The sequence below is a fragment of the Amyelois transitella genome, chromosome 8 (assembly GCF_032362555.1).
Source record: "Amyelois transitella isolate CPQ chromosome 8, ilAmyTran1.1, whole genome shotgun sequence".
In the NCBI taxonomy this organism is placed as follows: Eukaryota; Metazoa; Arthropoda; class Insecta; order Lepidoptera; family Pyralidae; genus Amyelois; species Amyelois transitella.
In genome coordinates this window covers 2,198,673-2,270,761 of record NC_083511.1, presented here as the reverse complement: position 1 = coordinate 2,270,761, position 72,089 = coordinate 2,198,673, and positions in this window count along the sequence as shown.

Here is a 72,089-nt window from a genome sequence, read left to right as displayed (position 1 = left end):
AGGTGTCAGGATTCGATGCTTTGCGGGGTAGATAGAACCAACAGTTTTGAAAAGACTAATAGGCCTCTTTAAGCTGTTGGGCTTAATAATTGAATTTTCAAATAGTGATAGGTTGCATGCCCATCGCCTTAAAGAAGAATTCCAAGTTTATAAGCCTATCCCTCAATCGCCTTTTAAGATATTCATGGGAAAGAGATGGAGTGGTCCTATTATTTTCATTTGATGTTAATTTTTTTTAATGGAAATAAATAATTATTTATTTGGTCTGACCTTTTAAATTAAAACTCAGAAGTCCCAGCCCTGAATCCCCGTTATTTTCAAAAGGAGAATTAATTTAAACTTAAAATAACTTTGATGTACGCACTCAATACTAAAACAAAAGAAATTTAATAGCTACAAAGCAAAATCATAATAAAATTGCTGCATAAAAATTTCAATAATTCCGCTCGGAACACTTAGATAAAATCCTAATGCAATTTCAGCATAAATTCAAAAGAGGAAATATACAACCGCTCCCCTTCCTGAATACACTGACATGTCTTTGATCTGAAGAATACAAATACAGCTCTGACAAACAATTAGTATTAGAGGTATATAATATTTGGTTAAGGGCCGGTGCACACTGCATATTTTTCGTACAAAAACAAAATATTCGGTTTTGATAAATTAATTAGATGTATTATAACTTAAGTAAAGTAATACTGAAAAATGGTGATTAAATATACATACATAAAGTCATGTCCGCCCTTGCGGGATAGACAGAGCCAACAGCCTTGAAAACACTGAAGGGCCACGTTCAGCTGACTGGCTAAGTCATCACTTAGCCTTAATTCCATCGAATTAAGTTTAAAAATATGACATGTTGTTAGCCCATCGCCTAAAAAATGAATCCCAAGTGCATAAGCCTGTTCCTTAGCCGCCTTTTACGACATCCATGGGAACGAGATGCAGTGGTCCTATTCTATTTTTTATTGGTGCCGGGAACCACATGGCATATTGGATTGTATCAGAAATTTTTGAATAGTCGTCCAGCGGTAAAACGTGCCGCGTAAACGGGCACTAAGGATAAACTGAGCAGGGGAGCGAAACACCCCGCCTTTTTGTTTTCCTATTTGTGGAGAGGCATGCACTCTTTTGACCGATTACGGGGAAAATAGGGGGTTAGGTGAGTCAGGAGCGGAGTATAAAGCTTATTTCAACATCCGGCATTATTAATTTAAATGATACATAGTTATATTCTGTGGACCGTATAGAAAAGAATACAATATCAATGCGGAATGTACCTACTAATAAAATTATCCTTCTTTGTGACCTGTAGGATTTTTCAGGACGTTGATAAAACAAATTCTTTATTGGAACCTTAGAAAAAACCTTATCAAATGTTCATAGAATTTGGGAAATTATCTGATCATGTCTATATCAATTGCCTTGGGTAGACAGAGACAGTAATTTTAAAAGACTGATAGGCCAAGTTGAGCTAATATAGGCTTATGATAGAATTGAGATTCAAACAGGGACAGGTTGCTAGCCCACTCCTAAAAGAAGAATACCAAGTTTATTAGCCTAACCCTTAGTCGCCATTCACTACATCCGTGACACAGAGATGGAGTGGTCCTTTTCTTTTTATATTGGTGTCGGGAAACACACGGTACAACATTACAGAAAATTCAAAAAATGTAAAAAGCAGACATTAAAATGAATTCATAGAAATTTACATTCGCAAAAAGCAATGAATAGAATCACCCTAATAAAATAAATGAAACTGGTTTTTAATCAATTTTCAGTAAACAAATCCACTCCCAACGTAAATATTTTACCCTTGAGCGGCAACAAACTGAATATTGAATCTAAATCAATTCAGAATTGATTCTCTGGAGTCCAATAGGTTTAGGATTTCGCTAGAATTAATTTTAGACGAAAGTTGAACGAATTGCGATGAAAATTACCCGATATAAAGTACAAAATTGATGGCCATTTCATGAACCTCTTTGGGAAAATCCTTAACAGTACCTACTTTTTTAAATTAACTAATTAGTTAATCAAGGTTTACTTATTAGGCTCATAGTTTGATATTCTTCTTTAGGCAATGTACTATAGTATAGCTATGTCAGTAGTTATATATCTTTGAATCGTAGTTCCATCATTAAGCCACGTAACTAAATTTAGCTCATGTATCTTGTTTATGAATTCAAAAACATTTGAAAGAACCTAAAAAGTATTTACTAGTTATACATATATATAATCACATCTACATCACTTGCGGGGTAGACAGCGCCAACTCATAATCGAATTGAGATTTAAATAATGACAGCTTGCTAGCCGTCGTTTAAAAGAAGAATCTCAAACTTATAAGCCTATCTCTTAGTCGCCTTTTACGACATCCATGAGAAAAAGATGGATATTCTTTTTTACTATAAGAGCCGGGAACCACTCGGCAAATTAATATACGAGTAAAACCAATACATAATTCACACAACAAAAGACTTAAGGTACCAACGATTGAAACGCTCTAAACATAGATACGGTTAATACAGTAATATAAAAGGGATAAGGGTCTAGTTATATTGGATCCACGTATCTCCCTAAGCTTAAGCCAAAGCCAAGGGTGGCAGTGATACCTGTGATAAGGGAAGCTTGGTTATCTATTTTATAGTTTATTTATTTTAAACTACTACAACAACCTAATCGATAATTTTATAGGTAACTAACTGTCCCGGCAAACGTTGTTTTGCCATATACTCGTAAATAATTTTTAAGTAATTTCTAGTTAAAAAAAAATGTTAACGGTGGACAACCCTTACCACTAAGGGGTATGAAAAATAGATGTTGGCCAATTCTTAGACTTACTCAATATGCTCACAAAATTTCATGAGAATCGGTCAAGGCGTTTCGTAGGAGTAAGTACGGGAACAAACATTGTGACACGAGAATTTTATATATAAGATGTAATTAGGTAGATTTTACTCATAAAATTCTCCCTATGAAGAGGTTTCCCCTTATATGTATCTAAGTAAGTGAATACTTTATTTTAGTTGACAATTAACTGTCTGATTTATTCATGTATTTGTTTTATTTGTTTTTGTGAAGGGAAACCAATCTACATTATTATTGGCAAAACCATAGTAGCTACTTTTGTGCTGTATACACTTCGTGGGGAGAGGCTGGTGTACTGAGATACAAGCTCTGCTTAGTTCAGACACCAGTCTCTCACAATCTTAAATAAGTTAAGCCGTGTAAATTTTACTATAAGTCTGTGAAATTTGAATTTTAATTTGAAGATAAGGTTACCTGCACGAATTAGCGCCACCTTTAAAAGAATACAGAATTTTCAGACATTTTTACTTTGTATTAAATCACTTTGTGATCTTGATATTTGTACCTTTCCAGAAATTTGCAACGGAACTTGAATAAGGCTTTAAATGCTTATTTTTGTACTTCTTAGGTCTTTAAATACATACATATATTTACGTCTATATCCCTTGCCGGGTAGACAGAGCCAACAGTCTTAAAAAGACTGATAGGCCACGTTCAGCTGTTTGGCTTAATGATAGAATTGAGATTCAAATAGTGACAGGTTGCTAGCCTGTCACTATTTGAATCCTATAATCCTATCCCTTAGTCGCCTTTAACGACATCCATGAGAAAGAGATGGAATGGAGTTTTTTTATTTCATTCAATTCAAATTACATGACATTACATTCAAATGTTAAGGAGACGCGGTGAAACAGTTCAAATGACATTTCGTATAAAAATGAAAGGGAAGGGCTGACTCGACTCCAGTCATAGATCAAAAGAGTCATGCGTCATTACAGTTTGTTTGTCTGTATGTATGTACACACGTTTTAAGCCGCGCAATTAGACCTTTTCTGGTTTTGACATGGTCCCTACTATTGGTGTAACGGAATTTCAATAGTTTCGCTACTAACTCGATTTTAAGGCGTACGATAGAAAATGTATCTTTGTTGTATAGCAGGATTTCGGCGTGTTTTGTCACGTAAGTAATACTAAACTCGAATGCGCACGCGGCTTCGTTCGTAAAAGGAAACTCAAATAGCCGCGAGAATTTTTAAGAATTCCTCTTAATGTGCACCTCCAGACCATATGGAAATAACATACTGAATACTAAATCTTCAGTTCCAGCGGTTTGGATTGTGCGTTGATAATTAATTGACTGGTCAGTGTTATCTTTTATAAAGATTTTATAGTCACTATAAGCTTATAAATTTGGATATTTCTACAAGGTCATGAGCTAGCAACCTGTCACTATTTGAATGTTAATTTCATCACTAACATTTACAGCTGAACATGACCTTGCAGTCTTGTCAAGACTGTTGGCTCTGTTTACCTCCAGAGGGATAGAAACGTTAAAACGATGTTTATAGTTAGTTAATCCATAACACAAGTATCGAACTAACTTAAATATAATGATGTCAATTATATTTATTTAATTGAGAAAACTGCGAATTCGCATTTTTTTTTAAATTTTTTGCGTGGTCGCACAAAATGAGTTCCAATAGTAGGGGTTAGTAGTTTTACCGTTTCCTGAGGGTGCCATCTTGCGCGGCTTAAGGATCCCTCACTGCAGCTTTGGGGATTTCCTCCTACAACGGCCGAGATGGTTTTTTCAAGAGGCATTTGTTGCTACTTTGTTGCGCGTCCATTTAGCGAAATAAATGACCCGGCTACATACATTTTTAAACAATGGATGTAATTGCGCAGCAGTGCTTTGATGAAGTTAATTTTGTTTCGGTTTATTGTATTTACTCAAGATATTTTGCTTGTATTTTTAGACGACCGCTTAGTTGCTTTTATAAATACACACATACTTACATATGGTCACGTCTATATCCCTTGCGGGGTAGACAGAGCCAACAGTCTTGAAAAGACTGAATGGCCACGTTCAGCTATTTGGCTTAATGATACAATTGAGATTCAAATAGTGACAGGTTGCTAGCTAATCCATCGCTTAAAAAAGAATCCCAAGTTTGTAAGCCTACCCCTTAGTCGCCTTTTACGACATCCATGGGAAAGAGATGGAGTGGTCCTATTCTTTTTTGTATTGGTGCCGGGAACGGCACACGGCACGGCACTTTATATATTTGCAGATATAAGTTGTTTTCACCGTAATACCCAAAAGTATTTGGATGTGTGAAATAGGTATGTATTTGTATTCGTTAGTTTTATGAAAATGTTTGTTCTGAACTTTATAAAGAAGTCATCATGGAGATAAGCGTAACTTTTAATGGAGTGAATTAACATTTAATATTTTTTTAAGTACAAATGCTTAAGAGTATCAATCATATAATTTCACCTAGCTATCTATTTTTGCCAATATAAAGCCTCATCCACCTAAACTTCCTCCATTATCTTCACTGATTTTAACTGGCAACAAATATTGAAAAAAAAAACGAAGTACTTTCTTTGCTATTTCGTTCTATTTTTGTTTGCTAAAGTAAATATTTTAATGGATTTAGGGATCGCGTAGCTTAATCTACAAACACTCTCACTGAAACGTTTTTGGAATAATAAAATCTCCAAAACACGTTTTTTAACGCGACATTTTTTGATGACCAAATTTCGTAATCGCGTTACCGCCCCGAAGAATTTCTTTACGAGCTAAATCACAAAATAATCAAACTTTATAACTCTGTTTTAATTTTCTAGTGGGCGCGTTTATTCGTTTTCGTCTTTGTGATGGCTTGAAAGATATTCCGGGATAAATAAAAACTCAATAAAAGGGATGTGAAAAGATTCGGAACGGAAGAGTTCAAATTTGACCTATTTTTTTGACCGGACTCTGATAAAGATTTACGCGATACTTATTTAATACATCCTAAAAAAAATGTGTGCCGTGTGGTTCTTGGCACCAATCCAAAAAAGAATAGGACCACTCCATCTCTTTCCCATGGATGACGTAAAAGTCGACTAAGGGATATGCTTACAAACTTGGGATTCTTTTTTAGGCGATGGGCTAGCAACCTGTCACTATATACTAATGATATCATTAAGCCAAACAGCTGAACATGGCCAACCATTTTTTTAAGACTGTTAGCTCTGTCCCCGAAAGGGATATAGACGTGATTATATATATTAATGTATGTACATAGTAGGATAAAAATACATACATCTAAATTACAAAACACATTTTTGATAAGACTTTTTACTAAGGCGACTAAGTGATAGGCCTATGATTTTGGGCGGTAGCAAAGATAGCATTCTTCCTTTTATATTACTCCTGATTATCAATCCTACAAAGTCACAATTGAGAGGAGACACTTATAAATTGTTTAATATTGTTCAATGTAAATGCAATATCAATCCGATTCGCGGTTTGCTGTTATTTATTGGGGCCCGCTCTGTAATTTAATTGGCTCAATGTTCTTGCTTATAAAGCGGAATGGAAATTTTGCTCGCCTCTCAATATACCATTCCCTAATACATACGTACATATTGTCACGTCTATATCCCATGCGGGGAAGACAGAGCCAACGGTTTTGAAAAGACTGAAAGGTGGAAGGTGATTGGTTGCTAGCCCATCGCCTACAAGATGCCAATCCCAAGTTTATAACCCTATCCCTTAGTCACCTTTTAGACATCCATGAGAACGATAATGGAGTGGTTCTATTCTAAAGTGTCGGAAACCACACGGCATTATTTATAATACTTGGTTTTTCCTAACACTTCCTATCACGTCTTTTGCCTTAAGGGATAGGCAGAGTTAATAGGCACGAAATTCAAAAGCCACGTTCAGTGTTCGGATTAATGATGGAATTGAGATTCAGATAGTGACAGGTAGCTAATCTAGCCAATCGCCTTTCCTTTAGTTGACTTTTTAACTGACAACGGCGAAGGAAAAAGGAGGGTTATACAATCCGCGCTCGAATATACACATTCGCTTTCGCGATAAACAAGGCTAAACTTTAATAGACTTAATAATAAAAATCAAGTCTTGAAATAAACAGACATACCGTATTATAAGTCGCAATAGACGGAGGTAAAAATCTAATACAAATTTACCCAAAACACTTACCTACAAAACCCGCCATTCGTTTCAAAAAGAAGCCCCCATAAGCCTCTTATTTGTTGTAATGAAATGTATGACAGACAAACAAAAAATTAATGAAAATTCTCCTGAGTGCCTCCCTAATCCCTTTTGTTGGTCTCTCCAGAAAAGCTGAGGTAAATGTGTACACAAATATGTATTTGCGACATTGTTTCTTTTTTAATGTCGTGTGGTTCTTGACACGTTAGAATAACCTTTTGAAAAAAATGGTGATACAAAAAGCGATCAAAGGAGCATTTTTGTAAGTTATTAGAACAATTTTTGGAGAGTCAATAAAAATTTTGTATGAAAATTAAGTCTGTGACTATTCGCTCTGTCTAAACCATAACGAATAAAGAATAAAGACGATATAAATAAAAACACAGATGTGAAGAGAGCCAAATTGGTAGATGTGGATGTGTAAAAGATTATCCTTATGTAAATCAGTGAAAAGACCAGATAAATAAGAAAAAAGTCTTACTAATTTTACAAATGCTAATTTATAAGGATGTGTGTTTGTTACCTTTTAACGCAATATCTACTGAACAGATTTTGATGAAATAATGAGATGAAATTTTTGATGAAGTTGAGATTATTGAAGAAATTGCTGCAGTGCAGTTTCTTACCGCTTCTTCTGCATCGACGCTTAGAAAGCGGCAGTAAACTTTATTTTTTTTTAAAGTAAATTATTTAACGTCAACCAATGTTGTAAAACCAAAACATATGACAATCATTAAGTGATGTTTGAAATGTCCCATAATAATGAATAAAAATGTTGAAATTGAGTACCTAATTAAAAAAATAAATTGGATTTGATGGTATTTTCCCTAACCCTAACGTACCCTAACTTTTTATCCTAAAATACCCACGGGAGTGAAGCCGCTAGTTGGACAAAAAAAGACAAAACATGATTTACAAAAACACAGGTCTTTAGAAAAATGCGAAAATCCTATTATAAGAAGAAAAAACTAACATTAATTGCATGAGGAAATAGTTCAACATCCATTATAATCTTTATTCCCGCGAAACAGATCACATATTGCCACACAATTTTTTGCCTGCATGAGAAATTGAAAGGTTAGAAAAGGATTCTATTAATGATTGTCAAACCCTCAACAAAAAAAAAAGAAAATCGGCCAAGTGCAAGTTGGAATGGTATGTAAAAGGTTCCGTAAAAAAATATGTAAAAGAAATTATGTTAGTTTTTTCTTTATTTATTTACCAATTCATGTACACAGAAAACATACAGGAATGACAACAACATGAAATGAATGTACATAGGTTTTCTAAAGAAATCTCTTTCAACAGAACCGAGACAGGAGACATAATATTTGATATATACATACATATAATCACGTCTATATATCTTGCGGGATAAACAGAGCCGTATAGTCTAGAAAACACTGAAAGGCCACGTTCAGCTGTATGTATGCTGTTAGTAGGTATCCTTTAAATTAGGACATAGCTTCTTATTGATATATCTACGCGTTTGTAAACATAATACGAATAACGAAATTATAGAAGCTTCTTTATGGGTCCCGCTTTGAGGTACCTACGGAGCTCTAAAAGCACTCACAGAATTGAATACGCTGCATTCAAAAGATAAGTCCACATGTGAACATTTATGCATCAATAAAACTGAAAATTGTACAAGTCACTCAGGTCATAAATTTCAGTTTATTTTGAGCCCTACAGCGATAGGAATAAAGGACGGTATTATGGGACGTGTGTGGTAGAAGCACATTGCGTTATATGGATCGTGTTTGGTGTTGGAATATAACCTATGTGGTTAACATTTATACCGTCCGAATTTTTCTGCATTCGAGTCATCCTAATTATTCATATAATTCCAATTAATATTGAAGATGCAAAAGTATATTTTCTCTCCAAAAATATAATTTACATTACTTTCATGTACGAATAGTCATTGATTCTGAAAACTGCTGAATCACGCTAGCAAAGTTTGTACGAATTGGAGTGTAAACATTGACAATTGGAGGCAAATCGCAAATGTTCGAATATAGTCTATTTAGAGATCAATCAATTCAAAAGTTATTGAAATATGTATAGTCAATGTACAAAATGAAATTTCTGTAGGTACATTGTATATATTTTCACATAAAAAAAAACAAAATTATATGATGAAGAAAAAAAATGGTCTTTTATTTTATTCAAGAAATCTTATTTATATTTTCAGTTTTTTTTTTTCAATAAAGTTTTATTCCCAATTTAAAGGTTACCTCTCAGACACGTATTACAGTACCGTGTAAATGAGACCAGTAGTAGGGTCAGTTAGAATCGTTATTTATATCTTCCCAGCGCCAGTACATCGAGAGGTAACGCGGCCCAACCCCACTTTTTGTATGAGAAATATTTGTTCAATAGTTTTAAGGGAGTTGGTGTTTTGCTAGCTCGGTGCTACAATGGAATTCAAACTGTTTGTTCTTGAATATATTGAAATAAGTATATTCTCGGCCTGGTTGTATAAAATAGGTTCTTTTTTTTAATTTTTAAATAATTTTCTCATGAATATCAATCAATACAAAAAAATAAAGAAGAAAGTTAATTAAATAAAAAAAAAACGGTAATGGAGAATTAATAAAAAATAGTTTGTTTATTTTTTTTTTTGTAATTGTAATTGAAAAGTCACCTCACAGTACACACATATTACAGTAACGGTACTGTAATATGTCCTAAGATGATTTTCTTCACTTAGGGTTATTCTAATTATTTTAAATAATAAATGCGAAAGTTTAGTCTTCTCTCCAAAAATTTCATTTAAAATACTTGCAAATACAAACGGTAACTGATTCGTAAAAATTCTAAATCGCGCTAGCAAAGTTTGTACGAATTGAAGTAAAAGAAGTTAAACATTGGCATTAAATCTCCAACGTAATTCAGCCTGCTTAAAATACTGATTGTATTTTTATTTTTATTTATTAATATCAATCAATACAAATATATATATATATATAAGTAACGAAGTATCGTGAAATTATTTAATCAGATAAAATTTAACAAATTTTTCGGGTCACGTCTGTCACTGGCCGGCGCGGATAGCCGTCATTTTCATTTCAACGTCGCAACTTTTTGTCGCTGACAACAGTTTCCAACTTGGAGATTACTTTCTTGAAAGCAAAAACTTTTCCTTGGCCTCAACGAGATAGAAAAAAGAATTACTTGAGTTACGGTTTTTATGTATTTTTAAGAGGGACTTATTAACAGATGAATGGAATGCCAACATGTTTCTTTCTGTGTGTCCTTTTTTGGGAAAAATCCTAAAAATTAGCTCCGTATTTTGAATGGGACTCAAAATTATTGACCGAAAGTTACTTAGTAATCAACAAATGTGATAAAGGTTTAAAATTCGAAGTTAAACATTCGTGAAAACGTTTTTAAATAAATTAAGGTAAAAAAAATCTACAAACCATTTTGCGTACTTTCTGAATGAATTAATTATCATCGCCATCTTTTTCACTTTCTAAATCACGACACGAATTTTTAACCGGGCATCTTACCGATTCGACCATTGACGCTCTTCTATGCCCAAATGCCCATCTTCTATCTTCTTCTAAATATCATGAACGAGGACACTGACTAACATATCAAAGCACAGCCTAAAACGCTGGGTCAAAGGATTTAAAATTTGGCATGTAAATTCCTTATGTGGTCTAGGGGAGAACCAAGTGAGGATTTTCCGAAGTTCCCGCGGGAATAGAAATTATATAAACACATGTGATGACGTCTTTATCAGGTATACAGGTATCTTTTGAGTCGCGAAGGTATTTAAATAAATAAAATAAATAAAATAAATATATACGGAACAAATTATACATTGAGTGAGCCTAGAGGTAAGGTCGGAACCTTTCACCTCGGTTAAAACTATAATTTCCGTGGGATTTGATAAATAACTATATTCTTTTATAGGTAGCACTAAATTCGTCGTGTTTGTATAGATGGCGCTCATTTCACCCGTCGAAGCCAGTCTTATATAAAATAGGTATATCATGGTATTATGACATGAATCAGGTCGATAATAATACAAAACCGATGTGCCTTCAGGGGCTGGGGGTGGAATTTTTAATAACATCCGAAGGGACGTAGGACAAAATGACAATGGTACGCCCGTCAGCCATCCCTATTGTTGTATGCCTGCCATCAGAAATATGTACGCAGATACGTGTTCTATAATACGAGTAGGTAGGTATATATTATAGAACACAATCTTTTTGACATAGTTAACGTTTAATAAAAAAAAAAACCTACATTCATACATGAATATGTGCCGTTTTAGGCGATGGGCTAGCAATCTGTCACTATTTGAATCTAAATTCTATAATTTAGCCAAACAACTAAGCGTGGCCTATCAGTCTTTTTCAGACTGTTGGCTCTGTCTACCCCGCAATAGGACCACTTCATCTCTTTCCCATGGATGTTTTAAAATGCGACAAAGCTATATATAAGCTTATAAACTTGGTATTATAAACACTATTTGAATTTCAATAGCTGAACGCGGCCTATCACTCTTTCATGACTGTTGGCTCTGTTCACCCCGCAAAGGATATTGACGTGATTGTATGTATATATATAAATAGATACAATCAGCCTAAGGCACCAGGGTTAACCATGACCCGTAATGGTAAATGGTTGATGATAAAAATCGGAACAAATAATAAAATCAAAAAGCAAAAGCAGCCTTTAAAAATATATTTTCCTACAGTATAAATATTTCAGATATCCACAAACTAACCGGTACTTCGCAAAAGTAATTTATTAAGCGAAAAGCATTGTCTAGTCCAGCAAATGGGTCACTTTTTCCTCTCTGTCCACCGACTTCAATTAAATATAACGTTAGACTTGATATTTGGTGATACCGTAAATTTATTTCTTCTTGGTTCAACACTCAAATCAATACAATACAAATTACCTTTATTGCCCACTAGCTGTGCCCGCGACTTCGTCCATGGAATAGTTATTTTGGGCATCATTGAAGCCCTCAAGGGTGAATATTTTCCCCCGTTTTTTTCACATTTTCCATTATTTATTCGCTCGTAATATTTGCAGCGTGATGCCTAAAACCTTCCTAGATAAATGGTGTATTCAACACAAAAAGAATTTTTCAATTCGAACCAGTAGTTCCTGAGATTATCGCGTTCAAACAAACAAACAAACTCTTCAGCTTTATAATATTAGTATCGATAAAAAAATTACATGTGCAGTAGAAACATAAAATAAGAATATGTTGAGCAAAGGCGGACTTATCGCTTCAATTAATCTGTGTGCCAACTTCTTCTTCTTAACCATAAACATTGTAAAACAGCATTAAAGAAAGAGGTTAAAAATCTTGGGATTCATATAGACACTTCCTTAAAGGTTTATATTTTGGCAATCAGCTAGCAACGTGCTAAAAATAATCAAGATAATTTTTATGAATGAAATAAAAAATAATAATAATTAATCTATAATTTTGATACAAATTCAAATCTATTAATAAATTAGTTACATTTTTATATTGGTCCATTTCTTTCCCTTGGATGTCGTAATAGGCGACTAACGGATTTGCTTGTGTACGCTAGTAACCAATCACTGTTTGAATCTCAATTCCATCATTAAATTAACAGCTGAACGTGGCCTGTCAGTCTTTCAAGATTGCTACCTCTGTCTCCCCCGCAAGGGTAACAGACGTGATTACATGAATGAATGTTAAGTCCAGTGCATTTCTAGTCTATTCAAGTCAGACTTTCTATCTCATTTTCAACGGCGCAGTTTTAATTCGTTGGAATTATTTTATGCAACTTCTAACTACAGCTCTGACCTCGGAAAAATGCTGTTGAATTCGTACTTATCTTTTAAATGGTTTTCATTTAAAATAATACTAAATTAAAATTACTTGTTTGGTACAGTTTTTTGATATAAACCATAGAATTTTACTTTATTACGTTGTAAGAAACTTATGATATTTATTCCAATTTCAAACATAATTCATTTATTCATTAATATAATAACGTCTATATTATACCTTGCAGGATAGGCAGTACCGGCAGTCAAAGAGTAAAGACTGACAGGCCACGTTCAGCTGTTAGGCTTAATGATACAATTGAGATTCATATAGTGGCAGGTTGCTACCCCATCGCCTATAAGAAGAATCCCGAGTTTATAACCCTATCCCTTAGTCACCTTTCACGACATCCATAGGAAAGAGATGGAGTAGTCCTTTTCTTTTTTATATTGGTGCCGGGAACCGCCCGTTTTTATTTTATTCTAGGTATACATAACATAAAAACATAAATAAATATTATACAGGACAAATTACACAGATTGAGTTAGCCTCGAAGTAAGTTCGAGATTTGTGTTACGAAATACTTACTCAACGAATATATTTTATAATAATAATAAATACTTATATAGATAAACCATCCAAGACCGAGACCAATCAGAGAAAGTTCGTTTCTCATCATGCCCTGGCCGGGATTCGAACCCGGGACCTCCGGTGTCACAGACGATGCGTATTACCGCTGCGCCACAGAGGCTGTTAACATGACCATTGGAAACAGCATTCCAATGAAACCATTTCAGTCATTGATCTAAAATCCATCTCATTTCGTAAGAAACATTTGAATGCCCCAATCTTTAATTATCCCCGGCCCATTAATTACGAGATTGCGAACGGTGTTAGAAATGTAAAGCAGACGAAATGAGCTCTGGTGGCGAAGGCTCTCAGACAGGATATAAATTAGCGTCAAGGGAAATCTTTCTTCACTATTAAACAGATTTGAATTTACTCTATCACAGTTTGAGGTGCAACTTTTTTAATGCGAGTACTTAGTACTTATATATAGATGTATATATATGAGGCCCAAGGATAATTAATTGGATATACATACGGTGCACCTGATTTACTGCTGGTTAGAAAGAAATCGCCTGTTTCTCAAATCCACAGGCTTCAATAGGTTTTTTATATCATTAGACAAGCTTATAATGCTCGTAATAATACAATTTTATTAACAAATTTAACATGGGGAACCTACTTTTTAGAAAACTATATTAAACCAGTGGCAAGGGAAATCTCTTTTCTGATATCTCAATATCACAATTTGAGTTAATAATAATAATAACCAAAATAACACTAATAACTTTAAGCCAAATAATAATTACAATAACGCTTTACTTGTTTTCTCTTAAATACTACAGCCACAACCATGTTGCAATTATTTCACAACTATTATGTTTTATTATATCTGAATTTAAAGGCATAGGAAATAACGATATGACATACTACATAGCCATAGTCTGAAGAGGGAACACATATTTTCTACACATCCACATTCACATAATGCTAGAGAAAATATAATATTTGTACAGTTAAAATGATTTCTAAATGCGATTCCGCAGATGAACACCCGCCATTAGAATGCGCGTGGTAGCCCCGGCTTATCCGGATTACGTTCCTCTTCGCGACTATTCCCTAATCTCCAACGTGGTCCACTTGAGGCCCGTTTTCATGGAATTTTCGGCGATTCCAGCTGTTTATACATACATACATATAGTCACGTCTATATCCCTTACGGGGTAGATAGAGCCAATAGTCCCGAAAAGACTGAATGGCCACGTTCAGCTGCTCGGCTTACTGATGGAATTGAGATCCAAATAGTGACAGGTTGCTAACCCATCGTCGTCGTCATGACAAGTATGTAAGCCTATCCCTTAGTCGCCTTTTACGACATCCATGGGAAAGAAATGGAGTGGTCCTATTCTTTTTTGTATTAGTGCCGGGAACCACACGGCACCTGTTAATACCAGCTGTTTATACCAGTTTGGATTCATGTTGGTCTGGTTGTAAAAAAATGTAGGTAGGTATGTGTATGCCAGATGCTTCTCATCCAGCACATATTGCATAATAAATAAGGGCGCGAGCAACCTGTCTATTTGAATCTTAAATTCTAGCTGCCTATTCTGATTTCATTGTCACGCGTTTAATCAGCGCCGGTTATACGCGCGAGGTTACAAGACTTTTTTCGCTGCTCAATGGCGCGTCTCGCCGGCGTCATTCTGAAAACAGCTTTAGATGAAGCCTTAGTGTTTTTCCGAATCTATTGGTTTCGTTGTCCTCGTAAGGTATTAAGAAGTGATATAAGTAGGAAAAAAAGAGACGCCCTGCTAATTGCAAAGATCAGCAATTTCAGCTGTTTCTATGGAATTTCCAATTCAGTTTATTTAGATTCTTTTAATTCTCAAACTAGATAATAATGTATTATTGGTTGTCATCCAAAATTACTTGTGTAGCTGCCTGTCAATATGCCTAAATCTAAATAACATCATGAAGCCGTTAATCTGAACGTCTTTTCGAGACTATCTGACTATTATCTACCCCATTTAAAGAACAAAGACGAAGTATATGTAAACACAATGAAATAGAACGTCATCGCCAAATACATATATTACCTCTTCAAGAAATCTTAGTAAATATGGGTTGGCGGTAAATAATAACTCGGCATTATTCCCTAAATAAAATCAATTCCGTCGTTTCCACGACACAGACTGATAAATAAGCGGAGGACACAGACAGTAACCGATTAGATCAAGCCACTACAGGCACGTACTATATTGGATAAACGTCAAACTTGACGTATGGCTGCGTACAATACTCCGTCTTCCTATATACGTGGGCGGTGGTACAAGTTATAAGATTTCATCCAATATCTCCCTCCTGCCGTAAGTATCCCGAAACCGCCGAGTTTGCATGAAGAGAGTTATGAATGTGGATGAAACGAAGAAAGTATGCAGAGATCGTGGCAAGTGGAAAGAGGTAGTCTCTGCCTACCCCTCCGGGAAAGAGGCGTGATTTTATGTATGTATGTATGCCGTTAGTACTAGTTATATTCTCACTATTCTAGTAAAGAGAGGGTGCATCTTTGACAATGATCGGATCAATTAAGTCAGGTTATACGAAACGACTACTATCTGACCTCTGCAACTTTTTGGAGAAAAAGGTCAAAGGTCCAGTAGCCTAAATGCGAAGGTTTCTTCACGATGTTTTCTCACACCATAAGAGCATAAGTTAGCACTTAAACTAATGTCGATAACTCCGTGAACAGTCAACTAATTTAGTTCATCTCCCGACATTTGACTTGTGCATAAAGTTTAAAAGAGAAGCTAGCTCAGTTTGTCGGATGTCAAATTAATTTATTTCTCCTACCATTTATTTGAAACCAAATTAAGCAAAAGAATCATCAAAAAAAAAAAGGCAGCATATATAAAAATAATATGTTTATAAAAATATTATGCAAAATACTGGTACCTAAATTAGACACTGCCCTAAGCCTTCATTAAGGTCATATCGCTTGTAACTTACGAACCAGAGATTTTCCTATCTCCGCAGCACAATTACTTGATACAGGATTGCTATCGTGATCATATTACCTGACGTTAATGCTAACAACTTATTTGATTGTGGCATGAAGTCAACTATTTCGACATTGTTTGACTAAGTCAGGAGTGTAGCTCTTAAATTTGATGACTCACTAAATTTGGTCTTCTTATACGAGCATTTAAGGGCTAGCTCTTGTGGGTGGCGTTAAGTGGAGCCTCTTTCATTTACATTCGGTATGTTCATTTACATAAGGGTAGTTAATTTGTTGTAAAAGTAGTCTCTACGTCATAGGGAATACTCGTAGGGAATTTCTCAAAACTAACGAAACGACTACCATTACAACTACTCGTAGGCCCTACGGAAGATAGTAAAGACTGTAAGTAGACTGTTGCACTTGCGACAATGATCCTTCCGAATATCTTCTATAAATCTTCATTATAAATAAGTCAGAATCTGACTTCTTTATGCTACTTTAATAATAAGACTTTTTACAAATATCTGAATGGGATAAGTTTTCATTTGCAATGATTATGATTATTAATATTTTCTTTTTTTTTTCTAATCTATGTATTTTTTCTTTAGCATAAACAGCTGAACGTGGTAACGTTTTAGTCTTTTGATGACCGTTAGCTCTGTCTACCCCGCAGGGTATACAGACGTGATTATATGATTTGTTATGTTTAGCATAAACTTGTTAAACTTTTTTAATGTTCTGAATCTAAGTCTAGAATATCAGTTAGGTAGGTATTTCGAAAATAAACATTCCGAACTGCAGTAATGCCACCGCTGTAATGTAACCCGCGGCGACCCAGAACCGAAAGTTTAGGTGTAATTAAATTCAGCACAGCATACCGCAGCCCGGAAATTTTGTCACTACTGCGTTTGAATGCAGTCGTGAAACTAGCGCTTGCGATCATGGTTTGGCTTGATAATTAAGCTCATTATTTATTTATTAGCTTCAAAAGTAACCTACGTCTATACGGTACACAATTTCGTGGATATCGATTCAGTGGTTTTGATGTGAAATACGGGCAAACAAACATAGGTACTTTCTAGTTCCTGTCCCTTCTTGAGATCAGTCCGCCATTGCAAGTGATTTAAATATATCTTTTAAATATGTACTATTTCTTAAAAACTGTGTAATTTTCTGTGCAATAAAGACAAATGTAAACAAACGAACTTTTAACAGTTCATAATTTTGGAATGAATTGTTGATTATTTGACTTAATATCCCGATTACGATGGCTAACGGCTATGAGGGCGTTATTTCAGATTGTATGTTCGACTAACTGGTTGATACTAAAATTTGTTTAAAATAAATAATTCCTAAAATAACTTATTTTTTTGGTACCATATCAACCATAAATAACTATGCTCACTTACCAAAAAAAAATATAACAGAGTATGAAAACAGTGACGTGGACTTAAATTCATGTTTTCTCTTGTTGTTAGTTTTTAAGTTTATCTAATTTTAAATAAAGAGAAAAATGGTTTCGTCGAAAATATTCGTATATATTTAAATTTTCTTAATAATACAGATAAGATGAAAAGAGTGTGCTCCAAAGAAAATGTCTGGAATTCCGTTTTATAAGCAACCGCGAGGAAGCCTTTCAAAGAAAAAGTATAGAATAGGGCGTTATATACTTTTATTAAAAATAGATTTTGCATTAATACAAAAACTAGTATTTTTGGAATTTCAGGCGATATAGGTTTCATAAATCTTACTTAGGCGGCCATCCGCAAATATTTGTTAAGCATTGCCAGTCGATTTCCTCAATCTGGCTTCGACAAAGGGATATTATGTGGCGTTTTCAAAAGAGTATCATTGCAAATCATAAGCAAATTATTTAAATTTTCGAATAACTATTAATTCAACAGACCTTCCAAAAACTGGCTAGTTAAGCGCCCTTTCAGAATCGGAGACGTATTATTAAGCGCACTTAACGTCACATATAGGTTTCATAAATCTCACATCGACTTTAGGCGGCCATCCGCAAATATTTGTTAAGCATTGCCAGTCGATTTCCTCAAGCTGGCTTTGACAAGGGGATATTTTATGGCGTTTTCAAAAGAGAGTAGTACCATTGTAAATCATGAACAGATTTTTTGGGGGACGCAGTCGCTCGCACTTTCTTTCAAGTTTTGCTTTACGACTCGACTCGATTGCAGTTTTATGGGTTATGCTGAGTATTTTCTCAAGTTGTTGGGCGGAATGTCTGTATGGAATTAGGTACCGAGAATATAATGTCAGCAAAAGACGTAGTATAAATCAATTTGTGAGGGTTAAAGTTTGTACAAATATTTTTTATTCATTTAAATTTGTTGCAAACACAAAAAAAACGTAATGCATACATATATATATTACGTATGCAATACATTTAATCTTTATCACGTCTTTTAACCTTCCGGGGTAGATAGAGCCAGTCTTGAAAATACTGAAAGGCCGCGTTCGGCTCCATGACTTAATGATAGAATTGAGATTCAAATAGTGACAGATTGCTAACATGTAGAATCCCAAGTTTATTAGCCTTTCCCCTAGTTGCCTTTTACGACATCCGTGGGAGAGATATGGAGTGGTCCAATTCATAAGTACTGGGAACCATACCGTTCAAATTTGTACAAATATTTTTTATATAAGTTTGTTTATAAAAAGGTTAACGAGAACTCCTACTTACTATTTTCATTATGTTTATGAATTAATTATTTGAATATATTGCCATATAAATAATACTTGTTATTTTTACACACTATCTAATAAAACATTAGATATATATTTTTCTATGAGTAGAACACAGATTCCATTTCCATGATGAAAATACGCGAACTGTTGCTGTAATACGCAGAATTATTAAATGTGCTCAACGTAAAAGTTTATTTTTAATTTTCCTGTTAATATCTAGTACAGTATACAAAAAAAAAATACTGGCAGCATTTCTCAGAAAAACGCAACGCAAAATTGATGGTGAACGGGCACGACGGCGTTTAATCCAACCGGTCTTAATAAAAACTTATTAGTACAAGAAAACTTTAATTTTGCAGAATGCTGCAACTTGCTTATCTTGTTACAACAGAATTAACATTCTTGCGCTAAATGAGCTGCAGAGGTTGGAACTATTTTGTAGCAAAACCTTATTTCAAAGTTATTGTTTCTATCTATACCTACCTACAGATACCCAAATTATAGTCATTGACTTTATATTTTGCGATGCGAAGGGCTGGCAACCTGACACTATTTGAATCTCAATTCTATCACTACTATGCCAAACAGCTGAACGAGACCTTTCAGTCTTTTCAAGACTGTTGGCTCTGTCTACCCCGCAAGGGATATAGACATGATGATATGTATGTATGCATGTGTGACTATATATTTTTAAATAATATTTAGTAAAAAGATATGTTTGTCATAGGTAATCTATTGGACTGATTTTGATGAAATTTTATATTGACATGATTGCCTGTTTACGGAAATTCCGGTATGAAATGTAAACGCATTTAACAATTAATAAATTTGTTTCCGTGAATTTTCAGAAAAAGCTTATGTTACTAATGTCCTGAAGGTCACTTTCTGGGAAACATCAACAATTATTTAAACAGTCTTTAGAAACAGAAATATTAATCACTGCTCTTTATAACATACTTATGGAAGTATTACTTTATACATATATGAACGTAAAGTGATCCTATAATGTGTTTGGAAATACAATGTGAAAGTCTTCCATAAATGTTGCTTATTTCTGAAAGAATCGTCTTTGAAGAAACATAAGATTTTTTACAACATTTGTGTCCATATACTATCTTGATCAACCCTCAGTAAGTGCTTAGGTACACAAAATTGAGCGGTTTTAACCATAATATTATTCGGAACCTCTGAACACGTCTCAAATCCCGAAATTTCCTTAAATCCGCACATCTAGCGTGAATATTTGATCAATAAGGCTTTATATAAAATGTTGCTAGTAAAACGCCTTATATTTTCGTAAGAGCCGATAGGGGCTCAGCCCAAGATTAGGTTTTGGGGAAGCTTTTAATATTTACATTTTTTATGCTGGCAACACCGTATGCTTAGGGAATGGAGCTTTTTGGGAATAAGATTTTGCGAATGCATTTTTATGGAAAAAGGCAGGGGCTTACCCGAGAAAACACTGTTTCATTCATGAACCGATTTTTGCATTCTATTTTGCTACCCGACTGTTCTAGAAAGGGTGTTCTGTTGTTGGCAATTTCAGGCAGGATTCTTCTTTATCCTAAGATTTACTCCTTCTGCGCCACTCCCAGGATCTACCTGTTTTTGATCTAGTAGTTAATCTAGGTCATCTATTGCATTCTAGGGACAGTAGAAACCTAATTAAATCATGGTATCAAATTTAGTTGTCTGAAATATTCGTATTCTCTTTATAATGTAATTACTTAAGAAATGAAAAATATAAGTTATAATAGAACATAAATGTAATAAGTAAAGACTTAATTCACCTTTTCACCCTTTGTTATGAATGCAAATGTTCAGAAATGTTAACATCAAGTCCAGAAATCAAATTAAACAAAAAACAGAAGCGTAATTGTAACTCCGAAACAAAGGCTATTTTAAAACAACCTGTCAATTATGAATGTCACTCAAAAAAAGAACAAAAAAAAATGTAATAAAGGTCATCAATTACAGTCTGTTGAAATTTCGTAAGTAATTAAGAGTGCACTCCCATTGTTCATTTGCCAGCATTATATTGTACAAGGACCATGTACAGAGTACTTTGGGAAACAGATTCGATGTCAATATTATACATTAGCTTGTCTTCTTTACACGCTTTATATTCTTCTTTGTCCGACTGCTGTAAGTCCAGCTTACATTGCCACCTCGTCGGGAAGGAGTCCAGGGGAAACCTGTGATCGTAATCCTGGATTGGATAAGTCAGGTTTTAAAAGACTGCCGACTGATCTCCATAACTTTTGCGTCTAACTCATATTGCATATTGGATTATACTTACACAACGAGTTGCCTTTAAGTGCAGCAAGTTTCCTCACGATTTTCTCTCCCTCAGTCATTTATTGAAACTTTGCACAAACATAGTTGGGAGTATTGCTGTGGATGAAGAGATCTTATCGAATCGATGTGAATCGATTCACTACATAGTATAAAACAAAGTCGCTTTCTCTGTCCCTATATCCCTTTGTATGCTTAAATCTTTAAAACTATGCACCGGATTTTCATGCGGATTTTTTTCAATAGATAGGGTGATTTAAGATGAAGGTTTATATGTATATTAACATTCATTAAATAGTAGAAAAACACTGTTATTTTTGAAGTTTCTAATGTGATATATACTTATAATATCTAATATACTAATAATTTGTACACATTGAAAAGGTCTACAGAAAACTCCGCGATGGTATATGTCTATCTCTCATGGATGTCCCACAATAAAAAAAAAATTGTTAGTTACTATTTACGACAAATAATGGCAAATTTTGAACCGATTTTGACCAATACAGCATTAATCCTTATCCAATTAAATAGCTTAAATACATTGTTGATTTAATATATATATATCTATATGGATCTTTACAGCACAAGATTTAAATGAACATTTTCGAAGATATTACGGATTAAAAATAGTTTACAATAATTTGGAAAGGCTTACTCTATATTCTCTCGTTACTCTGCACAGATTATGTCTGGATCGATGGCTCGTTCACGTAGCCTCGCTGTCGATGCTTCATGGACAATTTACGTTGGTCCGCTGCCCCCACAATATACCGCACAACACGTATGCTTTTCTATTCTGCAAATAATACACAACGTAGCCATGGAAACAGGTAGACAGGGCGTCTGCGGCTACCGTGCGATAAAATAGGGACGTTTTGATGGTATTTTGTTAGTATAGCTATGTTTTCAGGACTAAAATGTAAGTTCCAACCAATAAGTATTTTGTTTTGATTTACATCAATTTGTTTGTTTGTAATATCTTTATTGCATAGAAATTTACACAGTAACAAGAAAAAAGTACAAAGTTATAAAATAAACAAATCACTAGCAATGGCGGACTTATCCCATAAAGGGATTTCTTCCAGTCAACCGGCAAAACAATAAAGGAACTAGATAATTCAGTAAAAAGCGGCAAGTCACTGTATTTTAAGCAACAATATAATAATATACTAACAGAAATACATATAGTAGACATACTATCCACTAAATATATATGTATAAACTTATTTATACCTAAATAAACATACATAAAGTAAGATAAATTGCCTGACGTTCGATCTAGGTGCTCAACTGGACAGGAATTTAAATACATCAAAGTACATATACATATATAGTCACGTATATAATATATCCCAATTATGACCACATATGCTAAATGTAACCAAGCCTTAAGAGTCATAAACACGATAAAATTAACACTAAACTCCGATAACAATAAGGCTTTAGCGGTCAGCGGTTGCAAACTTGAATTTTAAGCATGCGAAGTTAGCAACGCGTGGTGGAGCTAAGATAACATTGACGTAGAGGAGATAAAACAATGGCATAGTTACTTACGTTTGTTTTTCATCATGAGTGCCGTGTGGTTCCCGGTATTCCAATACAGAAAAGAACAGGACCACTCCATCTCTTTCCCATGGATGTCGTAAAAGGCGACTAAGGGATAGGCTTACAAACTTGGGATTCTTTTTTAGGCGATGGCCTAGCAACCTGTCACTATTTGAATCTCAATTCTATCATTGAGCCAAATTGCTGAACGTGGCCATTCAGTCTTCTCAAGACTGTTGGCTCTGTCTATCCCCGCTACGTCTATATCCCTTATATATATATATAAGGGATATAGACGTGACTATATGTATGTATACATTATACTTACTCAGAAATATCAGGTCGGTCATCGAACGGTTAGGAAGTCGATTGCACAGGTTCAAATTCTATCGCGGTTAATTAGTAATCAATGATCTAACGGTAAAACAAAATATTTACAAATACATAACTTATTACTACTTATTATTATTATTACTAGTACATTTCGGCAACATGTAGTATAACCATGATCAAATATATAAGTTAGATTACATACATATATAATCTATATCGCCTGCGGGGTAGACAAACAGCTTCGGCTTGAAAGGCGTATGGCTTCATGATGGAATTGAGATTCAAATAGGCACATTACCTACAAGAAGAATCCCAAGTAAGCCTATCTTTTAGTCGCCTTGTATGACATAACTTAGGGTAGAGTCTAGCAGAGCATTCTGATTTGTTTTTGTGATGTACATTTTGATTATTTTTTTTATTTCACATTTGAACATTTAAATTTTTTGACATGGAACACATTTATATATATTTTTAATAAAATAAAATATGTTCCTTTATTATATTTAGAACATGTTTAGAATTTATGAAAATATTAGTGTAATTTATGTAACATTTCAATACAATGTACATTGTTCAGAAATAAATGAAATGAAATGAAATTTGACTTTGCACTAAACATCTACTCTGCCTCTCGTGGTCTATTAAGAACACTCCTGAACAGTTATGTGGCTTAAAGTTAACGGTTAGAGAATGCCTAAGCTGTGTTTATGAGACATCTAGAAAGCAAGGCTTAGCTGGCATAGATAAGGTTCTGATTAAAAATAGAAATTAATTAGACTAACTTCTATTGTATTACATAATAAAAAAACTAGTTACTCGTACATAATAACATTTACAGCGCGTATGCTAAATCGAAATGTTAAAGTAAGCCTATCCTTAGTGAATAAATCTATCCCTTAGTCGCCTTTTACGATATCCACGGGAAAGAGTAGGAGTGGTTTTATTCTTTTTTGATCCTTAGTTAATAAGTCTATCCCCTAGTCGCCTTTTACGATTTTAGAAAGAGTAGGAGTGCTTTTGTTCTTTCGTATTAGTGCCGGGAACCAATTGTAGCCACTTTTCCTACAGGTGCGCTCGACCAATAAAATTCAGCAGTCTTCGCAACCAAAACAGGGTTATTTCGATCACAATCATCATGCCAGTAAATAACCCTCGGATGCAATTAGGGGAGAAGCCGGCAGTGGTCTGGCCGCGCTCCAAGCCGGCTGCCAAACGTCCCGGCATACCCCCCCCCTTTCCTGCCAATAGCGCAGCCAAAACAACTTGAATAATTTGTGTTTTTCCACGGCGGTTTCTACAACACATTATTGAAATTGTTGTTGTAAAACTTAGTTGTGTATGTACTGGCAAGGAATCGAATTTTTTTTTGTTTTTTTTATTTAGTTTCATTTGTTTCAGTGCAGCGAGTTTAGTGGTTTTTTCATTAGAGTTCATCTGTATCGAAAATCAAAACACATTAAAAGAAAATTTACATTGGCACCAGAATTTAAAAAAGAAACAAAAGCGCGGTTTCGCTTTTCACAAACAAAAGACGGTGTTAGTTACCCGCGTTCTTATTGTGCACGTCATCATGGTAATCCGACAGTTCGTAGATTTTCTTGAAGATTGTGAAGCTATTTGCTTAACCAACTTTTACCCGCGCGAATTTAGCGCCATTATCACCGTACTGATATTTTCGTAGACAGATCTCGAACAAAGTTTATATCTGCATATTTTCGGTACCTTTATTATCTTAACTTAAACAAGAAATATTAGAATTCTTCATTCTATTATTTCTTATATACTTACTAGCTTTTGCCCGCGTGTATTTAGCGCCACCTACAAATAATACAGGTATTTAAAAATCTCTATCTGTTTCAGTCAAAATATTAAATTTACAGACAAAATATTTTTACTGTTTTATTATAAGTATGTATAGATATGCGAAATTTCAAAAATATTAGTTTATAAGAATTAACACGTGAAGATTTTAACAAACTCACTTTCGCATTTATAATACAAAAATTTAATGAACAAATAGTAAACTATCTAGATTTCTGCACAAAACTGGATGCAATTAGGGTTGAGCGGACAGCGGCGGTCTGGCGGACGTCCAGCCATACAACGTGTGGAATCTTGTCACGGAAACGGGTGAGGAATTGCGCTAAGTCGACAACGTCACCAACGTTTTAGTGCTTATCGATTGTATAGAGTTGGTGTTTAATGATGAACCAATGTATAAGTTTGTCACTTGAAAAAAAGGGGAAATAAGTCGGGATAAATAAACTTGTGATACTTGAAATTAAGAAATCTGTATTATCGCACTGTATTTAACACTATTTGTACTTATTTACTATTAAATATAAAAACATGCACTCGTGAACTATTGTGTTGTATTACAATTTTGAATTATTTTCATTAGGTTCCATTATGAAACAAACCATATTCAATTTCTCTAACTGGCCAGTGATATGTAAGGAGGTTTAGTATTAAATTTTACAAACATTCTGAACAGTTGGATATCCATAAGACAATTTAAAAAAAAGAACATTCTCTCCTCTTTAGAAAGTGAACGGCGTAATCTTATACATATATAAAATTATCGTGTCACAATGTTTGTCTCCGTACTCCTCCGAAACGGCTCGACCGATTCTCATGAAATTATGTGAGCATATTGAGTAGATCTGAGAATCAGCCTCTATTTTTCATACCCCTAAGTGTTAAGGGTTGTCCACCCTTAACTTTTTTTTTTAATTAGAAATTACTTAAAAATTATTTATATGGCAAAACAACGTTTGCCGGGACAGCTAGTGATTCTACATATCTCTCACCGTCAGGGACGTACACATATATCTGTATGTACGTATTTCTCTCTCATTTCTACGTTCCCAGTTGCACCGCTACAATACTTCGGAACCTGTGGTACGCTTTCCGACATTTTTCCTTCCATTTATTCCTGTTCACAATGTCTTCAGTTTTAAGACCATTGGCGCGCATATCATCTGCGACGTCAAGCCAAGTTGATATTTATGTATGTCAGAAACAAAACTTTTTAGACAGCCTCTGTGGCGCAGAGGTTTGTGTCACCGGAGGTCCCGGGTTCGGATCCCAGTTATGGACATGATGAGAAACGCACTTACTCTGATTTCTCCTTAGTCTTGGATGTTTATCTATATAAGTATTTATCATAAAATATAGTATCGTTGAGTTTATATCTCGACAAGTCTCGAACTTAATCCGTGTAATCTGTCACGGATGAAAAAAAAAAACAAAATTACCAGTAGCTATATATAATAGCAATTTTAACTGTAAATACGCTACGTTATTCATTCCAAATTGTTATCAACGGACTACGACAAGCAGCGGGAATACTAATTCGGTTTTACGTCCACCGCTCGCTTGAATAAGTAATGGAAATGTGAAATACTAGTAAATCCAGAGTTAAATCTAGTGGGACTTTTTGTAATTTACAGCTGGTGTCGATTGAGAGAGAATTTATTGCACGTTTAGTGTTTGTTGAAAAAAAAAAGTTAATGTATATTTATGAAAAAAAAAAAAACATTAAAAGAAGCGCCAAAAATAAACTAGTGTCAGGTGAAAATATAGCTGTTATGTTTATCAAAAATATATTAATGTTACCGGACTTAAAAGGTCGATCGTCTGCCCTTTCTTATTTTTAGATAATACAAAAGTTCACAAAATCGTTGCTAATCTTGAATGTAATTGAATTAAAGAGCTTCGATTCCTTTTCCGTACCACCATAAAGGCGTGTGTATGGGAGCCCCCTTAGTAATTATTTCACTAGTTTAACTATTTTTTTTTTAAAGTTATCTAACATACTTGATAAGTCCTCCTTTGCTTAACATATTCATAATATATTTTGGTATTTAATTGATATTTATCGCATGTAATTTTATTTTGTAATAAAGAAGATAATGCACGCCTAATTAAGCGACCCCTGCGTAATTTGAAGTTATACCTTCGTAGGCGATATAGCTTGCAGTTTATACTCAATATTCATTTTCCGGTTAATCTGCAGGCAGAAACAGGTAGATAAACATATAGCTTGGGTGCAGACTCGCTTTACCTCGCCAATTTTGCTCGCCGCGGGCCATAGTGATATTGGACTGGAATACCTAGCAGATAGGAAATTTAGGGACCCGGGAAATTTGTGTTTACGTAGATTTAGTTGAAAGTTTTTACTAAAATATAAATACTCTATGGATGTTAAGCAGGGTTTATGTTATTGCATTCACATATTAGGTTAATTTTTTATTGTTTACTTTGATTTATTCATTTCTTTAACTTTGTACACGTAAAATGTCTAGTGGTCTTAACGCCACGATGCATTCTTCGCCAGTCGAAAATTTGGATCAAACTGAGATTGATGTGATTGTACTAACTGATGTGATGTCGTAATAAATTATTTTCTTTCTTTCTTACTTTCTTTATTCTGTATGCATTAACACTAAAATATCAAATGCACTTAAGAATAGGACCGCTCCATCTCTCCATCTCTTTCCCATAGATATCCTGAAATACGACTAAGGGATAGGATATTAAACTTGCAATTCTTCTTTTAGGCAATTGCTTAGCAACCTGTGACTGTGTGAATCGCAATTCCATCATTAAGCCATACCTACAGGTAAACGTGGACTTTTAGTCTTTTGCAAAGTCATTATGTAAAATATAAATTTAATTTAAAAAGAAATTGTAGGCGCAAAATGAAAAAAAAGCCAATCAACAAATCCTAAATCGATTTTATAAACAAAATATGAGGTTATGAATATACGAGTATCTATGTTTTTTTCTAGATAGAACTGGATAACATTCCTGTATTTTCAAGTGATCCTTTCAATGGCTCAAAAATCCATTTGTGCGATGGAAAAATCCAGTCAACTACGAGTGTTATTGGAAAAATTGTGGAAAACTGGTGATAGCTAAAATTCACGATCACTTTTAATTGGATTTGATAGAAAGACTGTCGAACTGTAAAAGACCTAAAACTTTTCCAAGACTTTTTTGGGAATTGGTATTTTTATTTTTGTTTAGATACTTAATTGATTTATGCCGAAAATACATTTATATGGTAATTGTCGTAAATGAATCACTTTATCAAATAGTATTTGATTATTTAAGATGTTTTTTTTTAAATATTAGCCAGTAAGATTATTTATTGATTTAAGACTAATATTTTTATTATAAGACATAAAGATTGTTTATTTTTATTTTAGTTCGTAAAGAAAAGAAACTCAAGCGGGAGCAATGTTTCGAGCTCGTCGTCACGATGTTTTCTCTCAAAGCAAAGTGACACAGATATTAAAAATCCATAGAAATGTCAAACTACTATTATAGTTATTAAGGGCATGTGACCCAAATAAGCCAATCTAGCGTACTGGAAATAGACCGGTTACCTAGAATTAAGAAGATTTGATACGTTATTTGACATGGATCCTAGATTGGGTGAGTCATGTTTTTACACGAAGCGACTCCCATCTGACCTCCGCAACCTTTGCAGGTAAACCTAACCCGTATAGGATCCATGGTAATAAGTTAGTAGTGTACAGATAATTATGACCAAAAAGGACACCCTGGGCTCCTCCAAAGAGAGGTTAGGATGTAACCAGCGAAGCTAGCATGGCCCGCGCGACGTCGTTTTTGTCGGGATCCCTTTCATTCGACTATTTTTTTTTGTCCTATTTTAGTTTGGCATAACGAGTTACGCATACTATTTTTTGTCATATTAGTTTTTTGGCATAATTGGTTTTGGTATACCATTTCAATAGGCATAAATATAGTTTAAGACTAATTTATTTTTTGCGCGGAGCAGATGTAGTGTAATGCGCTATAAGGCGAGTATTTCTTAGGTTAGGTTAGGTTATGCTAATAGTAGGTATGCTTAAAGAAATATGCCTAAAAAGTTATGCCAAATAAATAATATTATTCGTAACAATTATTGGACTAAACAAAGGTATGCCATGTAAAATTATGACACAAAATTTTATGCTAATAGATAGAGAACCGTTTTTGTCACGCGATAAACTATCACTGTCCCGTTTCACACCATAATATAAAGCGAAACAGCAATCGAAGAGAGAAGATATGTAGAACTCCTGACTTTAAAATCTTATCCAAAATCGTTCGTGTTCCTTGGTTCAGCTTGATGAATAAGTGAATACATTGTCCAGTGATGACTCCGGGCAGGTCAATGTGTTCCTCCAAACTAGATCGTAAATAAGAAATGCTGTGTACAGTACAGCCGGCTCATACGGAATTTTACGAACAAAACAGTGTAAATATATATATTTTACTTGATAAATTATATAATTCTTACCAAAAATATGCCGTGTGGTTCCCGGCACCAATGAAAAAAAGAATAGGACCACTCCATCTCTTTCCCATGGATGTCGTAAAAGGCGACTAAGGGATAGGCTTACAAAATTGGGATTCTTTTTTTAGGCGATGGGCTAGCAACCTGTCACTATTTGAATCTCAATTCTATCATAAAGCCAAATAGCTGAACGTGGCCATTCAGTCTTTTCAAGACTGTTGGCTCTGTCTACCCCGCAAGGGATATAGACGTGACAATATGTATGTATGTATGTACTTACCAAAAATATGTACAGTGGCAATGAAAAGTATCTAATCTTCGTAATGAAGGCATATCGAAGTTAATATATTTTCTTTGCGGTCCATGAACCGTATTATCCTATGTTTCTTAGATACCATCGGATAGTACCGTGTGGTTCCCGGCACCAATAGAAAAAGAATAGGACCACTCTTTCTCGTTCCCATCCAACTAAGGAATAGGCTTATAAACTTGGGATTCTTATTTTAGGCGATGGGCTAGCAACATGTCACTATTAGAATGTCAATTCTATCATTAAGCCAAATATCTAAACGGGCGTATCAGTCTTTTCAAGACTGTTGGCTTTGTCTACCCGACAAAGGATATAGTCGTGACTATATGTATGTATGTATGTAAGAGAAATATGCACAAACAGGTGGTAACAAGAAGGGAACAGAACGATTTAAAAGTATGTTTTGCAGGCATTTCATAAATAAATACTCTTGTCACATCAAAGTTAAGTATACAAAATCGAGCTATGTATGTATATACAGGTGTGTCCTAGGGTTGAAATACTTTAATGATGTAGTAACCCTAAAACTGCGACAACCTACTGTAGAAACAAATGAAACTGGCAGACAATTCCGACACAATTGCCAGTTAACAAAAACGCGACATGTTAAAGTTAACGTGGGCGCGCTTCAAGCACTTAATTAAATGGGACGTTTTGAGAAAAAGCGGAATTCTTTCATTTGAAAAAAAAACAGTTCAAAATTTTAATTGCAGGAAGAATGGGATGATATCGTTAGCACGTATCTATATTTAATAATGTAGGTAAGTACTAAATAATTCTGTACATGAAAAATGTCATGTCTGTCAATGTCAATCAATGTCTGTCATGAAAACCATGAAATCGCACCTCTTTCCCGGAGAGGTAGGCAAAGACTACATATTATTTCATGAGCCATCAAAATTTTCTTCGCTTCATCCACATTCATAACTCTCTTCGTGCAAGCTGATCGGTATAGAGTAATTTTGACCTTACTTTGACTTCATCGAACTAAACAAGGTACGTTCGTCTAGACCTTAATATTTTTTAGTATAATCCAATTCTAAGTTATTTAATTTTGCGCTGTGCATTTGTATGAAAAATCAATGAACAACAAAAGTTTTAACTTTAAATCGCTTTTAATTGAATGCTCTTCACTGGACCGTTCTTATTCAGACAGATTTAATCTCGAAATGCCACAGAAAAAGGCGAAGTTCATTTATTTTGCGCTTTGCATCTGTGACATTGGCAAAAACAAACGTTGCTTGTGTAAGTTTTAACTGCAAGGGATCGCGCCTTAATTAAAATATTACTTCGGAGACAAAGCGAAATGCCAAAAAGATTAGCGGTCTGTGACAGGGTTAATTCAGTTGAAGCAACAGTATTAGATACTTCAACTCATGTATATAATTGACCAGTGTGATTTTATACGAATTAATCTCTTTATTTTCTTTTTTATTCCTGACAATATTTAAATCCCAATTCTGCCATCAAGCCATACAGCTGAACTTTTCTTTCAGTCTTGAAAATACTATTGGTTCTGTCTACAGGGGTAGACAGGGACAGGGTGTCTTAAGGGCAAGGCACAAAGTGGTAATTATTTGTATGTATATGATTCCAAGTATTTTTATATTAACTTGATAAGTAAGTATTCTTTTAAAAACAAAAAAGAAACGAATACACAGATATGATATTATTTCATGACAGAAGACGAAGAAGCTGTTTTAAATAACTTAAATATGCCTTGAATATCCCTTGAAACAAAATATTAGGTACTTATCGATATCAATACTACGATAACAGAATATTATTTTAGCAAATATTTACTGTATAGTCACTGAAGTCCATTCAATAGATTTTTCGTAGAAATATTGTAACAAATATTTAATTTCACGAACTTTCACACTTTAATAAATTTTTACTTAAAAGTTTTTATGATTTAGGGTCATACTCAGCAGCCGCAACGGGTATACAGGAGAACACAGGAAAAATGTTTTTGGCGCGAACAACTTCGTGCCATTGTATAGAGTTTAAAGTTCAACGTGTTCTGAATATTTCATTGTAATAATTGTGATGTTCTGAAATTTACTTAATTGTTGTAGAAATGAAATGGCGTCGTATGAAAATTACTTAAGAGGAACAAAAGAAAAGTTTTGTATTGTTGCTAAGCTTAGTTAATATTCTCAAGTATTGAACAAATTTGTCGTAAAATAATATATAATGAAGTACGTGATTTACATTTTTATACTTGAATAGATAATTGAATAGTGAAATATTTTTCTATAAAAATATTTATTATAAAATATAGTTTCGTTGAGTTGGTATCTCATAAGTTGCGAACTTACTTCGAAGCAAACTCAATCCGCGTAATTGGTCCCGTATATATTTATTTAATTATTCCGCAATAGATAAAAGAGGAAATTGTAAAAGAGGACGAAACAAATGATTTAATTATTTTCTAAATATATTGGGTTCATCTCTAAACTCATTCTTAGATCTTTATCTTCACACGTGTAAGTGGGAGACTCCACAATCCCAAGTTTCAAAATTAAATGATATATGGTATACATGGGGTATATTATTCCCAGTTTCCTAGAATATTACAACCTTCTCATTTGTTTCTGTAGACGAATGAGTAAGTAATCTCGTATGAAGCAACTCCTCACTAGATTTTTTTTAATTCTAAAATCAAAAGAATGATTTAGTCGTTGTTTTTGTTTAAGAGGTCTCTTATCGGCAGTGTTAAGAGGAAAATTCTCCATTTCTTTTTTTTTGTAATAAATATTTTTATTTACCGGTAGGATGTCTAAATTTTTATTAAGCCACCTATATCGATTATGGATGTACTTGTCGCTTCATACAATTTTTAGGTTTCTCTTAAATTCTTCAGTAAACGAATTATACTCAAGATCAAGATAACCAAAAATTTTGCATTAATTAATTAGAATTATCGAACCTTTAAATATCCATAATAAAAAATATCCTTTGGATCAGATATCAACCTGCGGGGTTGTTCACGATCGTAGCCAAGCCTTATGTCTTATATCCCTCCCTATCTTAACCAATAAATAAGAAAGAGAGGGAAGATAGGTCATGAGATGAATTAGTCCCAAGAATGGCGATTCCTCCGACCTAACTCTATGTTGTATATTACATCATGTGGAACAATATTGTTGCTGCCTGCCCATTCGCCGAGTAACTGCGTGTGAGGAACTATGCCCATATAAATTCTCGCCTTTGGTAGTAATTTACGTCGGCCCACTTGATTTATATAACCTAGCTTAATCATCTGTATTTAATTTATTATTTTCACGAGATTATATTTCTTCCTATTTCTCAGCAAGATGTATAAGGAAAGCATCATTAATTAGTGAGGTGCAAATAAGTGCATATTATTTTTTACTTTCTCGAATTGGTCACCAAATTATCTACAAAAATATGAAAATACGACCTTTAATATAGTCAGTGATTCCATATTGTAGGACCGCTTTGTATATAAAAATGAAAAAATTGTAATGACGTTACTTAGGCATTCGCTATAAATACCTATACTAGTGATAAGCAAAAGAAGTATCCAGGAATCTTGGTAAAGCAAATCCTCGGGCAAAAAGTACCATCAACTTATGTCTTTCATACAAATGAAAATTCTTTCAAACAAGAAAAAATACCTAAAAATAAAGCTCAATAAACAAACCATTTTAATCTGCCCCTTTAGTAATGATTCTTCGGAAACCCGCCAATTAACAGCCGTGGGATAATAGATTTCGGGATTCGGGAACGGCCTGATTTATCCCGGGACGTTCATCTTAAATCCTGACTGTTTCTTGTTCTTGAGTGTTTAAAACATTATTCAGAAATGAAAAGTGTCTGTTTCGTACCATAATTCTGCACAAGTTCTGTCTGGAGAAAAATAATTAAATTTCCAAAAAAAAACAAACTTTACTTTAAAAAATGTGAAAAGTGAAGTTAAAAAAATATATAGGTACTTAGACTAGCATTTATATGAAGATTCACACGCGTTCACAGTCGTTTATCGCAACAGCACGTGCAAATTTTCAAGATAAAATTAAATAAATAAAGATTAACAAATAATGGTTTCACTGGTTTTTATGTACAGAGGAAAGAAAAAAATCATTGTTTATTTGGCCACACATTACATTGTCATGTTAAATCATTCACTAATATCTTCTTCGTCTTCCACAACCTATAATTTTATAAATTAACTTTTTTCTTGAAAAGTCCTGGCCACCTGTACTCTTTGAACCTCTATCTTAAAAAAATATAGTTCCATTTCAGAACTGAAGGGTTCTACATTTGAAACGTACCATCTTCACGACGTTCCATTACACGTTAAAATGAACCATTTCTATTCGCCCCAGCGTTCGTATCTCGGAATAAAATACTACATCGGGACTATTACTGGCCATGTGCACGCTTTTATTCCCTGATAATGTATGGGGCGGCTTTCAGGAAATTGAGAACGGAATTCAGATAATTTTTGTGATATTTTGCATTGTAATTGAGTATTTGCGACACATTTTTTGGTATTGAGTTTGTTATATGATTTTTAAACGGCCGTTTTCGTAGCATAGTACTTACTTTCTAAATATTTTAATTAAATTTTAGGCACTCTGTTAAAAAATGTCTGAAGCAAAATGCACAGGCAATTTCTAATTGCTTGATCCTTATTTCTTCATAATAATACTCAAATTTTATTTTAATTTTATTAAAAGGCAACGCAACGGACGTTAAGTTATAATGTTACAAGGCTTCATTATTAACTAATAGTATTCTAACATAGCATCCTAAGGGTGTATGCACAATTGCTTTAGCTAAGTACGTAAAACAACATAACGTAAAAAAGAAAAATTTCATTTAAATTAACAATAATGCAGGCATGTCATTATAATAATTTCTATAAAAATCTATCCAGACTATACTAGACTAATTACAAAGAAAATTTGTTTTATACTTGTACCTAGTTCCTTCATCGTAACTTCCCTTCGTTAGTCACAGAAATATTAAAAAATGTAAATAATTTTTTTAAGATAAATGCAACTCTGCGGTCGGGATACCTGGAGGCCCAAAATACAGGTTCTACCTAGTTTAGGCTCCAGTCCACTCCCTATGTTCCTTGTTAATACATACATACATATAATCATGTCTATGTCCCTTACAGGGTAGACAGAACCAACAATCTTGAAAAGACTGAAAGGCCACGTTCATCTATTTGGCTTTTTGATAGAATTGAGATTCAAATAGTGACAGGTTGCTAGCCCATCGCCTAAAAGAAGAATCCCATGTTTATAAGCCTTTCCCTTAGTCGCCTTGTACGACATCCATGGGAACGAAATGGAGTGGTCCTATTCTTTTTTTATTGATGCCGGGAACCACACGGCACCTTCCTTGTTAATAGTTGTAACCATACTGTATTTTTTTGTGGAAAATTAAAATATTTTATCATGACATTTCCCCACTCGGGAATTGACCCAGATTCCTTTAAATTTACCTGTCTGTCACTTCGCATTTCATTACAGAATGAGTTATGTGATAAGGCTGACAAGTCACGTAATGACATATAAATTTCTACTCGAGTTAAGCAACTTTTGTGCGACAGTGTGTTAATGGCTGGTAGAATTTGATTTGTAAAGTTGTTTTGAATTTAAAATGTCATTTTTTCAGTTCTATTGTATTGAAAGATATTTTTAATTTGTACTATCAGTAACCGGAAAAAAATTACTGTCAGAGAAAATTTCACAGTTAATTTAAACATTTTTTTTTTACCCGACTCAAAAGGTCGCTGTGATTTTAATTATAACTTGTTTAAATAATTAAGAAATTTAGGTAATTAAATAATTAATAAAATTAAGGAATTTACAATTTTTTTAGGTATATTTTATTATTCTAAGTTTTAGACTATTTCAGCAATTACATTTTACAGAAATAGGTGCTAAAATTTAAAAATGATTAAAATATTTCTGAATTTCATACTAAATAAGATTTTCGTTTCCAACAAAAAGGTACACTTGTGCGAATACAAATAAATCCGATTGTCAGACTTGAATACTTAATTTATAATGACACGAGCGAAGATGGTGCTTGACGACTAGTAATTATTTAGTATACGACCTCTTTTCATGAGGTTCTTCTCACAAAGTAGAATAAAATATTTTCTGTCACAATGCTTTGATTTTGGGAACTTAATTTAACACTACGAGTATGTGAGTTATGCGTTCCTTTTGTATGTATATTTGTAATTATTTATTTTTTCCAAGTAGTTAAAGTAAAATTTTTGAAAGAAGAATTTCTTATTAGCATTAAGTTAAGATTTAATATATATTATACAATAGGTTATATATAAGTTAAGGACAAATTTCATCAATGGATAAACCTCTAGCTCTTCCACTTAAGGCAGAATGATCTCATAAAGATTTAGTTCCTTTTTGGAGTTATAAGGTTTCGTAAAAACCACAATCAAATTTAACGGATCTTTAACTCAAACGATACCTACATTTGTAAATATATATCGGCCTTACTTTTGAAAAATAAGTAAATAAACATGGAAAAGAGAACGATAAATATTTAAATCCCCAGTGTGGCTGGCGCGGAATTCACGGAATCTATCAATTTATACGATTTTCTTCAGCAAATTCCGCCCACCAATAAATTAAACCGCCTTGATTTATTCGCCAAGTTCTTAATGTGAAAGGCTGGAACACACTAGCGCCATTCTAGAAAATAATTAAGTGTAGATCTACCCTAAGTTTTTATTTGAAGAAACTTAAATGTTTTTAAGATAGAAGATATATATAAATGAGGATAAAGCAAAAGAGGTATGCAACAAACTACAACGGTACAAATTGTAATATAAAGCTAGTTACACGATCATTCAATGTAATCATCGTTTAAATTCGACTAAAATACATATCACCCCAAATAACTCTTTTATAATTGGGCGCTGAAACTGTCCCATCGTGCCTGCCTGAATAAACATGAGTAAAAATAATAGATATAGTCGGATAATGGCTAACTTAATAAAAATAATGAATTTCGACAACAATGAAGGGTTTTATAATCAAGTTACTTTAAAACAAACATTATGTATGTATGTTTTAAAGTAACCTTTGCGGGGTAAGAGCCAACAGTCTTCGAAAGGCTGAAAGGCTGCGTACCTACATATAGAATTGAAATTGAAATAGTGTCAGATTACTAGCCCCATCGCCTAAGAGTCCAAAGTATATAAGCCTGTCCCTTAGTTTCCTTTAAAAACATCCATGGATAAGATATGTTCTTTTGTTTTAAGCATGCTAATCTGTAGCAAACAGATTTTAAAGATAAACAGTCTGAAAACTATTGTGTTAAATTGTTTGTAAGAGCTATTGCTCACTGTATACAATCAACAACCTAGATCACCATCAAGTTACACCACAAACATCACACCTTTTCACATTCACTAGCGAAAAAAATAAGGGTTCCAATTACGAGACAATAATCGTCAAAATAAACCATCGTCGGCCCGAGTCACGTGTCGTACCGAAATTTGCGCCATAAATGCTACTTTATATTAAGTCGTAAATTCAGACAAACATCGCACGAGCCAATTCCCACACTTATTTGTCGCAGAACGGCCTTCCATAATAGGGACGCCAGATTTTCGATTTTCTTCCGGATAAGCGCATGGCCGCAAGTCATAATGAAAAATTGGCTCTTTGACAAGCAGACGTACGAAGACTTGGAATTCTTTGAGATTTTCTTGAGACTGGATTTTGTTATATACTTGGGAAATAACTTTATAAAGACAATTTTATCTTTGTATACGGTTTATCACAATTAAAACATACTTTAATCATTTCAGAAAGCTACAATATTATTTTGATACTGTTTCATTTAATTTTTTTCCTTGATGTACAAGGAAAAAAATAAAAATAGAACTTAAACTAAAGAGAAATTTAGTACAAGGGCACTACTTATTTCTAAAGAATTTTCTTTCAGTAGGCCCACGACAATTAAAATGGAAAAAAAAATACATTGGCTTGTGTACCTTTTATGATTCAAAAGCCTATACATTCCCTTTTCTCCAGTGCAATGCCGCGACCACTTCTATCTTTTTAGGACGTAATCCCATTCAAGGTTTCATTTTGACCCACGCGGCGTATTCCCCATTTCCCCCAGCAAATCTGGCCACATTATGGCACACGCGTCGTATGGACACCACCCGTTTAACCTCTAGAATGGTCTACGTGACGTCACCTTCCTGACACAGTACAATTTATTGCCAAACGTGGCTTCATAGTATGGCACATTTTAACTGCAATTTTCTCAATGAAATGTGTTTTCATAAAATGTATTAAAAAAAAAACAGGGTACAGATTACTGATGTCATCTTAAACTTTAACTGAGGGTGTGCTGGTGACTGTTATTCAGCTTACCAGATTCTCACAGAGTCAGGTTTTTAAGTTACTATCAGTACAATATTCTTCCAAGAATGTATGTACAATAGGAGCAAATAATCCCTTTTTTATTTTAACAGTTCAGAGTCAATTCTAGACACAGGTAAAAAAATATATAAAGAAAGTGCACATTCTCTCACGGCGAATTCTCATTTGTTTCAAATCTCGGGTCCGTAAGATAGCAATGATTTTGCGGAGAATTTAAAAGCTTAACTCTTTATTCAGATGCTATTACCGTGAGGGAAACCATCATGTGAAAACCACCACATTCAGACAACTGTATGTGTATCGATCCAATATAGGATAGATTCTTCTGTTAAGGTTACGGAGGTCAGATGGGAGTCGCTTTGTGTAAAAACCTGGCTCAACAAATCTAGGACCACATACCCCAAGCTCGTCTCCAGAGTGGCGAGGATGCAACCGGGATTAATGCCAGGAGAAAAAAATTAAAGAGAAATTGTTTCACAAGAATGAGGTATTTATTTAAAACTTTATTGCACAAAAAAAATGTATAAAATGTGGACTTAATGCCGTTTGGCATTCTCTACCAGTCAACCAGCTGACCAAACAAAAATAACTTTAAGTTGGTGGGTGCGATAAAGTGCACATGCATACTGACAAAATACATACATATGTAGGTACATTACAAAAAAATGCATAAATTCATTAAAGATACATAATATACATTATAAATACATATACATACATAAAATATCAAAATTATAATAAAAAGGTACAATGCAAAAAAAAATACAACAATCTAACGATATCAGCTCTCGTACATACCAACATGCGGGTTGCTCACTGCAGATTAGAACTATTGATTTCCTTGCTACGGACCTTTACAGAATTTGCTTTTTTCACACAAATTTCTCTTCGCATACATTCACGACGACTACAAGCACTTTTAACATCTCCCTTTTTCTACACATCCGCAGTTTAGTCCCTATAAGTTTAATGAGGCCTGCCCTCTTCCACCCTTTCAGTCAGATCTGTTTTATAAATACCAACTCACGTGAACCTTTTCACAAACCTTTTTTCGGCGAGACTCTAGCAGCGTAGAAAATATCGTCAATAAACAGCAAGCCCAACGCATGAGTGGTCAAAAGCCGTAACTACATTTTAAAATAAGCTCGGCTGGAAACATTTTTGTACTTAGTATAAGGGCCGGGTAGGGCTCCGGTGTAGTCCGCTGGTCTTTAATCGAGTTCCATATGGTTAATTATGCACAGTCGTTATACCTGCAATTATGTTAGGAGATTATAGAGGTAACGTGACAAATGGTTTTACGGCGTTGTTAGTAAGTTGAGACTTGTATTGCGGTCGCCATGAGTATAGGGGTTGCTAGGGTAGTTATGATCTTGGTGAATTATTTGTATGGAATTCATAATTATGGTTGCCATGGTAGTAATTTATAATAGTGGTAATTTTACAGGTTCAAGTAGAAGTTAGGTTGTGTGTTTTTTTTAGTCTTCGAGTCCATATGAGACTGTATGCTCAGTCTACCCTGTAGGAGAAATGTATGTGTCTTTAATTTTAATGATTTGACTATTATTATAAGTCTTGTATATTTACTATTTGATATATTTGATTATTATTAAAACTATATTTATACTGGATTTGTAGTTTTCTTTAATGTAACATCGCTTGCTATCTTTGGTCAGAACGTTTGTAATAATTTTATAATAAAGTAAATTGCTCAAGTATTTATATCATTAATATAGGATATAAGTTAATCAACACACATATTTTATATGCAACAATTCCCATAAAAATCGTAAAAGAAAATAACAAAAAAAAAAATAACGAGTTATAAACGAAAAAAAAACTTTCTTATTCATCGCAATACGCTTATTATTTAGGCCACACGCCAAAACAAAAGTACCTTATAGAGATTATCAAGAGTTACGGTTAGCATCGGGAAATTAATTATGAGAAAAACATCGGCTAGATTATGCCGGCTTTAAACGCGTTTGGGACTGGGTTTTGGGGTACATTGATAAACGATCGGACGAAAGCGGACATTTGAGGGGTTGATATAATTATGGCACCTTATCGGGTTTCTGTCCTGGAATTCTTTAATTATAAAATATCTTTAATTTTGTTTTTGTATTCTTCAAAATATAATGTATAAACCGCAATATAATTTAAAAAATCATGATGACAGTCAATACATTTTATGTTTTAAAATCATGTGTGATTTTAATGCCGTGTGGTTCCCGGCACCAACACAAAAAATAATAGGACCACTCCATCTCTTTCCCATGGATGTCGTAAAAGGCGACTAAGGGATAGTCTTACAAACTTGGGATCATTTTTAGGCGTTGGGCTAGCAACCTGTCACTATTTGAATCTTTTTGAATTCTATCATTAAGCCAAATAGCTGAACGTGGCCATTCAGTCTTTTCAAGACTGTTGGCTCTGTCTACCCCGCAAGGGATATAGACGTGACCATATGTATGTGATTCGAAATAAGAATCGCGTAAGGATTTCGGGTTAAGTTAAGTAATAATTAGATTTATCAGATCTGCGTTTTACCATACATGCCGACCACAGAGGCAAGCACGACATTAGCCAGACAGTGCACGGCTCTGTATACACAGGGGACGTCAAAGCAACGGTCATTACTGAGCTGACAGGTCCAAATATAATGCGGACGTGAAGGCCAGACAATGGCGGGCAATTTCGGTGGATTGATGTTGTGATCCTATCATACAGGAGCAAGGTAGCTGTTCGTATATTAGTATATACCTACATATATATACATATGGTCACGTCTATATCCCTTGCGGAGTAGATAGAGCCAACAGTCTTGAAAAGACTGAATGGCCACGTTCAGCTATTTGGCTTAATGATAGGTAATGAGATTCAAATAGTGACAGGTTGCTAGCCCATCGCCTAAAAAAAGAATCCCAAGTTTGTGAGCCTATTCCCTTAGTCGCCTTTTACGACATCCATGGGAAAGAGATGGAGTGGTCATATTCTTTTTGGTATTGGTGCCGGGAACCACACGGCAGTATAGTATATACCTATGTAGTAATATGTATGTGGGATTGACAGATTTTAGTAATATGTTAGATGTGCCGTGTGGTTCCCGGCACCAATATAAAAAAATAGGACCACTCTGTCACATTTCCCATGGATGTCGTAAAAGGCGAATAAGGGATAGGCTTATTAACTTGGGATTCTAATTTTAGGCAATGGGTTAGCAATCTGTCACTATTTTAATCTCAATTCTATCATAAAACCAAATAGCTGAATGTGGCGTATGAGTTTCTTCAAGACTGTCGGCTCTGTTTCCCCGCAAGTTAAAAATAATTAAAAAGAAAACAAATAATGATACCTTGGTTCACATTAAAAACCTCAGCTTAGCCTTATGAATAAAAAAAAACTACTCGAACGGTATACCTATTTAAAAAAATTTTTTTTCCATAATTACTTCAACATCACACTTCTACAGCAATAAAACGTGTAAACCTCACAATTTGAGTCCGCCATTAAATTCTCGAATTAATAATTGCGATTTCAATGGGCGATTTCAATTCGGCAAGATCGTTGCGTCCGCTATCGATAGCGAAATGAATGGAAATAAATCGTACTGATTGGGATCGTATCACTAGAGTATAATAAACATATAGAGACTACGATGCTTTCCGCCGGACGGCGGTAGAAGGAACAAGCCGAAGAAACATGAAACGATAAGAGAGAAACGATGCTGTATTTAGTAAGAAAACGATAAGGGAAAAGTATAGCTGAAGAATTTGGCGATTCTCGCTCAAGGTTGTTGTTAGTCCGAAGAATTGCCATCAAGAGTCGCGTGATGATGCTGTCGCAAAAATTGTTTACAGTAAATATCCGCTACACCAGACATACTCGTTCTGTAAAGGTACAATGAAAAATTGTAAAGATGGATACAATGTGAATTGGAATTCTTTGTTTTCAAATATTGCTATAGATTGAAAATGAAAATATAAGGCTATCGCATCTAAAACATTCATTCTTTCTCTCTTTCTAAAATAAAATACCTATACCTCTGTACTATCGTGGGATTACAGATTAGTCTTTGCAGTTATTCTACTCTGTATTCGCATTGAAGTCGTATTGCAATACGTTCTTTATTGCAACTGATTGCAAAGAGATTCGGGTGTAATTACTGAAATTTTGGGTGAATGTTGAAAAGCTTTTAAATAATGAATTTAAAAACAGTAAGACTAAATAAATAAAGACTGATTTTTGCAGCTGAGGATCATATTTACCAATGAGTCTTTTCTGAGCTATTTACATTAATTTTATTACCAACCGATTTTCTAACGGTGAGGGAAAAGTCGTAAGGAAATAAATACACTATCAGGCAGTGTAACCTTGATACAATATGGGTTATCTGCAAAGTCCATAGAGAACAAATAAAAAACAGTCGCTTCATGGAAAAACTTGACTTTGGTTAGTCTCCGATTCAGGATCGTAGTCACAGACGGACTCCAAGCTCTTCTCCGGTTAAGATGGAATAGACAAAGTTTGAGTAAGATAATAACTATCATAACCTTATGTAGGTACTAAATAAGAAAAAAATATTAGAAAAAAAAGAGTTGATTCCCTTAAAATTGTTTCGTCAATATTCTACGTGAAAATACAGTCTAATCAAGTCCTCGGTTCAATCCTTCGATCCAATCTACCAACCTGGATTAATGTACGCCATCATTCTCGAACAATCTGATTAGATCAGTTCCGAGCAACAATACTTAATGCCACAACGTCCTAACTAACGAAGACAGCTCCTCGACTAACAACCTTTTCAAAATAAGTTTCTCGCAACAAAAGTCAGTTCCACAACGTTGTATCTATAGAAATAATCTCGTCGACCTACACCTTTTTCGAATTACAACTTCGACGTAAAACAATACTTAATTCCACAACGTTCTATGTTTTATCAGACAGCTTGAAGACAGAAACCCTTTTCAGTCAAGCACTTGATAGTGTTAGAGAATTTCGTGACTTTGAAAACGATGCATTTAGCATAGAGTAACGAAAGACTTGGAACCTTTTCACAGTCAGATTTGCGACTTATTAATGAAGCTATTCAGGTCCTCAGCAACTTGTTACCGGGAAACCAAATAACAAGGTGAACTACCAAAAGTACTTAATATTTTTTTGGTGTTGTTGAGAATTGGTTAGTTTATTGTTGTCGAGGGTTGGTGGTGATTAAAGAACGAATGAAGTTGCCTGTGTTGCAATATTGTATCTTTTTTATTACAGGTAAAATGTTTCAGGTAATATTACAGACCGCGTGTTTCCCGGCACCAATAGAACCACTCCATCTCTTACCCATGGATGTCGTAAAAGGAAACTTAGAGATAGGCTTATATCTTTAAGCCAAACAGCTGAGCCTTTCAGTCTTTAGGAAGACGACTCCCATCTGACTTCCGCAAATCTTGCATGTAAACCTAACCCGTATTGGATCGATCATGGTAACACATCCAGTTGCTTGAATATGCAGTTTTCTCACGATGTTTTCCCTCACCGTAAGAACATCGGTTAGTATTCAAACTAATGTACATGTCTTCGAAAATAGCCATTGGTACATGGCCGAGGTGGGATTTGAACCTGTGCCTTTATGCGCATTTCGCATTCTAATCGGACACCTTACCGATTAGACCACCGACGCTCTGATGCACAGGTCATAAATATGTTACATACATACATTTGGTCACATATATATCCCTTGCGAGGTAGACAGAGCCAATAATCTTGAAAAGACTGAATGGCCACGTTCAGCTATTTGGCTTAATGATAGAATTGAGACTCAAATAGTGAAAGGTTGCTAGCCCATCGCCTAAAAAAGAAATCCCAAGTTTGTAAGCCTATCCCTTAGACGCCTTTTACGACATCCATGGGAAAGAGATGGAGTGGTCCTATTGTTTTTTGTATTTCTGCCGGGAACCACACGGCACAATGTATTATTAATATAAATGTGTTATTACATTAAATTTTAAAACAACCCATTACCATATTTGGGAACAAAGAGTAATGACAACATTTCCCCCGTTGATAATAAAAGTTCGTAGCTTTTTATAGGCGACGTCACACAACACGGCATCCGCATTAGATTAATGGAAGTTTAATGTATAGTATAACCTGATTAAATGTGAACATACTGTCTCAGGGGATGTGTTCTGGATCAATCAGTATAATTATTTATGAATTAACTACTTATCCTGTGGGTCTTATTTATTGTTAATTAGTTTGAAATTATCATAGTTTCCAAACATACATAAAATCACGATTCTTACTCAAAGTATGTAGGATGAGCCTACATAGTATATCCACTTGCCACGATCTCTGCATGCTTCTTTCGCGTTATTTCTTCATGCAAGTTCGGCGGTTACATTTAGTTTCAATTTTAGCCTAAATCTGAATTTTGACTTAAAGCTATCTATGTTCTTGATCATCATAAATCTAATACATAATATGAGTCAAAAAGCACACCCTTGGCTTAGGAGACTGTTAGCACCAGGAGTAAAAAGGTTTGACTTTTGGCTCTGTCTTCCTTGTAAGGGATGATATGGGTTTTTACTATAGTTGAAATAGAAATAAAGGCAAAAGCAGACGCAGATGCAGATGCACAAGCAGAAGCAGAAGCAGAAGCAGAAGAAGAAGCAGAAGCAGAAACAGAAATAGATTATGATTGACTAAAGGTTGAGATTGTAATATCTAAGTCGTATTAACAATCTTTTTTTTTCTTTTATATTAACGTAAAGATTTATGATATTTTTCTCTTTTCTATATTTCCCAATTGCTAACACTTACATATTTAGTTAACATGAAACTTAAAGCCACCACGCAAAAACTATAACAGGTATCGTAGGTATATATATATACATATATGTATATCTTTGTCATCTCCCAAATCCCAACGGAACCAACCATGGCTTCCCTTAACACAAGCGACAGGATGGCTCATAATTCGCAGAAAAACCTCGAGCGCCCATATAAAGACCTCGGGGAAGTAAAATGGAGCGCGTCCGATGTAACACGATTTTGCTCTTAGCGTCTCATAAACGCGCCTTTTGTTAACACGACTAACGCCGTGGTTAGATTTTGAAGTCACACGTACCGATATGGTAAGTTTTTGGGTGTTAAACCTATTTGTTTGCATGAGGAAGCAATAATACTTTTTTATAGTAAAAATTAATTAGAATAAATGTACGTATATTTGTAGCGAAGATTTGAGGAAGAGGAAAATCTTCCGCCAGGATGGGTGTTGTCTCTGGGGAACCGCGGCTCCGACGATGTTGAGTCGGAGGTTGTATTTATTCTCCAATCTGTGAAATCTTTGCTTGCGTGATTTAGATTCTTCGCTGCTATTGGCTGAGCGTGTCATTTTTTTCGCTTTAATTGACAGTTGGTGTGTGAAATTAGTGATGTCACCATATATTCAAATATCGGACTATGAAGCCGCGATGATTTGCATTAAAGTCATAAAGTATCAGTCTTAAACTATTTTATGACAGTATTTCAGTAATTTTTTTTTATTCCAGCAATGCCTCAAATTTATTGTCAATTTTTGCCTACATGCGTGGGAAAAGTTATACTCAACATTTTACAAATAAAAAATGCACATTCTCCTTTGATTTCAGAACATTTCAAGTACTTATTCAGTTGAAATACCTAGCCTGTGACATACGTAAGAACTTCAGGTCTTCAGTTTCTGTATAATCTGTGGCTCCATGTCAAAGCCCCGGCATATCTGTATCTCCTTTCAGAGTGCATTCAGCTGAGCTACTTATCGGTTTGGACGTAGACATAGATATAACTAGATCCGTTGACATGACCACAATTAGGCGGGTTTCGTATGGCAAAAGGGTGAACAAGATACTTCTTTTTGACAGTAGTGATTCTTTTTATCCGAAATACAGTAATTTTATTTGACCGGCTAATTGGTGCAGTGGTTGTGTTTTTGCCTCTGAACCAGGTTTGTTCATAATGGAAAATAAACCAGGCATGAGTCATGGATCTTCCCATGGATGTCGTAAAAGGCGACTAAGGGCCTATAAACTTCAGATTATTCTTTATGGGCGATGGGCTAGCAACCTGTCACTAATTGAATCTCAATTATATCATTAAGCGTAACTGCTAGTTTTGTCTACCCCGTGGGAGATATAGACGTGATTATATGGATGAATGAATGAGTCTTGGATGTTTATCTGTGTAAGTATATAATTGTTATAAAATATAAGTACCATCGTTGGGTTAGTATTATTTGGCACAACTAATTTAGGGCTAACTCAATCTATGTAACCGGTAAGCATTTATTTTTAGCTATTATGCTTAATTGAGTATTTTAAATCTAGCGAAAATGTTTGTCGTAATACAGCATAAAGACCCTGTTGGCTACACAGAAAATATAAGAAAAACACGATCGCTTTTGAAACAGATGGAAAAACTAGCGGTATCTAGTTAAATCTATGTCAGTGGTTTATACTGACGTCGTCTTCTGATCTCACATCAAAGATACTGAGCATGTTGATACCGCTATTGTAGATACGAAGGAATTATTTCAAATTCGCATAAATTGAAACGTTTCTGGGAAGCAGACTTTATATAATAAAAGTAATCCAATGGTGACAAGACTTTCATTACAACATTGATTTGTAAATTTGAATAAAGAATGAATTTTTGCGCAGAACATTATGAAAGTTACCATAAAGACTTTAATGAATTAGAGAATTTGAACCTTTTCTATACTACGAGTATATTAATATTAAACTAAGATTTATGATTGACAATACAGTGAAGAAGAAATCATATCCTAGTCGGATTGTTGTTACTTTGACAGTTATCATCACTTTTATCATTGATTTTATTTTTTATATCTGAAAACTTGCTTAACTTTTGTAATATAATTTTGGCTAAGTATTAGGTATGTGGGACCAATGTAGAAAGACACAGAATCAAATTTACTTTTTATCTAGAAAATCAGGATAGGAAAGCTACGGTCAAAAGTTGGTATTCAATATTTTAAAGAAAATAAGGTAGAATTTCTAGGAATTCCTCTGAGAATGACGCTCAAGGTAGTAAAATATAAGCAGCCTAAATCACTCAAGCGCAAGTCACGTTTGGGACTAAGGAATAAAATGGCAAGACCAATTTCTGTAATGACTATTTCCAATTTTCTTTAAGTGGATATAAAAGATGCATGCTCCCCAGCGGTCTTCGAAATTGCTGGAAACGTATGAAATACTAAGATAAAGTTTAACATAAATTTAAGAGATGTTTTAGCAATTAATGGTAGGCAGCTTTAAGTTAATAAATACAGAGAAGCTTAGATTCTAAACAGCTTGAAGGTTTTTAAACCATATTTTGAAATAGTTAAATTCGCACATGTTGTAAAATAAAAAAGAGATTTGTTCTTTACTTGATATAATAACAGTAAAGTTGATTTAACTTTGTCAATGATTATTTATTATTTATTTATTTACTAACTTATGTACACAAAAAACATCGAGACTGATAAACACAAGAAACAAAATCACAAAGGTTCTGATTATTTCAAAAGAAATCTCTTCCAGCAGACCCGAAATAGGAGATATGATGTTACTATCAAATACCGGACACGTAGCATAAAGATTAGCATTAACTTTATAACACGAGTTTCGATTGACAATTTTGATTGCAAAAAAAATAAACGACGCATAAATTGAATAAAAATCACACAAAACGTAATTGGTTACCACCAGCTGTGAGCAGATTATTGTATTTCCATTGGCGGAACGTGAGTCCAGATTTCAATTTGATTGGCGCAAACGACTCGGCTTATTGGGCTCATTAGTACACGAATGCGCTGTTTCTTTTTAACAACATTTTTTCAGTCAATAAATTGCGATATAAATGTTTATTTGGACATTTGATTTTAGTTGATGTTAACGTTAGGAATAGTGCAGATATGTCGAGCAATAAGTCAATGCTGTGTCAGAACATGAAGTCTTATTTTATGTCAAAACAAAATGTCAATTTTTGATGTGAGGGGTACCGAGTAATAAATTTAAGGAGAAATTATTTGAATTATAAAATATTTCATTTATACTAAGGTAAAGCTAATATTATAATCCTGTTCCCATATCCTTAAGCGCCCTTTTAACGTACTTACCACAAAAGTAAAAAAAAAATGTCTTTTAAAATTGTCCGTACATACATACGAACATAATCACATCTATATCCCTTGCGGGGTTTTATCGTACCTAACCGATTTGAAAGTTATGTAACCTAGTATTTCGGCTTTTGAGCGAGAAAATTATCACTGAGCCAAGCGGCCGTTTGTATATAATGTATTGATATTAGACATAGTAATCTGTAAACTCGACCTCAAAATTTCCCAGAGGAGTGTCCGCTTGCTAGACTGGTCATCCCTACTGACCTATCTATCACTTCACGCGGATACCTCAGAGCAAGACAGATTGATTTTATTGTTCCCAAACTCAGTGGCAATGGACACACATTTTATTAAACCAGCTGCTTTGCGATGTGTGGTGTAAGTTTTATACCGTGAAAATCCTGATTTAAAAAAAATCTCGTTTTCTTAATATTGTACAGAGAGCCACATAATTATAGAAGTACCTTCCTCTTGTAAACTTATTAAATGTTGTATACTTGTATATGTGGCCCACTATACACTAGCTTCAGTTCTTAACTATGCAGTTATTTTCAATATCGAAATACCTAGTTACAGTTTGCTAATTACAAAAGTTGGGCGTGGGAATATTTTCGCGGGAATTTCTTTTCAATACGATACCCCGAAGTTGGAGGCATTGTTTAGTTCGTAATTAGTAAACTTTGATCGTAATATTTTCGACGGCGCCCTGATTAGACCTCGTTCGGAAATTGCTTGCTCATTTTTCGGTGTATTTTGGGAGTTTAGCGTTGCGAGAAAGATCAAATAAGTTATGCACTTTGTTTTAGAAATAAATGATACAACGTCGGGATATATCAATCCTAAATATAATGCAATGGAATTATGTTTATTTTTTTAGAAAATGAGTGTTCCATTACGTTAATAAAGACTAACAATAATAGTTTTTTTTAATAACCTAACGTGTACAAACGCAATTTGTCTACGTATTTATAAGAAAAGTTACTTGATTTACTGGAAATATATTTAGTTAACTCGGCCATAGATAGAACCACTGAATTTATCTTTAGGTTCATTAGTAACAAACAAATTTAATTTTCATACCGAAACGTCATTCCCCAAAGAGGCATCTACATTTTCATCGGGAACTTTCAAAAACTGACAACAAAAAAACATTCAACATTCAACCAATTCCCAAAGTTTTGCGTCGAGGAAAACAAAAAAGTCTTTTAATTTTGATCTCGAGTTTTGAATTACAAATGGCGTCACATCGGGGAGACGAATTAATTCGTTGGAAATCGTAATTAAATGGGAAATAATTTCGGTTTTGGCGACCACTCAGACATTCAAATTTTGATTGTTTATTGGATTTGCGAGTGACGTACACAGATTGGCTAAGTTAAGTTTTTGTTACGTCCTTTTATTTTTTTGAAAGTAAACACTGTAACTCAATAAAATTATTTTTTTGCAATTGCAAAAAGCAATGACGTTTTAAAATTTTCATTCATGAAAAAAAATTCTTAGTCATAATGTTGGCAAATTATTAGATAACATTTTATTTTTACAAATAGAACAAAGAGTAATTAAATTTTATATGAGTTTTTAATTTTTAAAAGGTTTCTTAAAGTTTGTTGGTAGGTACAGTGTAGTTGTAATGGATTACTCCATCTTTTTCCCGTGGAATTTGGGATTCTTCTTCTAGTTGATGGTAGCAACCTATCACTAAAAAGCTGAACTTGGCCTGTCAGTCTTTCCAAGACTGTTGGCTCTGTTTACCCCGTAAGGGATATAGATGTGACTATATGTATGTACATAAACTAATATTCAATCCTACATAAGAGAATAAAATAGTACATATTCGCGCAATATAATAAAAGTAAACTTAACGAATTGATGGATTTTCGATATTTTTCCAGCTTCGCGGCGCGAGTGGGTTTAGCTTCGTCATACTAATTATTCGTTTGTTGTTCCTGTGACGTGCGCGATGATAAAATATTTATGGGCTGTGGAATTTTCCCGACGATTAATGACTTTCGAGTTTGAGTTTATTTGTGTGTAAATGATCCAGCTAAAAATTTATTGAACTTTAATTGTTAGCATTATTATGTATATGTATGTAATTACGTATATTTATATTCTTAACAAAATTGAACCAATTTGTTGATGACTGAATTTAATTTTTCGTTATCCGCTCTTTTTGTGGTAAAAGAGCTTTAATTTTTTTAAATAATTCCTTTGGGAACCATTTATGTTAAATGCAACAAAATAATTGAGTTAACTTTTTTCCCTCCCGAAAATTAATTGTTTTGTTTTACAAAATGACGGACAGTCTAATATTTCAACTCCATTGGGGAAAAAATAAAGAGTTAATCAACAGTATACCTTTAACGAAAAGGATGATTCTCATTAGAATGGGCCGAGTACGTGTGTACTTTACGCACGAAATAATTACGAGTATAAAAATTTTTGGGGGCGTTCTTTTCGACGGAGCGTTGAGCGTCTCCGTGCGGTTCCAAAAGAATAGGACCACTCCATCTCGTTCCCATGGATTTCGTAAAAGGCGACTAAGGGATAGCCTTATAAACTTGGGATTCTTCTACTAACCTGTTACTATTTGAATCTATTGTAATCATGTACGGTATAAATTGATTCTTACGAAATTTTTGCAACTTGGCAAAGCCGTGGTCAATTCGTGCCACGTGCAGGGCCGTTCAAATGAGAATCATCCTTTAAGCGGTTACGTAAACTTTTTCATGAGCTAGGTACAGGTGATTTCATAGATTTAAGAGGTCGTCGCTCACTTTTGGAGTAAATTGAGAAAATCTTTGTTTTGTACGGAGCATTCACTGAAATAGACAACACATTTATGGTTTTATCCAATTAACTATAGCTTTTGCCCGCGGGTTCGTATATATTATTTTTTATCGCAAATCCCACGGAAATAGTAAGTTAGTCGGTAAGAAAGATCCTTCCAAGTATTTCTTACTATGTGTGTGCGAAATAATGCATGATGATTACAAGATGAACTTTTATATAGGATCTTATTTAATTATTTATTTATTTACTCTCTTATTGATATTTGAGATACTAACAATAATAAAATGATATCAAGCGATCGCGACATAAAATAGGAGGTATATATAATGTACATACATTCATACATATCATCACGTCTATATCCCTTGCGTGGTAAACAGAGCCAATAGTCTTGAAAAGACTAAAAGGCCACGTTCAGCTGTTGGGCTTAATGATAGAATTGAGATCAAAAAGTGACAGGTTGCTAGCCCATCGCCTAAAAGAAGAATCCCAAGTTTATAAGACAATCCCTTAGTCGCCTTTTACGACATCCGTGAGAAAGGGATGGAGTAGACCTATTCTTTTTTCTATTGGTGCCGGGAACCACACGGCAATATAATGTAATAGTAAAACATATTTTTACTCTCATGTTAAAACCATGACTATATTCTGTTGTCCATTTTTAAGAGGTCATGTGACCATGTACCTTGCAACCCCAGGGAAGAATTTAATTAAGCATTTTTCGAGTTGATTAAACCGGGGCAAGGTCTTAATAAACAAGGTGCCGTGTGATTGGTCGAGGTCTAAACGGCTTCATTGTTGTCGTGATGGCATTTGATTATTTACATACATACATACAAACATATGGCCACCTCTATATCCCTTGCGGGGTAGACAGAGCCAACAGTCTTGAAAAGACTGATAGGCCACGTTCAGCTGTTTGGCTTAATGACAGAATTGAGATTCAAATGGTGACAGGTTACTAGTCCATCACCTACATGAAGAATTCCAATTTCATAAGCCCAAGCCCAATCCCTTACTCGCTTTTTACAGTATGTTAGTCATTGTGTTCTCTATTTACATAAAAATATTTAGATTTATTAAACACTAGTCGTTCGTCGCGAACTTAGACCAGCGAACACTTATTTATATTTTACTTACATTTTATAAAATTGTGAATATCTCAATATTTACTAACTAGCTGTGCCTGCGACTTCGTCCGCGTGGCATAGTTATTTTGGGCATCATTGAAGTCCTCAAGGATGAAAAATTTACCCCGTTTTCACATTTTCCATTATTTCTTCGCTTTTTATAGTTGCAGCATGTTTTATAGCCTAAATACAAAATTAATTTTTCAATTCGAAACAGTACTTTCTCAGATGAGCGCTTTCAAACAAACAAACCCTTCAGCTTTATAAAATTAGTATAGATAAATAAGTAGGTAGGTATATGAAGATATAACAAGCAACAAATATCTCTTTATCTTCCGCCAACAAAATTGAGACGTTAAAACGTTTACATCGCACTTTACGGTTTTAATCTGAGCAAATTTGAGAGAGGATTTAGTATGCGCGTGGACCAAAATGGCTGCCAATTAATTTCACAAAACGTCCTATAAAGGCGCTGTAAACGTGTATTACAAGAAGCTGAATTACAAAGTAACTTTATGAAGTTGTATTACAGCTTTGTAGTTTTTACGAAATTGCTAAAATTAAAAGCTGAGTAAGTAATTACAAGTTATACATACATACATAAAATCACGCCTCTTTCCCGGAGAGGTAGGCAGAGACTACCTCTTTCCACTTGCCACTATCTCTGCATACTTTACATTCATAACTCTCTTCATGCAAGCTCGGCGGCTTCGAGTACTTTTGACCTGACCCTTTACCAGGACGTCCTTAATTTGATCAAGATACGTTCGTCTAGGTCTTCCTACTCCGAACTTTCCCTTCACACTCAGTTAGTTATCTTGCTACAGAATAATTTTAATCGGTAATTATGTTTATTAATAAGGTATTTATGCACGTGCACATAGGGTCAAGAGGGTCGAACTTTGATATGACATATGTCTTACTTTTACTTTGCGGTAAAACATAAAGTTAAAAAGAGAGAGAAGAAATTAATGAAAATATTATTTATTCACAGAACGCTCTGAAAAGTCATGGCAAAAGGGAGTCTGTAGATAAACTCCAGGTCATTATAAAATACACACCTATGTGGCATTTTTTATTTACGGATTAGATGAAGGTAAAACTTACAGGTGTAGCGTGTAAATTTTACCTTTAGCTAAACTGAAGAAAAGATGTGAAATTAGACGTAGGTTCGTATACTATTCATCAGAATGTATAATATCCTATTAGCGACTCGCTCGCTCGATTTCAATGTATATATTTTGCTAACGGCTCAAAAATAGAAAGCACAATAAAAAATGCCTCTTACATATTTACAGGAGTTTGCTATTACGTTATGAACAACGTCTCCCGAGTATAAACTCAATATTGAGTTCGCAATAATGCGTAGCCATTTTATGCGCTCGATGTATGGAATTCTCATGTTTATGAGAGCTGCTATAAAATTTTTAGGTTATATTAAAAGTTAATGGTGTTATACTGTGCACAGAAAATTGTTTGGATAAAGACGCGGGCACATTCACACTTCACATCTACATGTAATATTTACTTAATCACCATTGTATAAATATTAAAAGTTTTTAACCCTAAATTATAAAGATGACGTCAATTTTACTCTGCCATATTGAAAAAAAAATCTGCTTTTATTTGTCGAAATATATTTTACTAATTAAAGTTATTTTTTGTTAATTCACCATTATGTTCATATATTTAATGCTATGATATTGAAACATAAACATTTTTATCCTAACGGGGTAGGCAAAGCCAACAGTCTCCACAATACTGGAATCTCACGTTCAGTTCGTTCACAAATTTCAACTATGTTATGCGGTACAAAAGGCTATAAAATTACATTATGAAGTTAAAACATGAGGGAGGTATTCAAAACTAATGAAAAATCATGTCCCTACAGAGCAGGATAGTTGTAAAATACGATAAATTGTTTCCCATGTTAACTACTGTAAGTTACAAGAGGTAGCGGAATTAAAATTATAATTCTTGCTTCACAATCTAAAATTTATAACGCAATATCTAAGTAGGTAATGATTACAAAATTAAACTACTCATAAAATTAAAGGTGCTGTGCAGTTTCCGGCACCAATAGGAAAAAACATAGAACCACTCCCATTCTTTCTCATGGATGTCGTAAAAAATGCGACTAAGGGATAGGGTTTTGCACTTGGGATTATTCTTAGACGATGGGCCAGCAACTTGTCACTATTTGAATCTCAAAACAGCCGAACGTGGCCTATCAGTCTCTGTCTAACCCGTATGGGATAAAGTCGGGACTGTATGTATGTATGTGTACATACTGCATATTGATTTTTTAATTTTGCCCATGTTATGCCTTACATTTCAGCCCATTTACATACATTAATATTATATGCTTGGCCAGAGAACGCTATTACTATAATTAAATTTAATCAGTCTATATTTATTTAATCAGTTACAACCTAAATTCTCTGGAGAGAATCCCTTGTTTTGCCAATTGACCATGATTGGTGAACTTTCATTATCGCTCTCGCTTACAACTTTAGACTAACGTACTAGTAACAACAGGGCACTAACCGTCGCGATATATGACATCGTAAAGCAACAACGCTAAGCTTCATTGTTGCCGTAGGTATTATTGTTGGCAAAAACAAAAGTTCATTCTTTATGTTTTTATCGTCAAAACTGTGGTTCATTCGTCTGATGTTGGCATCGTTTATAAAATGAATGAACTCAATTCAAATTGGTGTCCAGTCCGATCTGTCAAAATTTGTTTATTTTATAAAGAGGAAAATTTACCATGACATAAATTGGACATTAGCTCTCGTATTGATTTGCAATTGCATGATTGCCTGACAGTAACTTGATTGAAGAAGTTGATTTGTAATTTAGTTGTACATGTGATTTCTATTAAATTTAAAATTTTCTATATTTTAAATGTAATAGAAAAGACGAAAGCGTCTTTAAAAGCTAGTGTCAGAGTGATTGCGGCAAAAATTTGACATGCATGTTTTAAGATAATGGATGAGATGGAAGGAAGGAATCCCAAAACTCTCAAGAGAACAAGAAAAAGATTAGATTTCCCTGTACTCTCGACGATAATCTATCAAAAAATGAGAGGGGTAATAGTGTCTTAACTTCATTCTGTCCGTAGAAAACACACATTGGAAACTTTCAACAGAAAACAACTCAAGAAAGTTGTAAAACTAGTGAATTTCAGGACGAACAGTTATTGGGGGTAATAAAACTAATCGCGCGGGCGACCCCTGGCGGTGTAAACTCACCTCCGATTCGGAAACTTTTGTTTTACGTACAATTAAGTGTTACGCTAACCGTCCCGAGGTATTCAGAAATTTAGGGCGGAGGGGCATCGAGTTCACATTATTTCTGAAATTCCATTCAGTGTCAGATATTGATCAACAAAGGATACCTTGTATCTTTTGATATTGATGATTGAATGATATTACTAATTGACGACAAACGGTTATTAAACTTACTCAAATTTTAGTACACATTACGGAGTACCTGGTCCCTTTAGCATCTATATCACACAGCATCTATATAAAAATGCTGCAGTGCAGTTTGTTAGCGCTTCTTCTGCACTGACGCATTGGAAGCGCCTGTAAACTTAGTTATAAGTAATTTAATTCACGTCAACCATTGTTGTTGAACCATACGTTTTGACAATTATTAAGCGATATGAAGTATCCTTTAATAATTCAGTATAAAATTTTGAATTTTGAATTTGAATTTGAATTTTGAATTTTTGACATGATCCAGATCTCCCATTTTTTTCGACGAAAGAAAATGCTCATCCGTTTGAACAACTTTTGTAAAGACGTCTTTTCTATAATTCGGATGATTTAGCTGGTCTATAATCGTTCTGCATCAGGTGATCCAGATCTTTGATTTTTATACGCTAACAGAAAATGCTCATCAGGTTAAACAACTTATATTATAACGTTATTTCGATATTTCCTAAAGTTTAGCTGAGTTGTTATGGTTCAACAGCAGCTGTTTTAGGTTCCAGAATAAATTAGGCTATATAACAAAAAAAAAAATTCAGCCATTCGTGCAGAAAGAATTAGACCGACCCCTTGACAGCCTCGGCTGGTACTGGAAATTCCAGACCAATACGCCGTGTAAGGGCCGTGCTGCGTCGCGTCGCATCCTTTCCGCTTCGTTTCATTCACGCACAACACATCCAAACGTCTTTCATCCATCATCTGGCATACTTCCTCAATCTTATCCTTCATTCCTCCTCTTACATTCATCGTCGCAAAGCGGCTTTCAGCAGACCGCATACCGCTCCCGCCGGGAACGAGACGTGATGGGGTGCGGACACCATCGCCGCCATTTATATGCTTTTTAAGGTTCATAATGCGATTCCCACGAGACGCTAGGGAAAAATTTTGTCCGCCCCAGCAGAGCCCCGCATGCCAGGGTAAGGCTAGCCATTACCTGGGGGTCGCCCAACCCCATGGCGGAAGTGGCACGCTCGAGACTAGGCTCGCCCCTAGCCATGCATCCATCGGCGCGACCTTAGATTGGCAGGGATTTACATTAAAGAGGAATCCCAAGTCTATCCCTTAGTCGGCTCTTACGACATCCGTGGGAAAGAGATGGAGTGGTCCTATTCTTTTGTAATGGTGCCGGGAACCACACGGCAGAACCAAAACTTTATTTCTAAAAAAAAAAAATTTTATCACTTTAATTACAGTTGTACGCCAGACTTTAAGCTTGTTGTACCCCACACTCACCCCACATCGTGAAATTCAGGGTGTAGGTACTGTTACACGATACTTTACATAGATAAGATTGTTAAACACTTCGTGAGCCCTTTATTATACTTGCAGAGTCGAGAAAATTTGCTTCAAATTAGGTAGGTCTAAGTACATCGAAATCTTCTAAGACAATAGAAATGCCATTGTATTTAAAATTATAGGAATTAGGTGTCACAAATTTAAGTCGTACGCGACGAAAGGTTTTTCAACATACATGCATACATATTATCATATCTTATCCCTTGCGGGGTAGACAAAGCCAACAGTCTTGTAAAGACTGATAAGCCACGTTCAGCTATTTGGCTTTAAGATAGAATTGAGATTCAATTAGTGACAGGTTGCTAGCCCTTCACCTAAAAGAAGAATTCCAAGTTTATAAGCCTAGCCCTTAGTCGCCTTTTACGACATCCATGGGAGAGAGATGGAGTGGTCCTATTCTTTTTTTCTATTGGTGCCGGGAGGTTTTTCAAAGCTTCAAGAACTACGAGTTAGGATAAAATAGCTCAGAATATAGTCAGCTTTTCTTTTCCCCGAATCTCGTCCAATTAACACATTGCCGGCTGCTCATTCGGCATTGTAAAATGCCTAGGCCAACTGTGAAATGAATAATATTTCATGCATTATCCAGGCTTCGTATAGCCTTATTTTGTTTTCGCAGTTGAAATCCTTTATACGGACAACCCCCGGGTCTTCACCCGGGAGAGTGTGGTACTCCTGGCACATAATGTACCAGCCTACCCACTAAAACCCCGCCGTGCGCCGTTCTTGCCATTTTGAGGGCATCATGCCAGCCATCAGCATCATCATCATCGCAGGCATTTCACCACGATGCCCAGGAATTTTATTTAATGTCAAGTTATACAGATTGCCGTAAACATGTTTACCAAATCAGCTTTTAATACTAGATATTAAGATATCATTTCGCATCCTATGAGTGCAAGTCACATGTAATACTGTGAACTAATTTCCATTTGCCTACGCTAACAAGCATGATTTAAGCCTTAAGGGTGTATAAAGTTACCAAAATCTGTCTAGACACTAGATTTTAATAATTTGTGTACTTATCAAAGTTTGGCTCTTGCGATTCAATAATTTGATATTTTAAACGAGAATAATTTAGATGAAGTCTTTTTTTTGTATAAAACAGCCGACTACAAAAGTTTTGCCTAAACAGCTGAGAATATAACGAGAAATACTTTGCGATAAAAAAGAGACTGAAATGATTAGTTAGCAAAATTTCATTGAGTAACTTAAGTATTTCAAAAATATCCGTTAATATTGTCTTCAGTTAATCATCATCTGATATCAATATTGATTCAATATCGTAAAACAAATGCCGCTCACAGCCAAACGAAACCGCTAATAAAGTAATTGCAAAGTACCATAGCTAGCATAGCATAGCTTTCACAGGCCTGATTGTGATTATTATAGTTTCACATAGATATAAATACGAATAGATCAAAGAAATGTTTGTGTAATGCCTTTAGACTCAATACTGGTAATATAATATTATATTTTTCATCTTCCTGGTTCCGATTAATTTTGAATTATATTTTAATTTTGGTGATTTTGAGTATATATTTTTTATTCTATATTATTAAAAGTATACGTAATAATTGATAAATAAAACGTAAAAATTGACATAGGCATCTACACTTACCGATGTTACGGTTACGGCAAATTCTCCTCTGGCAAGAAAAAGAACTATCAATATTATGTCTATGATTGAGTGATTTTGTATGTTTATCAAAACTAATAAGAACATTTTTTATTACCCTATTAAAGATTAAGATAAGAAAAACAGAGATGGACATTAAATTTTACCCTTTGTTAACGTCATCTTAACGCTTAAGAATTAAAAAAAAAAGAAGTCATTAAATACCTTTTTCAATACATAACAATGAATTTTATTTTTATAACATTCACTCATAAACCTTATTATTGATTTAATAAGTAGGTGTGATTCGTGATCTATGTTTATATTGGTCTATGTGAAGTACCAATGTAACGATTACAGTAAATGGGCAATGAAAGCGAGCACCATTTGCCAATTGATGGGGACCCCGTCGGTGCAATAAAAATAAAATAAAAAAAAAATAAAAATATTTTATTGGGTAACAAAATCATTACAAATAATAGTAATTGCTGGGGCCTCCTTTTAAGCGAAAAGGCTTGTGCCAGGAGGCTCCGCTCTTCTTATCGCTAGATTACATTGTCACCAATATAATATATAAAGTTTTTACATGCTATAAATTTGGAAATAATATAAATAGAAAAATGTATAAAAGAGAATATAGTTACACTAGCTATAGTTACGTTATACATTGTTACTGATGAATGTCTCCAGTTCATCATAGGTTTGATTTCTTAACCATGTTATTAACATAGATTTGCACTCATAATAGGATTTGTTATATATATACAGTGTTCTATTAATTTTATTATATAAAAGGGAAGCACGAGAGTTAAGCTGCACCCTTGCAAATTTTGTATTTGTGTGCGGAATGTCAGCAACGGCGTATCTTCTTCTTCTCCCTGCAGTGTCAGATTTAAAGGATAAGGTTTTATGTTTACCATGAAATGAGTTCCAGAATGTACAATTTCCTAACAGGAATGTGCCCATAATGGCCATGTAATTGGACGAGTCATTGATATCCTTTTCATCGTTAAGAAAAGACTGCATCGAAATTAATGTAAGTTTAATTTACAACTCACTTGGTGATGGAAGGTTCTCATTTTTTAAATCAATCGTTTTCTCTGATTTGGTCTGATCTGATCTCTGACTCCGTAAACATTGTTCAGATTTCTGTAGTTTTTTTTATTTGATAATTATATACTTAGTACTAGTTGGCCTTCAATATAATCCACTAGGTATATGGTAAGTATCAATATTCCTGGCCAGGGCACGATGAGAAACGAACTTTATTAATCGAACTGGGTCTTGGATGTTTATTATATTAATTTAAGTATTTATTATGAAATATAGTATCTTGAGTTAGTATCTCGTAACACAAGAATTTACTTCGAGCTAAACTTAATCTTTGTAATTTGTCCCTTATATATTTATTTATTTGACATTTGGATAAGGTGATGTGAACTTGGTTAAATCGAAGATATTTTGTAAGTTGGTCGACTTATACTAAGAAACTTGTTAAGCCTGATTCTAACTCTTGACATGTACTGCAAGTCGGTACAAGTTCAATCTGGGTGGCATGTATAGCATGATACGTTAAAATGGGTTAAGCTCTTAATTTTCTAATTACAAAATTGTAACATCAAGATAAAGACGTCCACATAGGCCCTTAATTAATTGAACCTATCCAATCTTCGCCAGGAATTCAGCGTTTTTATCTGACGCTTAACGTCACTGGTCATCAAAGAAAACTGATTCTTTGCACCGCGCACTAAGGTTAAAAGTTACGATAGGTTTCTTTCCTTTTAATTTGCAATTTTCCGGCTTACTATTACAGAGGGATTAAGTTCCAGCTTCGGATAGAATCTTTAATTTCCTCAGGGCGTTAAGGATCTGTCACACCGGCTGACTTTTGGTCTGGATGTTTTTTTTTTGTTTGGTTACTTACTTTCTTGTCGTGAAAATCTATGAAAGTAATAACGTTGTTGGCGATGTTCAAAAACGTGGTGAAATAAAATACTAAATCGCGCAAGAAGTATTTCTACGAATTATAGTATAATTTAATGCATTGCATGCAAAGGTATTTGTATAGTCCATGTGGTTACGTACCACAGTGGTTCTCCCGGCAGTCTCATGGACTTTTTTTTGGTAAGTATTGGAGGGGAAATCCTTTTTACAGACGAAGCATGGCAATCGGAAATAGGACAAATTATTACTTAACAGTTTCATTTTATTTTATTAAATCATACCAGCGTGATAAGCCCTTTATTGCCGACTCAATGATATTCGATTCATATTTAAAAGAGTGAGATGGAAGACTAGTTTTTTCTCCACTTCTGTATAAGCACTCCCAATGGAAGGTCTGTATTGAATGTCACATAAATCACCTGGGATAGGGATCAAATTAAATACGTATATCCCTTTTTACCCCAATACCAAATTGACTTAGTTTTGGCTTTTTTATTTAGTGATATACATATATAGCCAATCAGAGCGTCATATCGGTGGTCGAATTGATAAAGTCGCAAAAGGGCACAGGTTCAAGTCCCACCTAGGCCATGTACCAATGACTATTTTCGAAGTACCTAATGTACATTAGGTTGAATACTAACCAATGCTCTTACGGTTAGGGAAAACATCGTGAGGAAACCTGCACATTCAGGCAACTGGATGTGTAACCATGATCGATACAATACGGGTTAGGTTTACCTGCAAAGGTTGCGGAGGTCAGATGGGCGTCACTTCGTGTAAAACCTGACTCACCCAATCCAGGATCCATGGTCAAAGGCATACCCCGGGCTGCTTTTCAGAGTGGTGAGGAGGCAACCGGGACTAAAGCCAGGAGGAAGAAGATACATATAGTCACGTCTTTATCCTTTACAGAGCTAATAGTCTCGAATAGACTAAAATGTGTGGTTCTTAACTTTGTGGTTCCCGGCACCAGTACAAAAAAGAATAGGACCACTCCATTTCTTTCCCATGGATGTCGTAAAAGGCGACTAAGGGATAGGCTTACAAACTTGGGATTCTTTTTTAGGCGATGGGCTAGCAACCTGTCACTATTTGAATCTCAATTCTATCATTAAGCCAAATAGCTGAACGTGGTCATTCAGTCTTTTCAAGACTGTTGGCTCTGTCTACCCCGCAAGGGACATAGACGTGACCATATATATGAATGTATGTAGACTAAAATAACACATCAATGTTCCATCCATCTGTATTGCTTAATAATGGAGTTGAGATTCAATAACAAAGATCAGATTTCTATACTTCTTTTTAGCGTGTATATTCTGGCAGATCATGTTAACGAGGACCTGTTTGTCTAGACACATAATTCATAGCGTTATCATACGTTTTCTTCAGTTTTTGAAAGATGGTAGGAAACCTGACACGACAATTACTAAAGAAATTTCTATACTCGTAATTTTACTAAAAAAAATATATCTTTATTATTAAGTAAATATATAAAAAAGTTTGAGAGTAAATAAACTGGTACTTCGTGCGTAACAAACGCATCATTGAAAAAGGTTTCACCAACAAGTTTTAATCAAAATCCATACGAATACTGAAAAGGGAAAGCGAACAAAAAAAAAATACATAACATAGCAAAACTTTTCTATGGGATGTTCTTTACTTGTACAAAAGTATATTCCAAGTTTAAATAAAGACCCCTACTACTAGTACACGATTCGAGAGTTAAAGATTCTAATTATGAAACATTTTTATGCATATTCGGCTTTCAAAATAATCCCATATCCCTGTTCTAATTCAAATTTCCCGCCAATCATCAAATGCAACGCCATCTGCACGGAAACACAAGGAAATACTGTTTCGCGCGGCGTCCGCTAACGGCGCATTGGAGCTTCTCAAAAAGTATTTTTTCATTTTAAGCGAAACTAATAGAAAATATAAATTTTCTACATTCAAATCTTCTACATCTTATGTATAAAATTCTCGTGTACAATGTTCGTTCCCGTACTCCTCCGAAACGGCTTAACCGATTCTCATGAAATTTTGTGAGCATGTTGAGTAGGTCTGAGAATCGGCCAACATCTATTTTCCTAAGTGATAAGGGTTGTCCACCCTTAACATTTTATTAACTAGAAATTACTTAAAATTTATTTATATGGTAAAACAACGTTTGCCGGGACAGCTAGTAAATATATATGATCATGTCCATATCCCTTGTGGGGTAGACACAGTCAACAGACTTGTAAAGACTGAAAGGCCACGTTCAGTTGAATGGCTTAATGATGGAAACGAGACTTAAATATTGACAGGTTTTCTCCCACAAGTGAATCGAATTCGAGAACCACAAGTAACGAAGAAAATAACTTTATGAAAGGAACGCGGGGGTGCAAGTTTTCGTTGTCGCTCGAAACGAATGAATTTACAAATGTATCGGTGTTATTGTGATGCCCCTAATGGAGTGGAAGGGAATGGGGGGACGTGTGTCTATATGACAATATATCGTATATTTTCAGATAAAAATACAATAGAATTTAAAAGTATTTAGAATGAAATTGGTGTCAATATCGTTGTTGATATTGAGAAAAACATTTTGTGCCAATTAAGTAGGTATTTCTCCTCTCGCGTAGATTGTACAAGTCAATACTTAAGGCGTGATTCCCAGGACGAATAGAAAAATGAAAAGAACCATATCTTTTCCATGGATGTCGTAAAACACGGTTAAGGGATAGGCTTATAAACTTGGGATTCTTCTTTTAGGTGATGGGCTAGCTACCTATTTGAATCTCAATTCTGTCATTGAGCCAAACAGCTTAAAGTGGCCTTTCAGTCTTTTCAAAACTCTTGGCTGTGTCTACAACGCAAGGGAAATAGACGTGACTATATGTCTATGTTTTTGTCAAATACTTAAGGTTATAATATGTATATAGAATATAATCAGAAAGCATCAGTTCAGCATCATATTTATCTATTTTATCATTTGTGTATTTTTTTTATCATTCTTAAATTGACACCGGATTATTTCTCTGTTTGCTATTCTCTAAAGGTTGACTGACAGAAAATGCTATTAGTATTAAGTCCACCTTATATACTTAGGAGGCTCAAAAAAGTTTTAAGTAAATAAATATATACATACACGTGTATATTAGAATTTCATCACTACATTTTTCATTAGCCATCAGCAAATCTAACGATAACTAGGTAATCTAAAAGCACGTCAGCCCCCACGGGGGGTAGCGATGTATCTTCCAATAATCAGGAGACAGGAAATTGGATCGGCCTGTGAATTAAGTTAACCCGCCGATGGCACCCGCCGGCCATTCGGGTACACGCGACTCAAAAATAGTGGAATGTTTTTCGAGAGTCAAAGATTGATGAATCGATATGAAATCGTTCTAAGAGGCGAAATAAATGTAACTAGATTGTCGAAAGGATTTACCTGGCGGTGCATAGAAGCGTGTTGGTCTTAACACTAATGTGTGGCATAAACAGAATAAACACGGCGGAAATGAGAGGATTATGTAATCTTTTATATATAACATAGATGTTTATGTAAATAAATCTATTTCTAATCCTATTCCTTAAATTGACTGCCCATTGTCACTTTTTGAATATCAATCCTATCATTGAGCAAGCTGAATGAAGTCTTGGAGTGCTTTCGAGACTGTTAGGCTCTGTTTAACCCATTTGGTTTATTGACGTGACTGCTCAAAAAAAGAGGGTTTCCAAATAAGTGAGTAAAAAGATTGATGAGTGCGAATTAAATATTTTTACCATATCTTTATTTCTCATAGTGTAAACTGAGCCAATAGCTCTAACATCTGTCTATCCACGAAGCGCAATATGTATTGGTATGATCTTTATTTCGAAAGTTACAGAAAGACACATTTTACATATTTTTATCATTTACTGAAAAAGAGTAAAGTATGAGGGACAACAGTTATCAAAAGATTGAAAGGCTACGTTCAGCTGTTTGGCTTAACGATTGAATTGAGATTCAAATAGTCACAGGTTGCTAACCCATCGGCTAAAAGTTATCAGATGTTTATTATAAAGCAAAATAAACGTATAAAAAATGAAACACTCCGAAATCAAGTAACCGGTAAGGCAACCCATTGAAAACATGGAAAATCCATCAATATCCCAGCCGACACAAAAAGTAGGGAAAATTCGCAAACAAACACTTATCTCGATCACACTTGTTATTGATCACTGCGTTTTAAATTTGTACGCGATCAATCATTTTGATGTTGAGTTGTTTATTTTTTATTTTGTTTCACTTCGGCCGCCTGAATGATGTTGTGGAGTGATTCGCTACTGGGTTAATATCAAAATGTTTGTAAAAAGTCAGCCTCTATGTGGTGGTATGATAGCGCTTGCTTCAGAGCCATTGGGTTTGGGTTTCGGTTTTTTTTTGACAAATTACACAGATTGAGTTAGCTTCAAAGTAAGTTCGAAACTTGTGTTACGCGATACTATCTTAACGAAACTATATTTTATAATAAATACTTATATAGATAAACATCCAAAACCCAGGCCAATCAGAGAAAGTTCGTTTCTCATCATGCCCTGGCCGGGATCGAACCCGGGACCTCCGGTGACACAGACAAGCGCACTACCACTGCGCCACAGAGGCCGTTAATCAGACAAGAGTGTGAACCTTCTCCGGCAGGAGTAGCCTACGAACGGTTTGATGACAAAATATTATGGTATTGGAAGATCGTGCGACAGAATATTTATTGGAGAAAAAATTCAATTTTGTTGACAATGATTTCATCGAACTTTTAAGGACCAAATTTCGAATGTCTTAAAAAAATGGAGATGTTAGGAGTACCCGTAATCAAATATGCATGAAAGAGTGTGGAGTAAGCGTGAGAGGTCTATAAGGATCGTAGCAAGTGGAAATCCATAGTCTCTCCATACCTATTATCTACATCTATAGCCTTTGAGAGGTAGACTGAACCAGCAGTCTTGAAAAGACTAAAAGGCTACGTTCAGCTGTTTGTTAAAGATGGAATTGCTATTTAAATTGTGACAGGTTGCTAGCCCATCGCCTACAAAAAGAATCCCACGTTAATTACCGTTTCCCTTAGTTACCTTCACGACATCTATGGGAAAGATATGGAGTGGTTTTAATTTAAAAAAGTGGGAAAGGTTTTCCAGTTTGATCCTTGAGCTCAGCAACTCCTGTGCACTTAAAATGATGATGGCTTGCTGTTAGTATAGAAGCGGCTACCGGGAACCACACGGCGCTATAGCACACCCATAAGTTGAACCACAAGTGCAAAATTCGCATCATGCAAGTATATTGCACCATTGGAAACCTGCCAATGTAATTTTGTGCATTATTGCAGTCGACACGCGCTTATTGTCATAATATGCCTACAGGACTATTTTGTAAATTTATAACCAAAACGTGTAAATGCAACGCGAAAATAAATCAACTATAGAATTCTTCCATGTAGTTTATTTATTGGTGCCGTGTGGTTCCGGCCACACAATACACACACACACACACACACTATGAAAACAAGAATAGGACCATCACTTTTCAATTGATGTCGTAAGAGGCGATTAAGGAATCGGCTTATAAATTTGGGATGCTTCTTTTAAGCGATGGGGTTTTGTGCGAGTTTTACTTTTTCAAACGAGTTGAGCAAGAAAACGCAAATTTGCATGAAAATGAATTAGTGCCATGGTGTTACCACTAGATGGCGCTGATTAAATCGCACACAAACTCGCGTTTACTTGCACGATGCGTTTGATCGATTCAAACTCGTATTAAAATTGTAAATCGGGCACCTTAACCGTTCGACCAACGACAAACTAAGAAACTATTCGTGTATCTTGACCTAAATAATGTGGGATCAAATGAAAATCTATATTATTTCACACATGAATGCACAAGTGGAATAATTGTGAGATCCATTTCACGCGTTGTGGACACAATTTTCTACTTCTTTAACTTACGCTCAGAAGATTCATAACCAATATTTTTCATATGATTACAGAATTACGTTTCGCTAAAGTTTATATAGGTACATGCATGCATACTGCATCTTAAGGGGTATACAGTGCCAACAACTATAAGGCTGAAAAGCCATGTTAAAGTGATAACTTAACGATTCAATTATTAGAGAGTAATAGGCCAATCTGAAGTTAGGTACTTCTATTTTGTAACGTACATATTTGTATGAAGCAAAGTAACCGTGTAACATTCATTTTCTGATTCAGTATTTAATTTATCTCCTTTTTGACAAAGAAGTTATAATTAATTTAAAAAAATAAGTAACTATGTGTAAAATCTACTAACTGTACCCCTGAGAGAAAAAAAGAACCCTTTTTTAATTAAACTGAAGTAAGTCATTTAAAACAATAATTAATTATTATTTGTGCCCATCACAATTCTATCCTGTTTTAATTAATTCGTACCCTTTTCGCAAATTATAAACGCCATAAATAATACGAAATAATATCATCAATTTGATCTATAATTAAAGAGAAATGAAGCGACAAAAGCGAATGATAGAACAAGTGCGTTCGGAATTAATTCCTTGGGGTTACCTCTTGTATAACGAACGCAACTACGTAAATACTCGGAGGTAAAGCAAATTGAGCTTTAAGTGTTATTCGTAAGTGTGTAATATTGCATGTTATAAAAGCTAGGATGGACTGAAAGAAGGAGTTACTGGAGAGGTATAATTTTAAATAAATAATCCGGGGTGCAAATAATTATTGAAGGGGCTGAGATATTTTTGGCGCAGCGCCGAGTTAGGTGTCTGGCACATAATAAAATATGTTTCCGGGGGTGAATTACGGCGCTCACTTTTTTATTGTTTGGTATTTCTGTGAAGGAAAATTTAATGCCAGATGGTTGAGGAAATTATGCAGTTGGAGAATCTACGAAATTTTTTCCAGTTATTTGGAATTTCATCTTTGTATCTACGTAACTACGAACGTTTTTGCATCATCATCATCAATGATTTTCGAGATTAAGAGTAAATTTGGGCAGTGCCCAGGATGAAAGCGTTTATTGTTTTCAGGTTTCATTGCAATCCGTACTCATGTCTTTATCCATTACGAGGTAGACAGAGCCAACAGTCACGAAAAGGCTGAAAGGCCACGCCAGAAGACTTCTAAGTTTATAAGCCTTTCTTTCGTAACCCACCTCAATAAACAGACAGACCAAAAAATATTGGATTATGTATCGATATACATAAATACGTAAAACCTCACAATTTTAATTATTTATTGTCTTAAGGAATTAATTTTTCTACAGATTTCATGTTTCAAGTACCGTATAGATCAAGATTTCTTTTTGCTAAAAGTTAAATGTGTAGTGACAATGATAATTCGGACTCGACCGCCAAAAAATGGATGATTTTCACCTGGTAAGGATGCAGATAAAACAAACACCCCTTTTGTAAGTTGAGTCGGAGGTTGCATAATATATTTACTGTCTCCTCTTGGAAACTTTGCTTGCGCGATTTAGAAGCGAATTCTCTCACAAAATAACTTGTGGTTGCCTGGAAGAAATTGCATAATGCGATAAGGCCGCCTTTTGTTCATTTCCCTAAAATAAGCTTAGAATAAATCAATTGTTATAATAACTTATAATTTTAACATACATACATACATACATAAAATCACGCCTCTTTCCCGGAGGGGTAGGCAGAGATTATAATTTTAAGTGTATTTGAATCTCAATTCTATCATCTAGCCAAATAGCTGAACGTGGCCATTCAGTCTTGTCAACACTGTTGGCTCTGTCTACCCCGCGAGGGATATAGACGTGACCATATGTATGTATGTATGTAATTTTATGTGCAAAAAGGGTATTCTATCTATCTATCAATATAAAAATTCAGATAACATATATACATATGTATAACGCGTCTTTCCCAGAGGCGTAGACAGAGACAACAAATTCATATAATCCGTCAAAATGTCACATCAAAGTGGCGATTGAGGTCACGGGTTCTGATACCAGGTAAATCCTGTAAACAAGGTAACACCTAACTAGACCAATCCGGTTTGAACTAGATTACAGCGGCCGAGCGGCGGCGGAGACAAAGGCGATCAACACACTGCCCCGCACCACGCAGCGTAGCGCGTGAATGCGTGTTCGAACGTTGCTTGTAAGTATCTCCGTTTGTATGGAAAACACGCACAGTCTAACACACAGAAAATGCATCCACGCGCGTTCATGCGGATCACGCGCATACACGCGGAGAAACATGCACCCCCGCGCGTAGGTGCGGGGCGAGACGCAAGGTATGGCACACCGAATCCCGCAGTGCCGCGCGTGATTTTGAATGGGCTCGACTTTTAATTCGACCATACAAATACCAAACAGTTAGTATAATGGCAGCGTCCTGAATAAGTTCCACACTATTAACCATTTTTATCAAGACTATCGTGATGCTCAGTACTGCACGACCACCACAGAGAACGGCGAATAAATGAGAGCCGCCGTGCGTGAATCTACAAAACACACCTACGCGCGTGAGTGCGCAAAAAACCCGCACGATGATGCAGATCTGCACTCCCGCAGGAACGCGCGTAGGTGCGTCGACACGCAATATGCAGCATGATGCGGGGCAGTGTGTTAATCGCCAAATTGACTTACGTCGTGCCCGCACCTCGATATAATGTAGATTAATCGACTTTTATAGAGACTTCGGTTAAGGTTTCTTCGTTTGCGGTATCTGTATTAAAATATGTATATACTAGCTGTGCCTGCGACTTCATCCGCGTGGAATAGTTATTTTGGGCATCATTGAAGCCCTCAAGGATGAATATTTCCCTCTTTTTTTTACATTCTCCATTATTTCTTCGCTCCTAATAGTTGCAGCGTGATGATATCTAACCTATAGTCTTCCTCGATAAATGCTCTATTTAACACAATGAGAATTTTTTAATACGAACCAGTAGTTCTTGAGATTAGCGCGTTCAAACAAACAAACAAACAAACAAACTCTTCAGCTTTTTAATATTAGTATAGATATAAACATGAATTATATAAATAAACGACGCGATTCTAAAGGTAAAAAACTATTAATAAAACAATCGGAATTAGTTTGAGTTGAACGTTGCACCCATAAAATCAGAATCAAATACAATCCGAAATAATAAATATGGTAACATTTTATCTACATTATAATCAAGCTGTCAAATAGCTCTTAAGTTTACTGTTCCAAGTTTTTGCTTGAAATAAAGCTATGGTGCATTATTATTCGCAGAAGTTAAAAAATAAAAATAAAAAAAACACCTATAAATCTGATAGCGATGCTGTGCGTGTTTTTCTAAAATCATAACAATGAACTGCTTTTATCATATAAATAAAATAAAGATTTTATACACGCAGTAATGTGTTTGTACTTGTATAACTTATAAAAAAAGATCTGAATACGCTGATTATGTAGTCTATACTTTACTACAAAAATAAAAGTCAGTGTACACTAATTAACCTGTATTATATATAAAAAAAAGATCTGCATACACAAATTAATCTGTGCTATAATTGATTTCAGCAGTAGATGTGGTTGAACGTCGCGATGTACGGACAATTTGTCGCGCACTCAACAGTTACATGACACGCGTGGTAGCTAATTAGTGAGTATTAGGGTATGTATGTATGTATGTGTTTGTTTGTGAGTCCATCGAACATCAATATTTTGACATAGGTACATACAATATAATGTGCAATTTACACTTTACAGGTTCAAAATCTTCCCTTGGCTTCTAGGCCTTAATTCAGAAAAGATTTCATTCATTCATACAAAATGACGTCTATATCCTTTGCGGGGTGGACAGAGCCAACAGTTTTGAAAAGACTGAAAGGCCACTTTCAGTTATATGGATTAATAATGAAAGTGTAATTTGAATAGTGACAGGTAGGTAATAGTGCTAGCCCATCGCCTAGAAGGAAAATCCCAAGTTTATTAGCTTAGAAACGAATGATTGGTATATAGGTCATTGGTATCTCGATGACCTTCGTATCTAAATGACTCTTAAGCTCTTAAAATATAAAAACATCATGAGGAAACACATTCAGGCAACTATTTGTGTTATCGTGATCCATATGAGTTTGGTTGGGAACAAAGTTTGTGGAGGTCAGACGAGAGTTAAAAGTTAAGTGTACAAACCTGAATTACATGTACACAAAGCAGATATAGATGGTATACTATTCAGGATACCATCTATATCTGTTTTGTGTTGTTTTGTAGTTTTGTATAATTTACTCTTATGGTGCAATAAAGAGTTTTATCTATCTATCTATCATGGTCACTGACGTACCCCTCTCTAGAAAGGTGATATAGCAAGGGTCATCTTATTTATCTATATCTAGGTATAAATACTTCAGAAGGTGACTTAGTACAAATAAAAAAAAATCAACTCTAATTGCTCATTAATCTCCACAAAGACAGAATCGAGGGCGCTCGCAAGACATTTCAAACCCCGAGCTATGGTTCTCAAAGCCATGTCAACAGGAGTCTGTATTCACACCAATCTAGCCCACGTGAATGGCTGAAAAGGCCTTTTGTTAGACCTTGGTGCCTGGAGCAATCCACTATGATGGAATTTTTAATACCTCGCCGTTTTGTGTTATGACAATTTTCGTTTATTGTCGCGACACAATGTGTGCCTGAATGTTAATTGAGCATTAATTTCGGACTGCATTGGGTACAGTCGCGGCCGCATAAAATCTGTGCATCAGGTCAGGCTTATTTTACATACACACATGTAATCACGTCTATATCCCTTGCGGGGTAGACAGAGCCAACAGTCTCGAAAAGAGCGATAGGCCACGTTCAGCTGTTAGGTTTAATGATAGAATTGAAAGTCAATAGTGACAGGTTGCTAGCCTAAGAGAAGAATCCCAAGATTGTAAGTATCCTATCCCTTATTCGCCCTTTACGACATCCATAGGAAAGAGATGGATTGATCCTGTTCTTTTTTGTATTGGTGCCGGGAACCACACGGCAAGTACTTATAAATAAGGAATTTGTCTTAGATGATGATAGAAAAAGTGTAATAATAAATCATGTTTTATTTCATGAAATAATGCTCAAATAAAGAAAACTGTCTCATGAAAATAATCTAAAACAAATCAAATTATCGATACTTCATTTAGTCACAAACGGATAGTAAGTGAATTTGAAACATCAAGTCCTCCTTTTTTGAAGTCGGTATCCAATAATACCCACGCTCACCTCTAGAGTATAAGAAGAACTTTCAATGTCACTATATTTCGTTTGATATTTGCTAAAACCTTTTTATTTTTACCGCTTGAAATTTTCTGGGCGGATATTTATGCTTTTTTATTTCATTTCCTGTTTATTTAAGT